Below are 67,895 nucleotides of genomic sequence, written 5' to 3'. Positions count from 1 at the left end.
CGTTTCTCTGCCCAGGAGGACGCGATCATCTCTGCCTTCATTCACTCCGGCACCGAGGCAACACCACGGACCCTGGGTGATCCCACAGCGGAAGACACGAGCCAGGACCAGACCAAGGACTTCCCCCCCCCTCCCGGTCTTCGAGATCTCCACCCGGAACCGCTTCTCCCCTCTTCGCGAGCCGGAACGTGACGCCGCCGTGATCATCGGCACTTCCATGGTCCGTCATGTCCGTGCTACCTCAGGTAAGCGTAAGGTGCGCACTCACTGCTTTCCTGGTGCTCGTGTTCTTGATGTCGCTGCACAGATTCCCGAGATCCTGAACGGTGACGAGCGCGTCGGAGCTGTGGTCCTACACGCCGGGACGAACGACATCAGGCTGCGGCAGACGGAGGTTCTGAAGAAGGACTACAGAAGCCTGATCGAGACGGTTCGCAGCACATCGCCTGAAGCAACGATCATCGTGTCTGGACCGCTTCCCACGTACCGACTAGGACAAGAAAGGTTCAGTAGATTATTTGCTCTAAATGAATGGTTAATGTCATGGTGTAATGAACAGAAACTGCTCTTTGTAAATAATTGGAATCTGTTCTGGGAGCGACCTAGGCTCTACCGTGCTGATGGCCTGCACCCCAGCAGAATCGGAGCGGCTGTTCTGTCGGACAACATCTCCAAGACGTTACACACCATATGACTAGTAAGTCAAAGTCCAAATCACAGTCTTTGCTGTCCCAACTTAATTGATATAAGTAGTGTAGAACATTATATAGAAACTGTGTCTATTCCTCGCTTAGTGAGGCCAAACAATAAATCTAGTGTAGGATCTAGCAAAAATCTTATTGTAATTAAACCAGAAAATCTAAATATCAGTGAACAAAAACAATTTCTAAAGCTAGGTCTTCTAAACATTAGATCGCTCACACCTAAGGCGGTTATTGTAAATGAAATGGTCACAGATAATAGTTTCGATGTACTTTGCCTTACTGAAACCTGGGTTAAACCAAATGATTATTTCGGTCTAAATGAGTCCACTCCACCAGGATACTGTTATAAGCATGAGCCCCGTCTGATCGGTCGTGGCGGCGGTGTTGCAACAATCTATAGAGATATTCTTAATGTTACTCAGAAAACAGGTCACAGGTTTAATTCGTTTGAAGTACTTGTGCTAAATGTTACGCTCTTAGATGCAAGAAACAAATCCATATTATCTCTAGCCTTGGCTACCCTATATAGACCTCCAGGGCCCTATGCTGATTTCCTAAAAGAGTTTGCATACTTTCTCTCAGATCTATTGGTCAATGTCGATAAAGCAATAATTGTTGGAGACTTTAACATACACGTAGATAATACAAATGATGCGTTAGGGACTGCGTTTACAGATTTATTAAACTCCTTTGGGGTCACGCAAAACGTCAGTGGTCCCACTCATCGTCTAAATCATACACTAGATTTAATTATATCATATGGAACCAATCCAACTGATATAAATATTATACCGCAAAGTGATGATCTCACTGATCATTACATGGTAACTTGTATAATACGTACTGCTGAAATTTGTCACGTTGCGCAACGTTATCGACCAGGCAGAACAATCCTTCCAAACACTATAGATAGATTCTCAAATAGCTTACCTGATCTATCTCAGCTGCGCAGTGCACCCAAACAAACAGATGAACTAGAGGAAATGACTAGCAGTTTGAGCACCTTGTTCTCTAGTACACTAGATATTGTTGCACCAATTAGATTAAAAAAGGTAAGAGAGAAAACTAAAGCACCATGGTACAACAGTGCTACGCATGCAATCAAGAGAGAAACTCGTAACTTAGAGCGTAAATGGAAACAAACTAATTTAGAGGTCTTTAGAATCGCGTGGAAAGACAGTATGTCACGTTATAAAAAGGCTCTAAAAGCAGCAAGGGCTGAGCATCTCCGCAAACTAATAGAAAATAACCAAAATAATCCAAGGTTTTTATTCAACACCGTGGCTAGACTAACAAATAAACAAACATCACCAGAGCAAAATATTCCATTACAATATAGTAGTAATGATTTTATGAATTACTTCAATGAGAAAATAGAAAGCATCCGAAACACAATTGTAAATATACAATCCTCTATGATGTCTTATGATTCAGCCTCAATTATGGCCCCTCTAGAACAACTACACCGCTTTACAACTATAGGACAGGAAGAGCTAAATAAACTTATCATTGCATCGAAACCAACAACATGTTTATTAGATCCAATACCCACTAAACTACTGAAAGAAGTGTTACCTGTAGTCGAAGAGCCTCTTCTTAATATTATTAACTCGTCTTTATTTTTAGGTCATGTTCCAAAAATATTCAAGCTGGCAGTAATAAAACCTCTCATTAAGAAACCGCAATTAGATCCAAATAACTTAGCAAATTACAGACCCATCTCAAATCTTCCATTTATGTCTAAAATACTAGAAAAATTTGTGTCCGCTCAATTGTGCTCTTTCTTACAAGAAAATGATATCTATGAAAAATTCCAGTCGGGATTCAGACCGCATCATAGCACAGAAACTGCGCTAGTTAAAATTACAAATGATTTACTTTTAGCTTCTGACCAAGGCTGTATCTCAATACTAGTTCTACTCGATCTAAGCGCTGCGTTCGACACTATCGATCATAAAATACTCCTGGATCAACTACAAAACTACACTGGTGTTCAGGGACAGGCATTAAGCTGGTTTAGATCTTACTTATCAGACCGTTACCATTTTGTCTGTCTAAATGGGGAAAAATCAAAGATAACGTCAGTAGACTATGGAGTACCGCAAGGATCGGTGTTAGGCCCTCTGCTATTCTCAATATATATGCTGCCACTTGGTAATATTATAAGAAAACATGGAATTAATTTCCACTGTTATGCTGATGACACTCAATTATATATCTCATCACGACCAGATGAAAACACTAACTTATCTAAATTGACAGAGTGTCTAAATGATATAAAATGCTGGATGACGTGTAATTTCCTGCTATTAAATTCAGATAAAACGGAGGTACTACTTATTGGTCCAAAAAACTACCCACAAAATCCCTTACAATACAACTTTAATTTAGAAGGATGTCCTGTAACTTTATCCACTACAGTAAAAGACCTGGGTGTTATACTAGACCGCAACTTGGCTTTCGAAAATCATATTTCATATATTACAAGAACTGCCTTTTTCCACCTTAGAAACATTGCTAAGCTACGCAACATGCTATCTGTTTCTGATGCAGAAAAGTTAGTTCATGCATTCATGACCTCGAGACTAGATTACTGTAATGCTTTATTAGCTGGCTGTCCTACATCCTCAATCAACAAGCTACAGTTAGTGCAAAATGCAGCTGCTAGAGTTCTTACTAGATCAAGAAAATATGATCATATAACACCTATTTTATCATCTCTACACTGGTTACCTATTAAGTTACGTATCAATTACAAAGTATTCCTACTGACCTATAAAGCCCTAAATGGTTTAGCTCCTGTGTATTTAACAGACCTTCTATCGCCATACAATCCATCGCGCTCTTTAAGATCACTAAATTCGAGGCTTCTGGTCATTCCTAGGATATCTAAGTCCACTAAAGGAGGGAGGGCGTTCTCGCATTTAGCTCCTAAACTCTGGAATAGCCTTCCTGATATTGTACGAGACTCAGACTCGCTGTCCCAGTTTAAAACTAGATTAAAGACGCATCTCTTTAACCAAGCATTCACTTAATGCTTAACCTTTGATACTGCTGAATCAGTTCGAATGCATTAACATTATGAACATCAGCTATGCTAATTATTTCCCATCTGCCTTTCTGCTGTTATCTCGGGACGCTAGTCCCGAGGTAAATAGCGTTCGTCAGCTCCAGTTTGTATCCAGCCTCTCACGGAGACTTCAGATGCCCCAACGCCTGTGAAGAGACGACTCGACGCCTGTGAAGAGACGACTCAAAGCCGGCGATATGTTATGCCATAAATTAATACTTGATTAACTAACTGTATTTTTCTATGTACATTTCCGAAATGCAATTTCTGTAAAGCTGCTTTGAGACAATGTGTATTGTGAAAAGCGCTATACAAATAAATTTGAATTGAATTGAATTGAATTAAGATGGTCAGTCCACCAGCACAACTGTAAAGCACTTTTGGACTCCGGGGCGGAGGGTAATTTCATGGACCACTCTTTTGCACACAAGTTTCAGATTTCCCTCAAACCCCTCACACACAAGATTGCAGTACACACACTGAACGGTCAAGAACTCCCCACCATTTCATTTACCACTGAAGACATCACCCTCATCACATCAGGCAATCACTCCGAGACTCTTTTTTTTTTACATACTGGATTCACCCCTTGCACCCATCGTTCTTGGACACCCCTGGCTCATCCGTCACAACCCTCGAGTGGACTGGCACCAAAGATCTGTTTTGGAGTGGAGCAAGGAATGTCATAAGTCTTGTCTTGTGTCTGCTTGTCCGTCTGTGCCTGTTTCTGTGTTTCAGGAGGAAGCAGGGGATTTGTCTAACGTGCCTGCAGAGTACCTTGACCTGAAGGAGGTGTTTAGTAAGTCTCGTGCTGCTTCTCTCCCTCCGCATCGTCCCTATGACTGTGCCATAGATTTACTCCCAGGTAAGTCTCCGCCTAAAGGCAAGTTATACTCGCTTTCTGTTCCAGAGAGGGAGGCTATGGAGAAATATATTTCTGATTCTCTAGCAACCAAGTTAATTCGCCCTTCCTCTTCTCCAACGGGGGCGGGGTTCTTTTTTGTGGGGAAGAAGGACGGTTCTCTGCGACCTTGTATCGATTACCGGGGGTTGAACAGCATCACGGTCATGCCGTTCGGGCTGTCCAACTCCCCAGCGGTCTTCCAGGCACTCGTCAATGATGTGTTGCGAGACATGATAGATCAGTTCATATATGTCTACCTGGATGCCATATTGATTTTTCCGTCTTCTCTCCAGGAACATGTGCAACTCGCCGACGAGTGCTTCAGAGGTTGCTAGAGAATGGGCTTTTTGTCAAGGCGGAGAAATGCGATTTTCATGCACAGTCTGTTCCTTTTCTAGGGTACATCATTTCATCTGAAGGAGTGCGTATGGACCCTGAGAAGGTTAAGGCTGTGGTGGAGTGGCCAAGCCCAGATTCCCGTAAGGCCCTACAGAGGTTTCTGGGGTTCGCTAACTTCTACCGGCGTTTCATTCGCAACTTCAGCCAACTAGCCGCGCCTCTGACTGCCTTGACCTCCCCCGGAACTACGTTCAGGTGGTCAGACACAGCGGAAGCTGTGTTTGCTAAACTGAAAGACCGCTTTGTTTCAGCCTCGATCCTTATTGCCCCTGATCCTTCACATCAGTTCGTGCTGGAGGTCGATGCATCAGAGGTGGGGGTAGGTGCTGTCCCAACGCTCTTCTGCAGACGACAAGATGCATCCCTGCACGTTTTTGTCTCATCGTTTATCCCCAGCCGAACGTAATTACAACATCGATAACAGGGAGTTGTTGGCAGTCAAGTTAGCGTTGGAGGAATGGCGTCACTGGTTAGAAGGGTCGGGGGTACCTTTTATCGTCTAGACTGATCACAAGAACCTAGAGTACATCAGAACTGCCAAAAGATTGAACTCCAGGCAGGCTCGGTGGGCACTTTTTTTCGGTCGTTTTGATTTTGTTCTCTCGTACCGCCCGGGTTCCAAGAACATCAAACCCGATTCCTTATCTCGTATTTTTGATCGTTGCGAACGCCCGAGTGTATCCCGAGTGTATTTTACCCAAAACCCTATTTGTTTCCACACTCACATGGGAGGTTGAATCGAAGGTCAAGACGACATTAAAAGGGGTAACGCCTACCCGCCCGGCTGCCCACCGAATCGTTTGTTTGTGCCGGAGGGATTACGGTCCGACGTCATTCAGTGGGGTCATTGCTCCAATGTGACTTGTCATCCAGGAGTTAACCGCACCAGCTTCTTAGTTAAGCAACGATTCTGGTGGCCACTTAAGACTCGTGACATTCACAGTTTTGTTTTGGCTTGCTAGGTTTGTGCCAGATGGGTTATTCCAACCGCTGCCTGTGTCCCATATCGCTCTAGATTTTATCACCGCCCTCCCACCCTCCCAGGGTAACACAGTCGTTTTGACCGTGGTGGACCGGTTCTCGAAGGCGGCTCACTTTATTCCCTTACCCAAATTACCCTCAGCTAAGGAGACAGCGTTGACAGTCGTAGATCACGTCTTTCGCTTACATGGCCTCCCGATGGACGTGGTCTCCGACAGAAGACCCCAGTTTGTGTCCAAAGTTTGGCGAGAGTTTTGTAAGTTACTGGGCGCGACGGTTAGTCTGTCCTCAGGGTTTCATCCCCAGGGCAATGGCCAAACCGAGAGAGCCAACCAAGATCTGGAGAGAGTGTTACGGTGTTTGGTTTCCAAGAATCCTTCCTCAAGGAGCCAACAACTGTCCATGGTGGAGTACGCCCACAACACGTTACGTGTTTCTCCGTTTGAGTGTAGTTTAGGTTACCAGTCACCAATTTTTCCCAGTCTGGAATCCGAGGTCGCGGTCCCCTCCGCTCACGCCTTCATCCAGAGGTGTCACCGCACTTGGACTAGAGCCCGTGAGACTCTACTCCAGGTGGGGGCCAAGGCCAAGGCTGATCGCCAACGGTCAAGGCCTCCGGTATACGTCGTTGGTCAAAAAAGTGTGGCTTTCGACTAGAAACACTCCTCTCCGTTCCGTCTCCAATAAACTTGCTCCCAAATTCATTGGCCCGTTCACTGTCACCAAGATCATCAGTCCTGTGGCAGTCCGCCTCAATTTACCTCCGGCGTACAGGAGGATTCATCCCGTTTTCCACGTATCCAAAATTAAGCCCCGTAAAGCAGTCGAATTTTGTAGTTTTTTTGTGCTCAGGTTCCTACCCGAAACCCGAAGTTACATAGTGCCAGTAAAAGCGATACAGGCACTCTCAGGCTATGGCAGACATGTCATTCAACCTGTTGTAAGTCGATGTACCATCTCAAGGGTCTTGGAAATATATTATGAAGGTTGAAAAACTACATAGTGCTGCTTTAATGTATTGTTTTACCATCCTAAAAATTTAAATATGTACAAATAGAAAAATACTTTAAATGTTTAGCTAACATTTATAAAAGATCTACATGTGTTCACAATCATTCCATTTGCCATGAATCACTTCAAGCACTGAGTTTTGACATGATATTTTTTTAAGTTTTATATGTTTGCATTACATCACTACATGGTCATGCAAAGAGAAGTGTCAAACTCTGCAAACTTCCAACTTGGGCTTTTTAAAAGCTTGCTGTGCTGAGTCAAACAGTGAGTGAAGTTTTATATTACAAAAGTAGAACAGAGAAAAGAAGTATTGAATCACCAGACAGTATTGAATATACAGCAGGGCGGCGACGACAGCCATGGAAAAGTAGAGCGAGGATAGTGGAGCGAATGTTAATGAATTACACCTGCGCAAAACATCCGTCTCTAGTCCCACGGAAAGCTCTGGAAGGGTAAAGGAGGAGTGATGAAGGAGAGAGGACCAGGCCTGGGACATTTATGCTGCTGTTTTATTTTATGCTGCAGTCATCCGTGAGGCACTGCCGCTTTACTTTTGTCTTGTTGTTTGTTTATTTTGTGATTAAAGTTACGTTGAACATTTGCTGGCTCCCTCCTCCTCTTTCCCTTATCAACAAACCTTGTTACATATACAGAAAATGTTTCTCTGCTTTATTCTGATTGGAAAGCTAAAATATTAACTGAGAGTTGCCAGATAACCTTAGTCTTGAAGACACTATCAATAAACATAAAAAGATTTAACACTGAATAAGGTACATTGACTCTTATTGTATAATATTCTTTGATATGAAGTGACATTTTTAAATACACAGGGACTAAATGAATGACATTAGGACAGTTAAGGGCAGGGATGGGCAACTCCGGTCCTCGAGGGCCACTGTCCTGCAGAGTTTAGCTCCAACCCTGAAAAAAAATATTTTTTAGTAATCCTGAAAACATTGATTAGCTTGTTCAGGTGTGTTTAATTAGGGTTGGAGCTAAACTGCAGGACAGTGGCCCTCGAGGACCGGAGTTGCCCATCCCTGGTTTAGGGTATATTCACACTTGGCACGTTAGGATCAAACTCTGGTGCAATTGCTCTGTTAGTGCGGTTCACATTACTCTGAGCTCAAGCCGAGCCTCGGGTTCGAGCCTCCTCCAAGGACAGCAAGCCAAGTTAGTTTACTATTTACCTTTAAGGCTAAATAGGCAGACAAACTAGTGAAACTCTGATTCAGGTTCAACTGATATATGAATGCAAAACAGACCAAAACATCTAAACGAACCAAAAACAGGACATGATGCGACCCTAAAAAGGATTGAATGCTCAAGCATGTTTTTTCTTGTCATAGTCCAATGTGGCCCATTACAGTTCGGTACAGGCATCAGAACCGCATCTCCTCACAGCAGCATCTTTACGGTGACCAGGAGGGGGTATGTTCGGTTCACTAGTTTTGTTGTAGTAGCGCGCAATACAATATAATAGGCAATATGTTAATATAATAATTTCTTAATTCAGGGCTTTTTCTTCAATAAAAATAATTATACCTATAGACCTATCCATTTCTGATAATTCCAGGTTGCTATGGTCATGCAGGTTGTTTACGCATTTAACTCGTTCCCTCAACATATGAAGTCGTGGCCACGGGAAAAATATATTGTTACATCAATATGGGATCTCGTGGCTTATTATAACGTTCCCACGAGTGAACCGAACATGTCCCCTCCTCTTCACCATAGATCTCTGTTTGTATGTGTGACGGAGCGATTCCTGCTGCTTTTATGATTCTTAAGGTCATTGCACACTGAGTCCAAAATTTCTGCATTTGTTTTTTCGTATTTGTCATCCTAAAAATTCAGCATGCGCAGAAAGCTTGCACACTGAGTCCGATGCGTATTAATTAATCAGTTGTGAAAAAATTTGCAAAACAATACAAAATTGAGTCATCAAGCAGTGGGGATGATTTTGAAGATTTTGTTGTCCTCTCTCTTCTTAAAAAGAGAAAAACAGAGGAAATATTTGGTCCATCCAATCCAAAGATTGCAAGTTCCACCTCCTTATCAAGAAACGGCGGGATTATCCCGAGCGATTCAAAGTTTACCACCAATTTCTGTGAACCAATTGATCCGGAACAGTTCCGGATTTTTGCTTGTACGGTGGCTCTAAATTATCAAAACACCTCTCAAAATGCTTGCTACGGATGCAAAAAATGTAGAAAATTTAACCTGATGACGGATGAAAGTTTCAGAGCCAGTGTGAAAACGTGATTGACAAATTGAGTATTTATTGTTTTTTATTTATTATTTATACGTGAGGTTGTATTTATTTTTTAACGTGCGAACATTTTGGCCAAGAATTTTGGACACTTTCTCAGCTGGTAAAAATACAAGCACATACAACGGCAAACAGATGTTGTTTAAAATGGCAGTCATTTTCAGTGGTGGGGACTAGACTGTGGAATACCTTACCACTTAAAGTAGCACCCTCTTTATCAGCTTTTAAATCTCTTCTAAAAACGTATTTGTTTTCCTTAGCTTTTAAAGGGTTAGTTCACCCAAAAATGAAAATTCTGTCAGTAATTACTCACCCTTTCTCACTCCTTCTGTCTCACTCCTTCATAGGCTGCTAGGTAATTGCATCTGTTGGCCCAGAAAAGTTAGTAAAGGCATCGTTAAAAAGTGACTACAGTGGCTCAACCTTAAGTTTATCAAGCAATGAGAACTTTTTGTGCGCAAAAAACAAACAAAAATAACGACTTTATTCAACTATTCATTTTCTTCTGTGGGGGCCTCTGACGTGAGTTCACAAGAGCGCCTCGATGCATGCGCGAGAACTGAGATGGCGCTCACTATCATTTGATGTGCAGCTTTCACATTTTTTAAATTGACATTTTATTAAATTAAAAAAACAAAACGAAATATATCTTTTTTATTTATTTATTTATTTATTTGATAGGGACAGTGCTCATCAATCAACAGCACTGTAAATAAGCCAGTTCGTCCAAGAGGCTAATTTTTATCTGTCGCCCCTTGCCAGATTTGAAAGTGACAACCTATAATTTTTTTTTTCAAAAATTCACAATTACCCACAAATAATAAAATATTTTTCAACAAAACCAAGTGAAACTCCATGATTAAGTAATGATTTAAAATAAAAAAAATAATAAAAAATTTGAACAAACATGAAAAAAAGTATAGTACCAAATCAAATACATAAGGGTATGTTTAGTCTGTTTAATTTCATTGTGTTTTGGTTCCGTTTTCCCAGTTCTGGAATGCTTTCCCAAAAGCATCGCGCTTTCATTGAACTCTAAGGGGCTGTTTACACGACACCGTTTTCAAATAAAAATGTTAAAAAAATAGCTGTTTTTGCCGTTCATTTATGCACAATGGTGTTTTAGGTGCCTGAAAACTCAAACTTTTGAAAATGGGTTTCAAAGTGCAAGTGTTTTGAAAATGGTCTCCGTATAAACAGCAAAAATGTGATTCTCTGTAGACGATGGCGTCATGCACATGTGTATTACGTGTTTAGTCTTTAGTGTTTCATCGCCATCTATAGGCCTGGCAGCAGAATACAGCGTTTTTAGTCGTTTTCGCAGATTCGCGTGAATGGGAATCGTCTTGACAATGGTGTCATTGTGTAAAACTCAAAGGAAAAACACAGTTTTAACCATATCGTTGTTGTGTAAATGTACCCAAAACCAGTTGGCGCTGGGAAATGTTGTAGATTTTTCTCTAAACCTAACTACATACCTGGAACCTAATTACCTTCACTGTTAAAAAAAATGTTATTTTACATGTAATATTATGTATTTTTTTCAGAATTTTCCCCTTTTTCATTTAACAGTAAAATGCTGTTGTTTTACAGATAGTTGCTGTAATTTAAAGTTTTACCTGTACATATTACAGTATTTCATTGTAATTAGCAATTACATTAAAATTATGTTTTTTAAAGGCAATTCATACTATTTTTACAGATTAAAACATGTATTTTTACATAAAATTACAATAAATGTTTTAGTGATTTTTTTTCTTGATCATGACAGAAATGAATGTAAAATTACATAAATCAGTCAATTTAAAGTGTTTTAAATGTATCCCCTTCAGAACGTTCCCTCCCAGGAATTACTCTACAGGGTGCAATGTCTGTTTATATTCGACCAGTGATTAAGCACATTATAACAAAATTCAAATGCTGTTGCGCTGCTTGCAACATATTTATTTTTATAAATTATCATTACAAATTAAAATGTGGTTTATTCAGAGTTTTACCATGCCTAAAAAATAAAATGTCTCCTGGACACCTCCAGCGTCGGTCATAATTGGACAGATCATCTCTTGTTCACTGTGCTAAAATGTTGAATTCTAAAAGTAATAAACTGAATAATAAAATGAACTTTAACATTACAACCTGATTTAGGAAGATAAGGTTAGAAAGAGATAAGGAAAAGATGTGTTAACCAACAAGAGGATGAAGACCCGTGCCAGTGGACTTTTTAGCTGTACGTGAGGCTTGAGATTCCAGAGGTTTTCTCTGGAACTGCCGCTCCCATGCACATAATCCTTGTTGGTCTCTAGAGAACATAACGACTTGTGAGAAAAAATGTCATCCAGTACAGGAGATGAGAAGTACAGATGGTTTATTAGAAAGATTAGCCATATGTACAAGCTAAAACATCTGCCTTATAAGACAAGGTTCAAACTTACTGAAATAAGTAATGTCTCTGAAGCCCAAAGTATAGTAAAGTTAGAAGTGAAATGCTCAGCGTATGCGTCCAGTCAAACCCTGTACCAAAATATATTCCATTTGACTGTGCAGACAGATTTGACACATACTGTAGCTTAGCTTAATTTACTACCCCTTACATGCAGAAAGCAGCACAGAACAGTGTGCATAGCAGATCTTCCTATGTAAAGTTCAAAGAAAAAGGAAGACAATGAAGGAGAGGAACATTATACTTGATTTACTGCTCAATCTCATTGCTCAACCACCATCATTGGAGAAATTAATTAACTAGTCACAACTTTTCCCATAACAATAGCAACTGTTGCACATCCATAGATCAAAGCATGTATGTTCAACAACATAAAAGACAGGTGGAGTAATAACTTCTACAGTGATCAAATATCATAGCTCATTTACACTGACAACAGTAAAATGTTTGAGAAAGTTGCTTAAAGGGCATAGTTCACCCCAAAACTAAACTTCTGTCATTGATTATTCAGCCTTATGTCGTTCCAAACCCTTAAGACCGTTTATCTTCAGAACACAAAAGAAGATATTTTTAATGAAATCTGAGAGATTTCTGTCCCAAATTTATAAATTACGTTTTTTTCACATGGCTTCATTAAATGAAGATTGAAGCACTGGAGTCACATGATCTACTTTAATGATGCATTTACTACATTTCTGAAGCTTGAAAGTTTCAGTTACTTAGGCTGTCATTGGAGGGACAGAAATCTCTCAGATTTCAATAAAAATATATTAATTTGTGTTCTGAAAATGAACGAAAGTAAAAAATGACATGAGGGAGAGTAATTAATGACAGAAGCTAAATTATTTGGGTAAACTATCCCTTTAAGACACAAGTGTTCATGTTTACATGCATAGCATGTAAGTGGCTTTCAGTTCAGGAAGTAAACAGCTTTCTCCACAACAATGTAATTTCTTAGTGACGATGCAGTAAATAGCCATTGATTACTTCGTACTCCATTGTTTTGTTTTTGGCATTCTAGACGCATGTTGATGAATTTTGCGTCACTCGTGCTGTACATTGTACACTAAGGGTTTGCTTTTCAACAAAAAAATCTGTACTTTGGGCTTAAGAGCATTAATTCATGAAAAGTTACAATAAGCAATTTACCCATTAAGTACTCCACTCAAACTCTGAAATCCGAGTGATAAGGGTCAGGACTTTCGGGTTCATTGCGTTGCTCCTCTTCTTGTCCAGACGCTCAACTTTGGAGCCCTTGTCGGGATTGATCTTAAAAATGCACCTGTTGCCGACATTGTAAGTTGTGATGCAAGGATCTGCGGTGACACAACAAAAGTTCAAAAAGCAGAGGACTTCAAACACATATATCAGACACGCTGGAGGGAGATGATCTCATGTCATGCTCACAATACCCTGGAAGAAAAAAGGTACAACGCTCCACTGATCTTGCCATTTGCAGATGATGTCAAGAAACTCCATATATATATTTAAAGGAGAAACAGCAAGAATACTACAGCACACTTTTTAATGCACCGAACACCAAGACCTGGGCAAAACTGGCTAAAGTCACTCTTGCACAAATGATCATCTTCAACAGAAAAAGGCAAGGGGAAGCCTGTCTGATGCCAGTACAATCATTCGAGTCTCGAGACAAATCTACTTTAAATATTGATATTGCTGACTCTCTCTCAGAAGTTGAACAAGCACTATGCAAGTACTTTAGTCGTGTAGAAATCCGTGGAAAGCGCGGAAGGAAAATTGCAGTACTTTTGGCACCGGAAATGATCAAATCCATGGAGTTGCTGGTTAAAACAAGTGAAGTTTGCGGTGTTCCGAAGGAGAACATCTACATGTTTGCAATCCCAGGCTGCGAGACATCATTTCGTGGATCAGACTGCCTGCGCTGCTTTGCCGTGGAGTGTGGTGCTAAATGTCCAAAAGCCCTATCGTCCACCAAGTTGCGCAAACACATCTCTACAATGTCCAGAGTTCTTAACATGAACGACACCGAAATGGACCAACTTGCTGATTTCCTGGGACATGATATTCGAATCCACAGGAAATATTATAGATTACCAGAATGCTCATCGTCGAAGTCCCCGTTTTTTTGCTGTCATAGGCGAGCAGCGCGCCGCACTTGCACTCAACAAAGCCAACACATATGTTGTCACTGCCCACGACCAATTTAAAATATTTCCATACCTCCGACTTTCCTTCATACTTGCTCAAAGTTAATTTTCCTGTTTTATCTTTTTTCTTAACTTCAAGCTCCATGTTGCACTTAAGCTACACAATACAGCACAGTGTGCGTGCGAGTGGAGGAGACGCTGCGCGTGACACGTGACGTGCTTGATCAAGGGCCCGACCCAGGCATAGTGGCGGGAAATATCGGCCCGGCCCGCGGGTCGGGTAGAGAATCTAAGCTCTAGTACACAGGGATAATAAAACTGACAATTCAACAGCTTTTAGACATTTGATCTGTGCCCAGCCTGATTGCAGTAATCTAAGGGTTTGACAGGGATTACACATTTTTATTAACCTTTTATTTAACCAGGTAGGCCGATTGAGAACAATTTCTCATTTGCAACGGTGACCTGGGGAGCAGCTGGGATTTGAACCCAGGATGTCGTACACACAAAGCATGCACTCTACCACTGAGCTACCAACTGCTAATTTAATCATCTTTTTCTTTTGTCTTAGTCCGAGGTGTTTTTGCCACTGAACTCATATTCAAAGGCGACTTTGTTGTGGAGTACCGAGGGAAACTACTGTCACAGCAGCAGGCAGAGCTCCAAACTATTGAGTACAATGAGTCTGCAAAGGTTTTTCTTTTTGATTTTCAGTGGAAGAGTAAAACATGGTGGTAAGTAGATAAAGTGGCTATGTAGCAACGTTACAATGCAAGGGCCATGTCTAAAATCTAGAGTTCTCTTTATGTTAGTGCCTTTGTCAGTACTACTTCAGTGACAGTTTTCTACCCTTTGAAACCCTATTTTCAGAAAAGGCAAAAAACATGGTGTGAGTCATATGTCCAATTTGCTATTACAATTACATTATTCCATACAATAGTTGCTTATAGATAGGGCTGGGTACCGAGTTCGATAATTTTTAGGTACCGACCGAATTGCCTCGATACTATCGAGTATCGAAAAATGACTTGTTGTTCGGTACCAGATTTCGATACCTAAGGGGTTAACTCGTCAACGTCAGTGCTCAAACAAATACATATGAAATGCACAACGACACACCTAAAGTCGCTCACGCACAAACACGCAAACTCTACAAACACGAGACGCGCGGAATTCTCCGCTCACATACTCATATGAGATGTGCGCGTGCGCACAAACTGTCCACGCAGATTCATATAAGACGCGCACGCACAAACTCTCCACGCACAGTCATATGACGCGAGCGCACATACTCAATGAGACGCGAGCACACACACAGACAAACTCTCCGCGCACATACTCGTATATGAGAGACACACACACACACACAATACCCATGTGGATATATCGATCAAAAGTGTGGCTAAATTTCTCCAGGCTCAATGTCAAAAGCGCGCAATGCAGTATTTGCGGTAAAATAATTGCTGCAAAGACCGGTACCACGACAGATATGATAAAGCCCTTGACTCGACTGGTAAATGAAGAGATACCTTGTTGATCACTCTAACAGTGTTTTGCAATAATAACTCAGTGTTCACTGTCTGTATGCGCTAACTGTACTGTCTGTGTAAAGTATCTTCTTATTAAACTGTCTATACACTTACAAAGTTCTCAGTGCTTCGGTTTGTATGTAGAGACCCTCATTATGCTGCCGTGTTAGTGTGGGGCTAATTTGAGCCTTGTTAGTGGTATTAACTAGCGATCTCTTTTTGCTTACTCTATGCCAATATACTAGCGTTATAAGCTAAACTGTTTTTAGAGATAAAACTCTTTACATTCGATTATCATGAAAACAAATCTCAGGGAACGATTTAGTCTGTACCAATGTGTTATTACACCCGAGGTTCACTGCTCAACTATAAGTTTATCAAGCGACGAGACTACTTTTTTTCCGGAAAAAAAAACATAATAACGACTTTATTCGACTATTCCTTTTCTTCCTTGTGGGCCTGAGACGAGAGTTCAAGAGATTTCCACGACGCATGCGCGAGAACTGAACAAGAAGTATTAGAAGAAGAACGTCCTCTTCTCAGTTCTCGCGCATGCGTCGTGGAAATCTCTTGAACTCTCGTCTCAGGCCCACAAGGAAGAAAAGGAATAGTCAAATAAAGTCGTTATTATGTTTTTTTTTTTCGGGAAAAAAGTAGTCTCGTCGCTTGATAAACTTATAGTTGAGCCACTGTAGGCACATGGAATATTTAAACATGTTCTTTAATGACTTTCTGGGCCGTCAAGTTTCATTCCCTCTGGCAGCCTATGTAGCAGTGATCCACCTCTCAGATTTAATCAAAAATATCTTCATTTGTGTTCCGAAGATGAACGAAGGTCTTACGGGGTTGGTACAGCATGGGGGTGAGTAATTAATGACTTAATTTTCATTTTTGGGTGAACTAACCCTTTAAAATGTACTTTATTTCATGTTTCTAAGTGATACAGAGGCTTAGATATTAAGGTTTTGGTAGACGTTGACAATTGTTAGTATTTTTTCAGAAAACCCTCAGGAGATAATGATATATATCCTAGAATAACATAGGTTTTTATAGGCGTTTTTAGCGGGCGTTTTAGGAGTAAATGGGTTAACACTGAACAAGGCCATGTTTTGTAAAGCTTCTGTAATCTTTTGGCATTCTCACATGTTAATGATCTCCAGCTCTATCATATCTAGAGTATCTACATGGGAACATAGGAATGACTCTGATAGTCTTATCACTAATAAATCTATTGTAAAACATTATCTTACCATAGAAGTCAAAATCTGCCACTCTTCGCCGAATAACATATTTTTCCTTCTTTGTAGCACCAACAGGATATCTGCCACTTGTTTTGTAGGTGACATTCTCCTTGTAAATAGCTTGATACATTTGGCTGAACAGCCATTCAAACTCTGCATTTGAGAAATTATTTTTATTAGAAATTATCATTTGGAAAGAAGAGGGAAACCTTTGAATGGTTTTGACTCGAAAGAGAAATGAATGTTTATTATTCTTTAGCGTTTCCTTAACACTGAATAAGGGCATGTTTCGCAAGGCTTCTATGTTATCTGGGAGCATTGCTTGCAGCTCCTTACTTGGAGCAACAATATAGTTGATTCATCATCTCCAAATGACCTTTTCCGCCTCTGGCACATATTGTGCTCTTGAAAAGGTACCCAAGTGTAGTGTGTGTGTGACTTACGTCACCCATTGGTTATGTGTGGAGGATCAAATCAGGACGAGGGTATTTAAATGCGCCTATGGTGTGGTGCGATTGGTTGTAATTCCCGCCCCCTTTTGTTGGTGTCATTTTGGCTTGACGGGCTGCAAAAGAAAAGACTGGAAGGTAGCATGTTGATAATTTGGACCCATTTAAGATCGGCTAGGTTTGGGTTGGCTGGTTATTTATGCAGAGTTCAGTGGCGTGGGACGTTTAGTGGCGTCTGTGCACCAGTTACGGTTCATTTGTGCAAGGAAAATCGGCTTACCCTTGGCTGGGCATGGCGGACTGCTATATTTAGCAGTGGCGTGAGTGGCTTTCACTTACACACTACACAAGTTGACTACAACTCTGTCACCCAACGACTCTTATCTGGTCCCCAAACCACGTTTTGTCACGAAAACACTTGCGAGAAGTGGAATGGGAAATGCGAAACAAGAGTTGTCTATTTGAAAATGGACATGGTTCAGAACCCTGAAAAAAAAAGAATATGGGTGAAAGGATGGATAATCACACGCGGGCAGCAGGGATTGTCTGTGCTCAAGGGCGGCGCCAGAGAATTTTTAACGCAGGTGCTGAGGGGTGCTAGTCTAGATCATTGACAGGTGGAGCTGCAAAATTATTTATTTATTTATTATTTATAATAAATTAATTAACAAATGAGCAAAACTTGGCCACTCAATATTTAATATTCAATTATTTTAATTATCACAATTAAAGTTTTAATTTTATTAAATCAAATATTCTTAAAGATTTAATGTTATTTCAACATATCTTGACATATCTATATTATTTCGACCACGAACGCCGTGCTACGAGCTGAACTGTGACTTGGAATCCCACAGTTCAGCTCAATTAGCACGGCGTTAGTGGTTTGACTGGTCGAGGCTGTTTCCCAAAGATGGCTCCGCGATGGTACTGTCTTTATAAAGTATATTATTATTACACTGTCTGTACACTTACAAAGTTCTCAGTGCTTCGGTTTGTATGTAGAGACCCTCATTAAGCTACCGTGTTAGTGTGGGTCTATTTTGAGCCTTGTTAGTCGTATTAACTAGCGATCTCTTTTTACTTATTATATGCCCCATATACTAGCGTTATAAGCTAAACAGTTTTTAGAGATAAAACTCTTTACACTCAATTATCATGAAAACAAATCCCAGAGAACAGTCGACTCGGTACCAATATGTTATTACACCCCAGGTTCATTTTGCGCCGGAGTTCTCCTTTAACGGACCACGGCACACGTTGTGTGATTATCCCGGCAGTTAGGACATCGCACAAGATTTGTCTCAATACAGAAAACATTTCATCACTGGATAGATTTCTGTTTTGTTTTGTTTATTGAAAATGTGGTTTCTCTGAATGTGTGGAACGCTTTTCAGAGAAGATTTTTTTTTAGCACAATTCACAACCAGCGGTAGTTCAGGAAAAAAACATATCCGAATCCGAATGTTCAATGTTCAATGCAGGAAGGGCATTCTGACTTTATTTTGAATTCTCGTGTTCATTCAAGCTCAGAAATAAGAGAAAGACCACTGATCTTTGTGTTTGCCCGGCTCAAAGAAAACAACGCGCAAGTTCCAGTCTTCTTACGCTTGATGTTTAAACTGACAAGACTTAAAAACACATGCAAATGATAAACTTTCACTATATGATGGTTAAACTTTGCAATTAATCCGCGAATCGCAAGCGTTACGGGCCGGGGAGCTGCTGGCCCGTAGACTGATCATGAATCGCGGATCAACTACGATCCCTTACATCGCACATCCTGCGATGTGACCATCGTGGATGCGCACATCGCGATATCGATGCTAAAACGATACATCGTGCAGCCCTACACCATAGTTTCATAAAATCCTGTGTAAATACTGCATAAGGATATGAAGAACACAAATAAAGCTGAAGAGCTAAACACCTTGCCCTGTCAGAGGAAGGCTGAGATCGCATTCTGGCCCGTCCGTAGCCCCAGCCCCCTGAACCATACCCGTGGTGGCTGTCAAATCTGAGGATGAGTGGAGAGATGGTGTTGTGTCTCATAAAAGTTTAGATAGGTGTAGTGAAAAGACAACTGCAGCTAAATCACATTCTCACAAAGATCTCAAGGAGAACACAATAAAACGAAGACACCAAATCTGGGCCAAACACACCTTGTACTCCTGTTGAGGGGTTGGCTATTGACTCTAAATTCAGAGTGACAGTAGTCTCCTCAGATTCATGGCTACTTTGTTGCCTGGTTTGTATTTCCTAGAAGAGTACAAACACAAAAAATGTACAATGCGCAATTAGGTCAAAATGTGAAAGCTAAGGTAAAATAAAACAAAACCCATAAGCCTCTGATACCCAGAAAAGCACAGTTGCCCTTGCTATTTCCAGTCATTGCTCACAGCCATCTACCCCTAAATAAAAATATAAACAAATTACACAGATAAAGTTTATAGTATATAAATATAGTCTAACTTTCAACCATTATTTTAACAAATCTCATAAATGTTTATCACACACGTCTGTGCATTCTTGCCCAACACCGGATCTTTAGGCAAGATGAGTTTGGCCTTTTTGTGTGGATATTCTAGAAGGAGCAAAGGCCTCCAGCCAACTGCGTGCAGCTTCTCTAAAGATAAAGATAAAGAAAAGATAATTATATATATTTTTTTAAAACAATTACAAGTGCTTTGGTGTGGGTGTGTATGGATCTTTGTCTGCTTATCACAAAGCTGAAATGCAGGTCAACATGAAATACTTAGGGTCAAAGCAGACTTTTGGAAAATCACAAGGAATAGCTGTATTCAAGATCCCAGAAGATCAGGCAGCCTTTTGCATGGCTGACTAAACAGGCTTGTTCGACTTGGCTGGCTGGCTAAGTGGGTGGGACTTTTTTCGTTGGGCAAAAGTGATGTTACTGAATTTGCATGGGCTTTTGGCCAACAAGTCCCACCCACTTAGCCAGCAAGCCAAGTCCTGCCTGATCTTCTGTGATCTTAAAGGCAGCTAGTTTATTGACAAATCACAATAACAGAGCAGTGGACAAAGGAAACCTAAGGACTCTACAAGAACAACATGACAAAACCAGGAAGTGTTTTTGGGGCATGGGGCATGACCAAGAGACAATGAGCTTGATCGACTTTGCTGAATAGTGGGCCAACTAGGTATGACTTTTTTGTTGTTGAAATGGTGTTATTGACCCACAGAATGCAATGCTTTAAGCCAGACAGACATTGAGTCAGCCACCCATCTGAAACAAGACTAAAATAAGCACAAGCGAGAAAATTACAAAATAAAAATCAAGACAAGAACAAAAGACCAAAAGAGTAAGAGTATGCACATGCGTGTGTTGTGTGCATCTTGCATAAACATGTAAGTAGCAATGTCGCAAGGTTAGTAGTGCTTCATGTCAAGAACAGTGGTAGTAGTATTACTTTTGGTGAACACTAAATGCCATTTCATATGAGATGGCTGGCCAGCCGTCTGTCTGGTTTAAAGCAATATATTCTGCAGGATAATAAGGCTTTTTCAATACACACCATTTACTCATGTGCTGTACAATTATGTTTAGAACACTACTGATTTGTTGTCATCCCTTCAAATTGTAGCTGTTCATCAGCACTTTTCCGACGGTGCATGTTATCAGTTCGGAGTGAGAGTCTGTTCACCCTTCAGTTAATCGGCGGTCTTGATGATTGCTGTAAACAGTAGCCAGAGGGAATTATATGTGAGGAATATTCTCTTGTGGTAAGTGTTATGTAAGATGGATAGAAATTGTAGTAAAAGAGCATTAGTAACATCTCGCTTTCTTTAAGGTGTGGGTCTTCTCTCTCATCCTCCAGACCGTTCTTCGCTCTCGTCTTCAGCACGAGCTTCCTCCTGTTTTTGCAGTGAATTGCGCTTAGTATAACCTGAGTTCATTTGAGAACCACGTGTTTACGCTGCGATCGCGCCGTGGGCCAGCAGCAGGATTTGTATCGTCTACTTCCTTTCCTTCTAGAGTAATCGCAAAGTTATAACCTGACTGTTATTTGGATGAGAGCCAGTATGTGGGTGTGTGTGCTGCATTAGCTCGATTTTTCTGTACGTCTTTTCTTTAGTTCTATCGTTTAGCTATTGTTTAGATTTTGTGTTATCTAAGGTGTCGTCATCGACCTTGATGATTGTATATTTTTATTTTCTCTTGTTTGTGATATTTTCTGTGGTTATTTTGGGTTTTTTACTAAACTCAGTGTATTTGTTTTCTCAGGAACTGAGGTGGCCAGGCGGAAGGACCTTCTCGTGCATGGTGATAGTGGTGTTGCAGTGGGTGACACTTTTTGAAGTGCCTGTGTGAGTGATCTAGTGCACAGTGACGTGTGTGTGCCTGAGTAGGATTGCGCTTTTGGAAAAGCCATTAAGTGGTCCTTCCGCCGGCAGACTCAGCCTGGTGGATTGGTATAATTGTTTGTTTGTATAACCTGTGAATTAAGATTTGTATATCTTTTTGCTGCTCCTCCTACCCTCGTGGGTAGAGGACTGCTGATGTGGTCATTATATATTGCCCGCTGTGATTACCTCTCTTGTTAATTGCCATTATTTGTGCATGTAGCGCTGTGCGCTCCTTTTTTTAAACAAGAACATACTATTTTTAACTATCTTTTATACGTTAATAAAAACTATTTTTGTAAATTGTTTTGTACATGTCTCTGATCTTCCTGACACACACGAACCTGTGTGACCTAGTTCAAACTGCTGGGTTATTTTGATATTCCCTGATTTATTCAGGGTGGCGTAGTCGACAATTATCACGATAAGATAAAGTAACATCCTATATCGCCTATTGCCACACCTATATCCAATTTTTTTTTACCGTCTGTTTACACGTGCTTTCAATTGTGACCCATTTCCGATTCATGTGTTTACACTTGGCATACTATCTGAAACGTCGCGCATGCTTAAAGGGGGTTCTTGCACAGATGGATGAACTCGTAATATGCTTTGGGATATATACGAAAGGGCAAAATACCACCATGATTTTGAGGTGGAGGAGGACAAAAATATGATTCATATACATTATTGTGTGCGAGAGAGATCTCAGGGCTGGTGGGAACGTACAAGACGATCTCATGAAAGTGGGTATCTATACCACTAATTTTATTTCTCGTGCCATTTATATGCTAAAATAGTTTTTGTGTGCATAATATAAACACTGTAAACCCTTTGGGTAGGATTATAGGTGTGGAGTGCGTGTGTATTACATGCCATTAAGTGCATATCATATGCATGCGAAAACTGCGTATCATATGCACGCAAAAACTATTTTTGGCGTAAATGGCACGATAAATACAATTCGTGATACGAACTTTCATGAGATCGTGGCGGGCTTTAACGAGGAGTAGTGGGTCCGAAATTTTAGGATGAGCAAGCCAACCTTTGATATGTTGTGTCACGTGTGTCTACACTCCTCTCCTACAACGACACCATCTGTCCCTTTGCAGATGCGCGTCGGGGTTTCTCTTTTAACGGCGGAGACGTAGCCTAATGCCTCAGAAAATCCGATCTGCCTGTTTACATGACAGTCGCATTTGCACATATCTGATTTATATCCACATATGAACGAGGCCTGAAACCGATCTCGAAATATCCGAATGCATGCGTTTTTTTCCTGTTTACACCGTCGTAGAACACATCCGATCTGTGTCACATGAGCAAAAAATCGGAATTGGGTCACATTTCACTAACAGTGTAAACGAGGCCTAAAAGACAAAATGAGAAAAACGAGTCATTCTGTGTGTGTGTGTGTGTGTGTGTGTGTGTGTGTGTGTGTGTGTGTGTGTGTGTGTGTGTGTCCATACGGCCTTAATGTGTTATTGATGTACTGAATGACAGTGCTTTCTTTTTACTCAACCTAAAAAAGAAATGTTATAATAATTTTTAAATTAATCTTTGTTAATGTATCATTACACCATGGGTTGTAACACAAAGGTTTGCATCTGTATATGTCATTAATTGTAGTGGATGAGACATAGGTGACCTTGGTTAGAAAATGTAATAATTTATGTGTATTTGGAAAATTCTGATTCTGGAATACACTACACAAAATGGATCCTAAACAAATGTACATGTGGGACAATGACTATCTATTATGTTCTTACTCATACAAACAACACAGCAGAACCCTTGCTTGATGGTCTGTAGCTGGGAAGGAGTCAGGATCACTCTTTGAGTGGCAGCTAGATTGGTGAGATCTCTGATTGCTGCAGTGACATCTGGTAGGCTCTGTGATGCCAGTACAAGCTCTTCTATATTCTCAGTGACCTCCCCAATGCCTGCAGCATCTTCATCTTTTCAGCTGTTACAAGGAAAAAACATAATAGATATATACTGTTTGTGTTTTAGCGGTTTTGGTTGTGGTAGCCAAATAAATCTTTGTCCCAAACATTAGAGAAGCCACTAAAATAAAGAAGCAAAGGGTTGGCAAACAGGTGCTGATTTGAAATAAAGTTTCAATAGTCTGGACAACAAAGGTAAGGATAAATATAAGTAAAAAAATACCATGCATTTCAATCTTTGGACAAATAAGAGAAATATGAATACGTAAGATTCTCCTCCTTTTGGTGCCTTGCAACTCCTGGAAGCCCTGTTCTTGTACAGTAAGAATCTTTCGTGCATTTTGTTTCCAGTACTGTGACCCTTTACAGTAGGGGTGAAAACCAGGAAAAAACATTAAAACTTAAGTGTTGGTTAAGTCATCATGAGTTATCACGTCCCCTCTAATTTTAAATCACAAAAGTAAAGACTTAAAAGTAAAACAAAATTAATGTTTCCCACCTGTTGTTTCTTCAGACTCCAAAATTCCATTCCCCTGCTATCAATCAGTCAATACCATGGGGTCATGACTTCCAATGGCATCTTGCACTTTTCCGATGATCCCCTGAAGGGTAGCCTCACATTCCAAAAACCGGACAACCACCATTCTGCTGGGACTCAACCTCCCACCAACCACCTCAGCAAGAAAAATCGATCTGGAAGAATATCATATTAAAATAATCGTTATGACACACACGTCTTTCAGGATCATGGTTAACTTTAATAGTCTTATGTATTTTGTATATCAATAACTATAAAATGCGCTCAGTTTGTTCTTATAGTATCATTGGGTTGCGCAGTGGATAAGACACATGCCTTTGGTGTGAGAGACCCAGGCTCGAATCCACTGTGAGACACCAATGTGTCCCTGAGCAAGACATTTAACCCCTAGTTGCTCCAGAGGCGTGCGACCTCTGACATATATAGCAATTGTAAGTCGCTTTGGATAAAAGCGTCAGCTAAATGTAATAATAATAGGCTACCTTGGCTAGCTGAGGGAAATTATTGAATTGACGCCTGCTCAAATTTTGTTTGTACAGCTCCAGCTTGGCGAGGAAACTGCAGATGGTGGCCTTTGAATGGACCAGTGTCACGGCATCTCCCTGGAGCTTGAGTGACACTTCATTCATCTTCCCGAAGAAATCTGCCAGGTAAAAGATGCCACTGTGACAGGACCACAGCGGGTCCCTTAGAGCTGCGTCGGCACCAGCAAGAAACTCCAGGACACTTGTGAACAACTCACACAGCCTAGCCAGACAGTTGCCCTTGGATAGCCAGCATACCTCGGTGTGGAGCAGCAAGCGCTGAAACGCTTCATCGTTCTCCCCGCACAGCTGCCTGAAGATCCGGTCGTTCAGAGCATGGGCCTTAATTTTGTTTATGGGCCTGACAGCGATGTTCAGAGACTGGTGGAGAGAAGGACTTATATTTTTGGCCACTAAATTGTGACGGTGCAACATGCAATGCACTGTTAACACCTGCGGCACACGCTCCTTTAACAAAGTTGTGAAGCCACGGTACCTGCCAACCATAGCGGGAGCTCCATCTGTGGCACAGGCGAGGATGTTGGTGATCGGAATACAGTTCTCCACCAGGTAGTCCAACGCTATCTCACGACCAATTCGTACGACTTTGTACGAGTGATTAAAAAGTGGCTAATTCGTATGAATTCGTACGACCTCACTCGTACGAATTTGTACGATTTGTCTAAACCCACGTGATGGGTAGTTTTAGGGGCGGGGTCAGGGGTAGGTCATTCGTACAAATTCATACAAATTGGCCAACTTGTAAAATATGTACGATTTAGCAAATGACTGAGGTCGTATGAATTCGTACGAATTAGCCACCTCGTAAAATTCGTACGAATAGCCGTGAGATCGGGCTGGGTAGTCACTCAGTGCCCTGAAGATCGTGTCGCCTCGTGTGTCCGTGGACAGATATTTGGCAAACAAAACGTCCTTGGCCACATCTCTCTGACATATAACGCACATACGTCATCAGCAGAACATTATTGTCTATTGTCATGGTTTCAGTTCTGTAACAGAAGGATTGTACCTGTCATTTTAAGAAAGTGTCAACTTTTTGTACTCTGGCTTCTAGCTAATTTATTTAAACTGCCTGTGTTTAAAAAAAAAACCCGTTAAGGTCCCCTATTCCGGAAAAGTGGTGGTGGCGTAGTCAGTTTGGTCAACATTTCTAACAGCCATATTCATTAGGTCACAATTATATAATTTTTTTTTAAAGACTTACATCCAAAGGAAGCACTTGAGCTGTAATTTAAAATCTGCTCAAGAAGATTTTGAAAACATCCTGCAGAGGTCTGCCTTTTGTAGGTCAGCATTGTGCTGAAGAGTAGAGCCTGTGCTTCAGACCAGGAGAAGAACAAGAAACATTGAAATATGCTACTGCATGTTGCTTTATTTAAAGGCAGTAACTGTATTGCATTAATGTCTATTAGTTTCTTTGTTTAGTTGATGATTTTTGGGTAAATATTTGCAGTTTAATAAAGTCAAATAAATGCAGAGTCTAATGCTGTCCCAACACTCTTTTTTATGTCTTCGTACTAACAGCTTAAAACTAAAGGCAATCTGTTTCCACAAGGTTTCTAAGTAAACTCAACTAATTATAAAAGTGAATAAAAGTAAATATATTGTCACATATTTTAAATATATGAAAAGAGGACATTCTTTATGTATTATTCAATTCAATATATTAATTATACAATAAAATATAATAACAATCAATAACTAATCCCAACATTCCCTTCTTAACTTCCTCAATAAGATGGACATTTCAAGTCTCATCTATCCCTCAAACACTGATTATTGACTTCTGTTGCAAAAAGAAAAGTAGAAGAAGAGAGAGAAAAAAACCAAGCTAGTTATTAATGTTGCTTTTTAAACACAGAAATCCTGTGGAAGATTGCTTGATTTAGTATTTCATATTTCTAGGGTATTCCTCTCAAATCGAGGCACTGGAGCTTTGTTCTTTTGTGGAACCTGAAAAAAAATGTTTAAAACAAAGTTTTTTTTTTTTTTTTTTTTATTAAGATATTTTGTAACAAAAATTAAAAATGTTGTATGAGGCATATGAATATTTAAAGCAATATACTGTAGAATGGGTCCTTACAGAAGAAACAGCTTTCTGAGCTCGACAAACAAAATATAATTGAGCAAGATTAACAAGTTCATAACTTGACAACTATGATTCCATACAATTTAAATTCATTTATAACCCTTCACCATGCACACATGAAATAGTTTTTAGGCTTTTATTTTTATTTACAAATATTTAAGTTTGACTATTAAGAGGAATTTGTCAAAATATGCCTTTCACCCTCCATCAAGAAAATCAAAAGAAAAGTGTTTAAAAAAAAGATTGAATAAAATAGTGTATGAGCTTTACATCAATAGTATTAACAGCAATAAAATAAGACACTCGTATAACATGTTTTCAGAGAGGAATTATCATCTAATGAAGGCTTTCTGAGCTTGACAAAAAATATAACAGTTAAATATAATTGAAGTTTAACAGTTTCATTAATTATTTGAGCTGATGCATGCAATTTAAGACTATACAATGTAAAGTCATTTAATATTTCAATTTACCATGTGGGCATGAAGTACTTTTTTGTTTTTGTATTTTGCAAGCAAAAATCTTAAGTGCTTAGAGTTATTTAATTTACATCACTAGTATTAACAGCTGTTATATTAAGAAACTTGAATGTTTTATTTGCAGGAAGAAGCTGAGACTGTAGGCCAATTCACACTGAACCAACAGATGACAACAGACACACAATTGAACATGCTGAATCACTGAATGCTGGGTCATAGTAGTTGGTGTAGGGTGAATTAACCATATGACATTGTACTATCCAAAAACATTGATTCTGTTGTATAAAATCATCTGTATAATAATGGTACTTTTTATTTCCTGAACCCTAGAATGCATATAGGGGGTCAAACTGACCCAATTATAACAATAATAATATTTATTGTCTTTAAATTTTATGGATTACTTAAAAACCTGTGGTGACTTTTTTGCCCAGAATTAGCCTCAGACACCAACCCTGTGTCTGAATACACATACAGTATCTCACTACAATAGTACGTGAAAAGAAGTATGTGAAATTATTAATATGTCTGAAATCACAGTATTCATATAACATTAGACAAAAAACAAAAGTACCTGGATGACCTACAGCTTTGGTCAAGATTTTGAAGTTCACATCCACTAAACACTTTACTATCCATATGGGAGAAGATTTGTGAATGGTTAACCACACAACGCACTCTATAGCTCACAAGATAATGCTAAAATGTCAGCGGATGTAGAACATTCAGTTTGCATTTATACTACACATATTCATGCTTGATTATTTATTTGTCACCCTTCTTTTTTTTTTTTTTTTAAAGAAAACCATTAATTTCAAATTTTGACCATCCTTTATGCATTTGTGTAGATATTTTGGTTCACTCGTTCAAGGTTTAACGTGATGTTGCCGTGTTTTTCTTGGGGCACTTTTGATGTTGTTGGGTTTGAGACATCTGAAGCATTTCCTGTACTGCTGCCGGACCTGGACAAGAATGAGACGAGAGGAGATGAGTGACTTCATGAAATCAATTTAACCTCTGAAACTCATGAAGCACAATAGAATTTATTTACAATAAACAGGTAAGAAAAGTGTTTTAAAAGACTATATTTGCATTTTCAGTAAATGCTGATAAATACTGATGCTTTTTTTTTCTTCCATACACTGCCTCTGGAGACAGTGAAATTATTTTCCTATGGATCAGGATTTTAAAAATTGCTAAAATCATTAATGAGGATAACATAGAAAAAAAATGTAAACTTTGATTTTACCTTGATAAAGACAGGCCTAAAAGTTTAAAGTAGTTTTAGAAGCTTAGAGTTGAAGATGACTACTGTTATGCAGTCAGACAGAAAGACAAACAGAAGATCAAAAACATTCTGTGTTTGTTTGAATTTTTGACAGATGTTGTTTGAATAGTTTGGGCTCTTTTCCATTTCTTTCCTGTGATAGAATGTTAAAAAAACAAAAAAACTACAGTAGTCTTCCATATCCAGACTTCTCATCGAATATGGTGGTAAAATCAGTGATGTCTGAACCACTGATCTATACAGAGAACTGGATTTCTCATGAAATCAGTGAAGCCACCACGTCGTAACATTGGTATTCCCCAGTATGCTCACGTGTTCTATTGAATTAATAGGAAATATACGATTTTACTTAGAAAATCTAACTGTATATTCTTACAATGCAAACATCCTAAGCATGTAAATGTTATTTGTTTAAAGTTGGGAATTTCCCCTGCTTATAAAAAATTGCATTCACATTCATTACAGTAGTGAACATCAGCTTGATGGGCGTCCAAGACACATCAGCATATGTATTACAAATGGAAAAGTGCACATTCTTGAAACACAAAGATTTATGCTTTGTAACGTATGTGCACATACGTGAATCACATTGTACTGTTTATGCATTTATGTTGTGTTGTAGTGTTGTTTTTATTTGTAAAGTATGCTAACTGCAAAGGATTTCATTAACAGCATGAATTTTGAAGCACTTAATTAATTATTTCAACATGTAGTAACGTCCCGGGTTACGCCCCCCAGCGTAACGCGTCTGAAGCATGAATGAAATCAGTCAATGGAGAAATGGAGCGTCACAGCAAGTGACGTCATTGACCAGGAAGCTATAAATATCCCCTGAATACACAAGCCGCCAGCTTCTAATGTTACTGAAGCAAGCGACCCAAGGGGATGCCGGGAGTATGGCAGGACACGCAGCGTCCGTCCCTTCGGGGAACTAGGGTTACATACGTAACCCGGGACGTTCCCCTTCAGGGACTACCGCTGCGTGTAATCGCAGTGAGAACGCAATACCCACATCCCCATACGAACAGGTCCCCGTCGTGTGTGACTAGGAGACACAAGCCGAAGAGAGAACCTGAGCCCCAGGAGTGGAGCTAAAATCGAGAGAATAAAACCTGACGAAAGTGTGCGGTGAGGACCAGCCTGCCGCATCACAAACGTCCTGAAGAGAAGCCCCTGAAAGAAGAGCTGTAGAGGCAGCCATACTCCTGGTAGAATGGGCCCTTACAGCCAAAGGTGAAGGCTGACCGGCCGAAACGTAAGCGAGTGAGATGGCCTCGACCACCCACTTGCTCATCCTTTGCTTAGATGCAGGACACCCCTTCTTAGGTGACCCAAAACAGACAAACAACTGTTCCGATTTCCTCCACAGGGCAGCTCTGTGGACATAAGCATCTAAAACCCTAACGGGACACAGCAAATTCAATTTCTCCTGGACTGACGTCAAAAAAGGCGGAGGACAGAAGGCCTGCAGTACTATAGGTCTAACGGAAGTGGTTGGCACCTTAGGAACATACCCTGGTCTAGGACAGAGAAAAGCCTTAACCAAACCAGGAGCAAATTCCAGGCACGAGGGAGCCACCGAGAGTGCTTGAATATCTCCAATTCTTTTTAGAGACGAGATAGCGAGAAGAAGGATAGTCTTAAGTGTAAGGAACTTTTCCGAAACTTCCTCGATGTGCTCGAAAGGAGCTAGGGAGAGACCCTCTAAGACAATGGCCAGATCCCAAGATGGTACCCTCGTGCGAACTGCAGGCCTCAGCCTCAGGGCGCCACGAAGATAGCGAGATATAAGTGGGTGTCTCCCGAGAGAACCTCCGCTTGAAGGGGCGTGGTAAGCAGCTAAGGCCGCCACGTACACCTTCAGTGTGGAGTGGGATAACCCTGTGGAGAGACGGTCCTGCAGGAAATCCACCACTGTACCAACTGGGCAGTTAACTGGGTCCTGCTGGCGCTCTCTGCACCAAGAGGTGAAAAGTTTCCACCTCACGGCATATAACTTCCTCGTGGCGGGAGCTCTGGATTGGAGGATGGTCTCAACGACCTCAGTCGAGAGACCAGAGTCTATGAGCTGGGCCCCCTCAGAGGCCAAGCCCACAGCCTCCATAGTTCTTGGCGGGGGTGAAGGATCGACCCACTCGCCTGAGAGAGTAGATCTCTCCTGATCGGTATCTCCAGGGGAGAGCCGTCGAGGAGAGACACTAGGTCCGCAAACCATACTCGGGCCGGCCAGAACGGGGCTATTAGCAGAAGACTGAAACCGTCCCGGCGAACCCTCTCCAGAACTCCCGGGAGCAGAGCGATCGGGGGAAAAGCGTACAAGCGTGACCTCGGCCATGGATGTACCTCGGGGTGAAGACTCCATTCCCCGGGCCTCGGCCCCTGCCTCGACAGGATGTCTGCCCCCTGATTTAAATACCCCGGGAGATAAATAGCTCTCAGAGAAAGAATTTTCCCCTGGGACCACAGAAGGATCTGACGTGCCAGTTTGTAAAGCGGGCGAGAACGCAGACCCCCCTGATGGTTGATATAAGAGACCACCGACGTGTTGTCTGTTCGGACAAGGACATGGTGGCCCCTTAGGTCTGAGAGGAAGTGTTTCAGAGCCTGAAATACTGCCAACATCGCTAGACAATTTATGTGCCATAGACGGTGATGGTCCTTCCACAGACCCCGAGCTGGGCGACCACTCATGATCGCTCCCCAACCCGTGAGAGAGGCATCTGTCGTTAGCAAAACGCGACGACAAGGAGCTCCCATCACAGGTCCTTGGGACAGAAAGCAAGGATCTTTCCACATAACCAGGGTGCGATGACACCGTCGCGAACTCATGATCATGCGAAAAGGATCTCCCCTCGGGGAGAAACCCTTGGTTCTGAGCCACCACTGTAATGGTCTCATGTGCAGGAGGCCAAAGGGTATCACGTTGGACGCAGCCGCCATGAGACCTAACAGTCTCTGGAACTGTTTTACGGTGGATGAGTGGCCTAGCTTGACCTGATATACTGCGGCGAGAATTGAAGCAACACGAGCATGTGACAATCGTGCCTGCATCGTCGTCGAATCCCATACTACACCGAGAAAGGTGGTTCTCTGTAGTGGAAAAAGAACACTCTTCTTGGCGTTGAGCCTCAACCCCGATCTCTTGATGTGAGCAAGAACAGCATCTCGATGCCGAACTGCCTGCTGTTCCGACTGAGCTAGAAAAAAGTCCTTTTAGGCAAGTCATGCCACTCGGCCGCCATCTTGGCAACGCCTCCGGGCAGCTATTTCGGACTAACAAGACCAGGCTCCTATCTAAATGAATGGGCAGAGAGTCAGAACTGCACATTCACTGGTCACCGGGACATAAAAACTGCATGTATAGAAACAGCAGTAAAATATGATAAAAATCGCTGAAAAAGTTTGATGACTTTGCCCCAAAATAAGGTTTAAAACGCCTTTTTCCCCACAGGTTATACTTTACTACGCATGCGCAAGGGTTCTCTCCCTCTCTGACGTGCGCGCGCTGCACGGTTTGAAGCACAGTATGTGTGAGCTCTCGCTCGCTCGCTCTAGATTCTGGGAGATTTGAACTAATTTGCGAGCATCAGGGAGCCGCTATAAATATGCGGTAGACACTTGGGATGTCTGATATTTACACAACGCACACATACACTGCATATCAAATCTGCCGCCTTTTCAAACAGTAACGTATTTTCCACTGTCGCAAACCTCAACTGTGCGCATGCGTCAGTGGAACCAGACGATAGGCTTAAATGTTTCACGGCTTGACTGTTAAAGGCAGACGATTGGCTTTCCAGTGGGAGGGGCGGGACATGTTCATACAACCGCCATCTTTGGCGTTACGGGTTTTCCCTATATAGTTGTATTGAGGATTGAGTAAGTGGCATGTCTCTATATAAATAGTCTCTGGCTAGAATTAACCAATCGTCTATATAGTTCAGAATACGGATGCCCTGCAGCCTGAGCGGAGCTATAGCTGCATCCATACACTTCGTGCGGGGTGCGGGGTGACAGTGCTAGGCCAAACGCAAGAACCCGATATTGGTACGCTTCGCCCCCGAAAGCGAACCTCAGGAACTTCCTGTGTTGAGGGAGGATAGAAACATGGAAGTAGGCGTCCTTTAGATCTATCGTGACAAACCAGTCCTCGGATCTGATTTGTGACACAATCTGCTTGCGAGTGAGCATTTTGAATTTGAGCTTCCCGACAGTGCGATTTAAGAGACGCAGATCTAGAATGGGACGCAGCCTTCCATCTTTTTTCGGAACGATGAAGTACTGGCTGTAATATCCTAACACCCTGCTGGGTGGAGGAATCCGTTCTATAGCCTCTTTCTGCAGCAGAGTTTTTACCTCCTGTTCTAGTACCAGAGCCTGCTCGGGGCCCACCACAGTAGGCAGAACCCCTCTGAACCGAGGTGGACGTGTTCTGAACTGAATAGCGTACCCGTTCTTTATGATATTCAGGACCCACTGAGAAACATAAGGGAACCAGCCTCTCGAGGCTGGCCTCTGGATGAACATCCCGAGTGACAGACGCAGCGCCCTGTAACATACTGGCAGGAAACAGCTGGTCTAAGCACTCCACAACCCTCCTCAGAGGGGGCGAGCGTCCCTCGGGAAACCGCTCGCCGAGTCTCTCTACGCCCTGTATCGGCAGGGTTAGTAGAACAGACCCCTGAGGGCATCGAGAAAGACAGGGCATCGTGTTTTTGTGCGGTGAACTCAAGTCTTTCCCGATGGGGACCACCCTCAGCCCCCTTCAGCCCGTCAGGATTTTTTCGACGCGGCCTTCCTAGCGACAATGACTGTCCTCAGATCAGTCCTGCCCCGGGAAGGCCGCGCCGGAGAGCGCCCCGCCTCGTCCCTCCAGTCTCTCTGCGGGGGGGGGGCACGAGACGCGACACTCCGCTTCTGCTGTGCTCTTTTGGAGGACGAACTCAACGGCTGGGACTGCACTCGCTCAGCAGCCCCAGTGACACGCACTTTAAGAGGGATGAACTTATGAAAAGCAGCTGCCTGTTTTTTCTCTTCCTGGAACCTCTCCGTGACAGAATGAAGAGCGTCACCGAAGAGGCCCGCAGGCGAAACGGGAGCATTTAAAAGGAGAGTCTTGTCTTTCTCTTTCATGGAGGTCTGACTCAACCATAAATGCCTTTCTGTGGCCACCATGGCTGCCATAGACCGACCGATAGATTTTGCGGTCTCTCTGGTGGCACGAAGAGTGAGATCAGCAGTCTGCCTGAGTTCGCTAATCATATCAGCCGAAATTCCCCCCCCCCTCACACGCATCTTTTAGCAGGTCGGCCTGATAAGCCTGCATAATAGCCATCGTATGTAGACAAGCAGCCGCCTGCCCAGCCGCCAAGTAAGCCTTTCCCACCAGAACAGAGGTATTTCTTAGTGGTCTCGATGGAAGAGCCGGTGCTTTAAGTGAAGACGACGAAGCAGGCGAGAGATCACATAACCAGCAGATTTAGCATCAGAAATGTAACCATAAGCATTAGACTGATTTGTGTAAATCCTGCTAGAAACCGGTCTAACCCAGGTCTTTGAAACCTCAGCATGAAGGTCTGGGAAGAACGGTAGGCACCGGCGAGAAGGTTGAGGTGATGCAGACAGAAATCTATCATCTAGTTTACTTTTATTTCTAGACTGCTGTCTATCAGCTGGCCAATCGATACTGAGCTTTTCAACAGCCCGAGATAACACATCCATCAAACCTTCATCATTTGCAGTATAATGTGGCAAACTAGTTTCCTCATATGCAAAGCTTTCGACATCCAGCTCCTCAGAACTGGACAATCTTAAATCAACATCATCATGTGCCTCCACCCGGGCAGAAGTAACCGCCGCAGCGCGTGCTTCCAGAGCCGGGTAAGAGGCACTGGATCCCGCCGGAGAAAGCTGAGATAGGGCGGGGCCCGTCTCAACGTCGCCGGTGAGATCCATCTGCGAGCCCCAAGATAAGCGCCGCCGCTCTGCCTCAACAGAAGCGGGACCCGAGCCTCGGGGAGCTCGCTGCATACCGCTCTCCTCGAAGAGCGATCGCCGCGAGCGCAGAGTTCTCAGAGGAAAACGCTCGCAATGCTCACAATCGACTCCCTCGAGAGCCGACTGGGCATGCTGAACTCCCAAACAAGCCACACATAGCTGGTGTGAATCCCCACCCGTGATGTATCGTGTACAGGGGGAAACACACTTCTTAAACTGCTCGCTCATATTCTTTGTTTTTTTTATATATATATATATATATATATATATATATAGTGATAAACTCCGGACAAAACAGAAAAACACAATCGAGATTTCAGTTCACACACACAGAGCGCTGCTGAATTGACAGAAGCTGGCGGCTTGTGTATTCAGGGGATATTTATAGCTTCCTGGTCAATGACGTCACTTGCTGTGACGCTCCATTTCTCCATTGACTGATTTCATTCATGCTTCAGACGCGTTACGCTGGGGGGCGTTCCCACTGCGATTACACGCAGCGGTAGTCCCTGAAGGGGAACTGAGAGCGAATAATACAGACTCCTTCAAACTGATCATTTCAAACTGAAATTTCAAATAAACAATCCAGGAGCATAAATAAATTGGATGCTATCCAGTCTGAGCTGACCAACGAACTCCACAGCTTTAAAACAATGAACGCTTGCAAGTTGTGAAGTTTAACAAGACCGATTGGTTTGGAGATGGCACAGCTTGAGTTCCACGAGGAAAACCCCAAGGATTGTTTGACCCTCAAGGCAGAAATACAAAACAGACCATCTTTTTAAATACCACATTTACAAAAATTCTACGCAGTGTGTACGGAACCAAACTGAACTAGTTGTTGATGTACGGCCAGAGATATGAGCGATTACAGACGAGAGATACATCTTTGATACATGTAAAAATACGTATGTGACCCGTGCTGGCAAAATGAGTCAGAATGCGCACAGGCTATTTACGAGCTACAGGCAAAACAAGTGAAAAATATGCATTTTGGTCGAATTTGAGGTTTTCTGCATAATGACTTCAATTAGTCCTTGTCTAGTGATCCCTAAACTCCAAATAGCTATTAAACTTCTAAAAGTATCTTTATTTGTATGTTTTCTGAGAGGAGTACCTTTCCTTTGACCATGAAAGGTGCTGTTTTTCTAAGCGACTGGTAGAGATGCGCGGATGGGCTATTATTATTCCGCTATTACAACCGCGCATCTCTAGCGACTGGTGCTTCCCCTCAGCACAAGTTTGGTATCGTTTTAAAGTGCAACATTCCATTTGTGAATATTCAAAATGAATTCTCGATGATATGAGTCTGAACCAGTGAAATGTGATTTTCAAACTCATGCTGATGTAAACAAAACGATCTTACTCACGCTGACACAGATCTGAATCGTGCTTATAAAGACGCCTCAGACAGGCGGTATCCCGATATACACACAGAATCACAGTAAAACATCTGGTTAACTGGTAAACTCTGATTTGTAACATTTATATTAGATCCGTGCGATACATTAGGTCTTAATATATAGGCTGTCTGTTTCATTAAATATTAATCAAACAATTGTGGTGTCATGGAAAAAAAGATTGAAAATATATTTTTCCTATAGATATTTGGTTTTGATTTGGTGTGTGCCAAATTTGGTGTTATTACCAGGGATGTTAAGGTGTGCTTTTTTATGCTTAAAAATACAGAAATATTGCGACCCGCACCTGCTTACTTTAATAAACTCAATTGCTGTATGAGCCAAGCTTAAAGAGAGGGTGCTCTCTGCATAGCAAATGGGTTGAGATTACGCCTAGCTACCCTTGCTAGACGTCCAGAGAGGAGGAGCAAATGTAATTTGGGCATAATGGGTGGAGCTAGAATATCCAACCACACCCACAACTCTATCCCTCCACCCCATTAGACCAGAGAGGAGGAGCTGGACGTCATTTGACTCTGCAGTGAACACCACTTGAGCTCAAACAAGCCCAAAAACACTTCTGTTAAGTGGACATGGCAAGACTGCAAGAGCGTGCTCTGTGAAGCAGCCTTGAGCATAAACAAAACATGACACCTCCGTCGACTGTGCTTCAGTTAAAATGACTGAACATAATCTTTTGTCATTGTAATATTACTTCATTCTGAATAGTGGATAATAAACACATGAAGACGCCAGAACGTTGCTAGGGTTACCACAGTGTCAATTCACACTGTTTCGAGAGTGAGTCATATGTTCTGTACACACATTGAATGATAATTAACAGGACTCAATCCCGCATTTAAATGCGGTTGTCACTCCTGAAACTTTACAGTGTGTATGTGACTGAAGAAGAACTCCAGCTCCTTACTGCCAGTCGTGAAGAAACCCAGAATCCAGGAGCAACCAAGAACCACAAACTGAGCCAGTGTTATAATAGTATTTCAGGTCTTGACTGTTTGACCTTTTAATCTTGAGCGTGACATTGTATTTTTATCAGATAGCATAATTGTCACAAAAGCCTGAGCTGTTTTATCTCCTTCTAAACAAATTATATAAAAAACTCACAGTTCCCTGACATAGCCTCCAGGAACCAGCCTGACACAACCAGAGTGACCAACTATCCAATCAAACATACGAGTCCACCGACAAAGGGCAAAGGTCAACAGGGCCGAACTGAGGAACACCAGCCCCACGATCACACACACCAAAGTCAACAGGTCCAGCGTTGGATCGCTCTGAGAAAACATGTCAGAGTACATGAGTGCCATATCTGTGCTGTTCTTGATTGGTCACTATAAATGTTGACCATCCACTGGTTTAACTTGTCTTTCATACCTCTGATGGGCGGCTGGTTTGCATGAGAGCGAATGTTGACAGATGAATACAGGAACACACAGTGTAGCTGCTGTTGGTCTCTAAAACAGAACAACCATCTACAATCCACTCGCTGATATTCCAGTACACACAGGACAGAGAACCGCTGGGGTCAAGCTCCTGCAAAAAGAAGAAAGAACATGCAGAAAATATTACAATACTGAATATTAGATGTCTTCAGATGTTCATCATATCTCAGGTAGGACAAAAACACATTTCATTCTCTCACTCTGATGTGTTTGAGGCTGAAGTTGACTGGTTTGGTGAGTTTAGTGTTCGTGGTTTTGGGAAGAGTAGCTGAGATCACAGTGGACATCATGGTTTTAACCGTGCCATTTGGTGTGTTGAAGAAATCGGGCTTAAGTAGATTCTCCATTGTGTTATAACTCATGAAAGCCACAGCAGCAAATCCTGTGTGATAGAAACAGAAGCATGAATTTAATACAGTGTTAAAACAATAACCATTTAAAAAGTAAGTAAATGAGTTTTAGTGGTGATGGTATTACATCTCTTTCTACAAGTTTTATATGTATATCACATACCTTTACTGTTGTTCTTGGCGATCCCAATGAGATCGATGTCCACAGAAGAACTTGTTGTGTCAAGTCGAGGGATTTTATCTAAGGTTACATTTGGTCCAACCATGAAGACTTGTCCCTCTGATTATAAACAAACAGGCAGTTATAGGCTATACTAATTTAATTGCCAATAATAATAAAAGTCCAATTTACAGACAATGACAAACAAACTTAATGACTATTTACAATCTGTGATTGTTTAAGCTAAAATGTCCTTAAAATCTAACCCTATAATTGATTAATACTATAGGCTGCACAGACTTTCTGTTTTATTGTTGGATAAAAGTCTTGTGAATGTTGATGGCAATGTATTCACAAAACACATTGTGGTCATCACAAACCATGAACTTCACTGTAAGTGAACCTGTTTATTGTTATCTTTTCTTTTTTCCAAGACATTTCTACCAAAAAACGGATGAATTTTCACCAGAATTCTGATCTTTGACATCAGCAACAAAGGATACAGGCAGTATTTCTGCTCTCTGTTATATAGTTACTAAAAAAGGTAATAGTTAAAAAAAGTTAATGTGTATTTGGTCGTGCTGTCCGAGGGTTGGGATAGGAATAGTTAGAAGTGAGAAGATTGGGAGGTGGAGGGATACTTTGTTAATAAAACCTAATTTCTCACTTACCTACAGTGGCAAGAGTAAAACTGACATTGGCACTTGTGTCTGTTGGCTTCACCAATGTAGATATGAGTTTCTCGCTAGTTTTTAACACACGGTTTCCATAGGAGGCTAGTTCAGTTGGGCTGACTGATGATGATGACTCTAATATCTTCTCTGAGGCGATGGAGGCCATAGTCAAAATGTTGGTCACAGTCTTATTTATTGATCAGAGAAATACAGTTATTTTACATGTAAACATTAAGAGAGGCAATAAGAATAATGTCAATCATTATGTAACTGACACAGATTTGATTATTATATCATTTTTTTTAAAGACTTACATCCAAAGAAAGCTCTTGAGATGTAATGTTCTCTATCTGGTCAAGAAGATGTTGAAAACATCCTGTAGAGTTCTGACTCTGAAATCACAGTTGAGCTTTATGAGTTAAACTCAAAGACTCTGTGCACTAAATTTAAATATTCATCTTACCCTGCATTGATCTGGAATGTTATCGATGTTATCCAGACCTGTAGTGAGGAAATTTATCATTATAACATGAATACAGTAAATCAAACTTCACTCTGGAAACATGCGTACCTGTAGTAGTTGGACTGAGTGTGGTTGGAGTGGAGATATTATAGTCGCAGAAGCATGAGGAGTTGGTACGACTGTAGCATGTACATGTGTCATTATCACCAATGCAGGCACAGTTATTCCCGCATTGGTATTCATACTGGTTTTTGTTCTGATATCTCCGGTAGTTAAAATAATGCATTCTTGTGTTGCAGTGCATGCGGTACTGAGCACCAGTGCAGATGTACGTGTCATTTAAAAACAAACATTGAGAGAGTCTCAATGGACTAACTGCTGTAGGGATAGTGCTGTTATTGTTGTACATCTCACAAAAGCAGGAAGACAAAGTGCTACTGTAGCATGTACAGGTGTCATTTTTACCAACACAAATACAGTCATTACTTATGCACAGGTATTGGTCTTGGTCTTGGTTTTGGTACTGATATCTCCAGTAATAGAAATTATGCAATCTTGTGTTGCAGTACATGTGATACTGAGCACCAGTGCAGATGTACGTTTCATTATAAAGCACACAGCCAAAAGCTGGTCTAACTGCTGTAGTGAGAGCAATGTAATTGCTGTTAGTCTCACAGAAGCAGGAGGACAGAGTCCTACTGTAGCAGGTACAGGTGTCCTTATTACCAACACAGTAACAGTAATTACTCCAGCATTCGTACTGGTATTGGTTTTGCTTCTGATATAGGTAGTCAAAATAATGCATTCTTGTGTTGCAGTGCATGTGGTACTGAGCACCAGTGCAGATGTACGTGTCATTAAAAAACACACATTGAGAGAGTCTCAATGGACTAACTGCTGTAGGGATAGTGATGTCATTGTTGTACGTCTCACAAAAGCAGGAAGACAAAGTGCTACTGTAGCAGGTACAGGTGTCCTTATTACCAACACAGAAACAGTTATTATTCATGCACAGGTATTGGTTTTGGTACTGATATTTCCAGTAATAGAAATCATGCACACTTGTGTTGCAGTACATGTGGTACTGAGCACCAGTGCAGATGTATGTGTCATTATAAAGCACACAGCCATAAGCTGGACTAACTTCTCTACTGAGAGCAGTGATATTACCATAAGTCTCACAGAAGCAGGAGGACAGAGTGCTACTGTAGCAGGTACAGGTGTCCTTATTACCAACACAGTTACAGTTATTACTCCAGCATTCGTACTGGTATTGGTTTGGGTATCTATATCTCTGGTAGTAGAAACTATGCATTCTTGTGTTGCAGTACATGCGGTACTGAGCACCAGTGCAGATATACGTGTCATTATAAAGACCACAGTCATAGACTGGACTCACTGCTGCAGGGATAGTGATGCTATTGTTGTTATTTGTACAGAAGCAGGAGGATGACATATTATAGTAGCACATACAGGTGTCCTTATCACCAATGCAGTCACAGTTATCACTAAAACAGTGGTAATGGTATTTATTGTAATGGAAATCATGCACACTTGTGTCGCAGTACATGTGGTACTGAGCACCAGTGCAGATGTATGTGTTGTTATAAAGCACACAGTCATACACTGGACTAACTGCTGTCGTGAGAGCAATGGTAATGCTGTTAGTCTCACAGAAGCAAGAGGACAGAGTGCTTCTTGAGCAAGTACAGGTGTCCTTATTAGCAACACAGTCACAGTTATTGTAAACACACTGGTAATGGAACTGGAACTGATATTTTTGGTAGGAGAAATCATGCATTTGTGTGTTGCAGTACATGCGGTACTGAGAACCAGTGCAGATGTACGTGTTGTTTTGTAGCACACAGTCAGGGTCTGTGACTGGACTAACTGATGTAGAGATAGGAATAGTGATGCTATTGCTGTAAGTCTCACAGAAGCAGGAGGACAGAGTGCTACTGTAGCAGGTACAGGTGTCCTTATCACCAACACAGTTACAGTTATTACTCCAGCATTCGTACTGGTATTGGTTTGGGTATCTATATCTCTGATAGTTGAAACTATGCATTCTTGTGTTGCAGTACATGCGGTACTGAGCACCAGTGCAGATGTATGTGTCGTTATAAAGACCACAGTCATAGACTGGACTCACTGCTGCGGGGATAGTGATGCTATTATTGTTATTTGTACACAAGCAGGAGGATGACATATTATAGTAGCATATACAGGTGTCCTTATTACCAACACAGTCACAGTTATCACTTAAACAGTGGTAATGGTATTTATTGTAATGGAAATCATGCACAATTGTGTCGCAGTACATGTGGTACTGAGCACCAGTGCAGATGTATGTGTTGTTATAAAGCACACAGTCATACACTGGTCTAACTGCTGTTGTGAGAGCAATGTAATTGCTGTTAGTCTCGCAGAAGCAGGAGGACAGAGTGCTTCTAGAGCAAGTACAGGTGTCCTTATAACCAACACAGTTACAGTTATTACTCCAGCATTTGTACTGGTATTGGTTTGGGTATCTATATCTCTGGTAGTAGAAACTATGCATTCTTGTGTTGCAGTACATGCGGTACTGAGCACCAGTGCAGATGTACGTTTCATTATAAAGACCACAGTCGTAGACTGGACTCACTGCTGCAGGGATAGTGATGCTATTGTTGTTATTTGCACAGAAGCAGGAGGACAACATGCTCCTAGAGCAAGTGCAAGTGTCCTTATTACCAATGCAGCTACAGTTATTATTTAAACAATGGTAATGTTTGATACTGTAATGGAAGTCGTGTACACTTGTGTCACAGTACATGTGGTACTGAGCACCTGTGCAGATGTACGTGCCGTTATAAAGCCCACAGTCGTAGACTGGACTCACTGCTGTAGGGATAGTGAGGTTATTGCTAATATTCTCACAGAAGCAGGAGGAAGTATTATAGTAGCATGCACAGGTGTCATTATTACCAACACAGATACAGTCATTACTCATGCACTGGTATTGGTTTTGGTATTGGTATCTCTGGTAGGAGAAACGATTAATTCTTGAGTTGCAGTGCATGCGGTACTGAGCACCGGTGCAGATGTACGTGTCATTATCAAGCTCACAGTCCAAAACTGAACGAACTGCTGCCCTTGATTCAGCGGCAGTGGTGGATATTATACCTGAGGATGAGAAAGATGTGATCAAAGTAAACACAAATACCAAACCAGGTGAATTTCCAGCATGCTTAGCACATTTAATTTGATTTGAAACACATTTTGAGTCAACACTATTTTTGTTGTTGTTTGTTTTTATAATCTAGTGACGTGTTTCAGGTGTCTATTTATGGTCTTGTTGATGCACTTACATTACATCACCTGACCATTCTGTCGGCCACAGACATTGTTTATTTGTTTTGATCCATAGTATCCATTCTTTAAAATGTAATAAATATTTTCAAAGTATTTTATTTGGAGTATGAATTTGGAATGCATTTTGGAAGTGAGATTAACAGGTCTGTTAAGTGGAATCCTTATATTAGACTATGGAGTAGAGTTTTGACAATGACCAAGTACTAAGAAATAAATGTACAGTAACTAATTATTTAAAAAACAGAAAGGTAATACGGTTCACAGGGTCAACAGACATGTGTTTAAAGAAAACACTATAGGCTTACACTTACAGAAGATTAAAGAGATGACAGTCAACAGTGACCATTCAACACCTGGCATGAAAAAAAAGACAAATATTAAAATGTATTATGTTTTTCTACTGTAAAACTTCTTCTTTCACAATACACATAAATATGAATTCAAACAGATTTGTAAATTTCTGGAGCCATACTAATTAGTTTGGGCAAATGAGGACATAACTTACAACTGATCGACGATGTTGCAATTACTTGCTCACAACATCACAAAGTTGTGTTGTAGCAACGAATCCAGGAAAATTACTTTTCCGGTTGTGACAATGTAACCGTTTACATTTCCACAACGAAAGCTTGGTCATCAAATTATGTTCCAGTTACGTAACAGCCAAGTATTATGGTTAGCTGGGCAAATGCTTCAGAGCCAATGGAATTACTTTTGTTGCAATAATAATGAACGTAACTTTTCAAGAAACGAATGAAAAGATAAATTGAAACTGAATAAAATATCTTTGAAACTGATAATAAACATTCCCTTTCAAGGGAACTCGAGCTGCGTCAAACGCTGTGGGAACGCCCCTGCGTTGTGCGTCATGAAGCACGTATGGAATCAGCCCAATGGAGAGATGGAACGTCATAGGCGGGTGACGTCATCGACCAGGAAACTATAAAGCACCACATAAACACAAGCGCAACAGCTTTCTGTGCCTTCAGTCGCGCTATATGTGAATCTGTCCCTGTGTGAATATTGTCTGTCTTTACATACTCTGCACCACACAAACAATTTATATATATTGTGGCGGACTACTGTCATCCCGACATCAGTCGCCGCTGGCAACACACACAGCGCAGCTGGCCAGCAATCAACACACACACACCTGACAGCTATCTCTCTTCATCCCGACATCAGTCGCCGCTGGCAACACATACACAGCAGCTGGCCATCAATCAACACACACACCTGACGGCCATCGACCAATTCATCATTGGGGCTATATAAACACCAGTGAAGAAAGGCCAAGTGGGTTGTGTGATCTCCCAGACACTCACTAACGTCTGTTTATCCCTTTGTTTCTTACAGAAAGTGACTAATGAGAAGGAACCTGGAAGCCTTGACAAACTCTCTGCCATACAAGCCAACTCTCTGCTGTCTGGCTGAAGTTTGCCGTCTTCAATCCACTTTCTCCAGCACTCTCACCACAGGAGCACAAGAGCACCGATACTCCTACAGCCCTCACTATTGCACAACAAATAAAACACACCCTCTGGGTTTAACCACTTACGTGTTTTATTCTCCTTTTTCCCCAAGCGCCCGCTACAATATATATATATCAAGAGAGATATGGCGAACGAACAGCAGTTTAGGAAGTGTGTCCCTCCCTGCTCGCGTTATTTTACGAGTGGGGATACACACGTTCTTTGTGTTGTTTGTTTGGGAGTGCAGCATGCCCAGTCAGCTCTCGAGGGAGCTGATTGTGAGCATTGCGAGCGTCTGCCATTAAGGACGCTCCGCTCCCGCCGGGCGCTCTTCGAGGAGAGCAGTTCGGTGCGCGCTCCCCGCGGTTCGGGTCCCGCTCTTGCCGAGGCAGAGCGACGACGCGTATCGTGGGGATCGCAGATGGATCTCTCAGCGGGGTTATAGACGGGCTCTGCCTTATCTCTCCCTTCACCTGTGAGATCCAGTGCCTCAGTCCCATGTTCGGAAGCACGCGCTGCGGTTTCTTCCGCTCGGGCTGAGGCACCAGTTATAAATGAGGGAGATTTGGAGGATTAGCCATCTTACACTCCCGAAAGTGATGAGCTAGTGGAGGTATTAACAAGAGCCAGTGACTAGACAGGAGTCTGTTTCTAAATTCAAATTAGATGAGAGATTTTTCCGTCACGAGTGCAACCTCCACGCCGGTGCTTGCCGTTTTTTCCCGATCTCCACACTGAGGTGTCGAAATCGTGGAAAAAAAAACGGTGTCATATAGAGTGTTTAGTCCCCAGACTTCAACATATTCTAATATTGTGGGGGCAAAATCATATGGTTATTCGGCTATGCCTCGCGTGGAAGAGACGCTTGCGAGTTTTCTCTCCCTCGAGGCTGCGTCATCTGTTAAGGCACCGGCATTACCTCTTAGAAGCCTCTTAGAAATATTTCGGTTTTTGTGGGTAAAGCGTATTCGGCGGCGGGTCAGGCTGCGTCATGTCTGCATACTATGTCTATTATGCAGGCATACCAGGCTGACCTGCTGAGGGACGTGAGTGAGAGTGAGGAGGTCAGTGCTGACGTGGTTCGCGAACTGCGTCAGGCTGCTGATTTATCCCTGCGCGCAACCAGAGAGTCGGCCAAGCTAGTGGGTCGATCGATGGCAGCTCTGGTGGCCGCAGAAAGACATCTGTGGTTAAATCAGACAAATATAAAAGAAAAAGAAAAAGCTTTCCTTTTAGACACTCCTCTCTCCCCCCTGGGTTTATTTGGCGATGCTGTAAATTCTGTCATCGATAAATTCCAGGAGAAGGAAAAGCAAACAACAGCTTTTAAGAAATTTCTCCCTTTAAAAATTCATGTCCCTGGGGCTGCTGAGCGGGAGCAGCCCCGGCCGTCTGCGAGCTCATCATATAGGGCGCTGAAGCAGAGTGTCGCGTCTCGTGCTCCCCCTGCTGGACAGTGGGCTCAGCCGCGGCACTCTCAGCCGAAATCTCCCAGTAATAGAACTGATCTGAGGACAGTTATATTAGCTAAGAAGGCTTCGGCTAAGAAGAAGTCCTGGCGCCACGGCGCGCAGGACACTGAGGGTGGTCCCCACCGAGGCGGAAAGGTGTTCAGCTCTTTCTACGGTGCCCATTCTTCCTCGGTGCCCTCAGGGGCCCGTTCTGCCAACCCCGCCTTCATGCCAGGGCGCAGACGGTCCCAGCGAGCGATTTCCCGAGGGACGCTCGCTCCCTCTGAGGAGGGTTTCAGAGCGGTTAGACCAGTTGTTACAGGGCGCCAAAATTCAAGATGCTCTCTATCAAGCAGATCGTGTCACAAATCAGATCCGAGGACTGGTCTGTCACGATAGATCTAAGGGACGCGTACTTCCACATTTCCATCCTTCCACAACACAGGAAGTTCCTGAGATTCGCCTTCGGGGGCGAGGTGTACCAGCACAGGGTTCTTCCGTTTGGCCTAGCTTTATCTCCCCGCACTTTCACGAAATGCATGGACGCAGCACTAGTGCCCCTGAGGCTTCAGGGTGTTCGTGTCCTCAATTACATCAACGATTGGTTGATTTTAGCTGAGATAGAGCAGATGGCGGTTCGACATTGAGATGTCGTTCTCGTTCATATCAGGAAGTTGGGGTTGAGGCTGAACGCAAAGAAAAGTGTATTATCTCCTCAGAAGACCACATTTCTGGGTGTCGTTTGGGTTTCGATGCAGGCGCGGCTCGCTCCGACGTTTGGGTTTCGGTTTCGATGCAGGCGCGACTCGCTCCGACCCGCATCGTTTCGATTCTCTCAGCTGTGAAACAAGTAAAGCTAGGCCAGCTACTTACTGTAAAACAGTTGTAGAGACTGTCGGGTCTGATGGCAGCAGCGTCCGACGTTATACCTTGCGGCCTTTTGTACATGAGATCGCTACAGTGGTGGCTCAGGACCAAGGGATTCTCCCCGAGGGGAAATCCGCTCCGCACGGTCAAAGTCATGCGGCGCTGCCTTCGTGCTCTGGTCATGTGGAAAGAAACTTGGTTCCTATTCAAAGGGCCTGTGTTGGGGGCTCTTTGTCGTCGCGTAACGCTAACGACGGATGCTTCCCTCACAGGGTGGGGGCCGGTCACGAGTGGTCGTCCAGCCCAAGGGTATTGATATTTGATATTTGATATTGATATTTCACCCCCGCCCAGTATTGTGGGCTTGGCCTCTGAGGGGGCCCAGCTCATGAACTCTGGTCTCTCAACCGAGGTTGTTGAGACCATTCTTCACTCCAGAGCTCCATCCACGAGGAAGCTTTATGCCTTGAAGTGGAAACTCTTCACTTCTTGGTGTGGAGAGCACCTGCAGGACCCAGTTAACTGCCCAGTGGGTGCAGTGCTGGAATTCCTGCAGGAGCGCTTCTCCACAGGGCTATCCCCCTCCACACTAAAGGTGTATGTGGCGGCACTGGCTGCTTACCACGTCCCTTTCAGTGGAGTTTCTCTTGGGAGACACCCGCTTATAACTCGTTTCCTTCGTGGCACACTGAGGCTGAGGCCAGCAGTTCGTACGAGGGTGCCGGCCTGGGATCTGGCCATCGTATTAGAAGGTCTTACCCTAGCTCCTCTTGAACCTATCGAAGAAGTTCCTCCACTAAAGAGAATCAGAGATTTGCAGGCTCTGTCGGTTTCACCCTCGTGCCTGGAATTTTCGCCTGGCATGGTTAAGGCTTTTCTGCATCCTAGACCAGGTTACGTTCCCAAGGTCCCTACTAATGTTGTTAGACCTACAGTTCTGCAGGCCTTTTATCCTCCTCCATTTCTGTCGTCTGACCAGGAGAAACTTAATTTACTCTGCCCTGTTAGGGCGTTAGACGCCTATGTCCACAGAACTGCCCTGTGGAGGAAGTCAGAACAATTATTTGTGTGCTTTGGGCCACCCAAGAAGGGGTGTCCCGCGTCTAAACAGAGAATGAGCAAGTGGGTGGTCGAGGCTATCTCACTTGCCTATGAGTTGGCTGGTCAGCCTTCACCTTTGGCTGTACGAGCCCACTCTACCAGGAGTATGGCGGCTTCTAAAGCCTTACTGTCAGGAGTTTCCCTCAGTGACGTTTGTGATGCGGCTGGGTGGTCTTCACCGTATACTTTCATTAAGTTCTACGACCTAGACTGAAGTTCTACCCCTGGGGCACAGGTGCTCTCGTCCTCTGTGCGCTAGTTCTCACATGGCGGTCACTTGGTCCTATGGCGACGTGGGTATTAGCATTCCCACAGCGTTTGACGCAGCTCGAGTTCCCTTGAAAGGGAACGTCTCGGTTACGTATGTAACCCTAGTTCCCTTATAGGGAACGAGACGCTGCGTCATTCCACCATACTCCCGGCATTCCCGCTAGCGCTTCCTTCAGGCCTATCAGAAGCTGTTGCGCTTGTGTTTATGGGGTGCTTTATAGTTTCCTGGTCGATGACGTCACCCGCCTATGACGTTCCATCTCTCCATTGGGCTGATTCCATACGTGCTTCATGACGCACAACGCAGGGGCGTTCCCACAGCGTTTGACGCAGCGTCTCGTTCCCTATCAGGGAACTAGGGTTACATACGTAACCGAGACGTTTTTGACTATGTTTTTAATACACTCCATGTTTTGCTAACTGTTTTTTCCTTTTTCTTTCAATGATCGGAGCTTACTAATGTGCTTCCAGAGTTTTCATTTACACTTCTGAAGTTTTCGTTTACTGAGCTTTCGTTCGTCATTCTGGCACATATCTCTCGTTGGGGGCGGGGCTAGCAGCAGTGTGTTCTCATTCGCTACTGAGTTTTTGATTGACAGCTTCTTTACCTGGAAGTGAACACCTCAGTGTTGTTTACATGTGTGGAGGTGAGAGTCTGTAATTGGGGCTTTCTATTTATTTTAGTGATATACATTTAGGAGTTTTGTTTTTGAATTTTATCTGCTGCTACTACTTTGTCGACATAAGCTTTTAGGAGCGCAAGAAGTCTATTCAGGTGTAATTTTACATTAAAGTACTGTATATAATAGGCTACTAAAAATATTGTATAATGTCCAAAGTTTTTGGAGAAAACTTGTTTATTCCTGATGATTCTTCCGCAGTGTAGGGTTTGCTGGTTGTGCTGTTACAATTTAAAGAGAATACTAGTATACATGTGTGTGATATATTAACTAACCCATTTTTCATGTAGGTATAAACCACATGTTCAGCAACAGCCAGTTGTGATGAGAACAGTAAGGAAATGAACGATGGAGGGGAGTAATGCTTTAAAAAAAAATGTTGAAACTACAGACTGGAATGTTCTATATGATATGAGCGGTGATGATATTAATGAACTCACTTAGGGTGAATCCCAATTCTCTGTCTTATCCCTTCCCCTAAGTTTTGCATGTTCACGAGAGAGTAAGGGCTATCCAAATTCTCGTTTTGATCGAGGGGTAGGGCTAAGGGGAAGTGGTAGATACCCCTTAAAACCAAGCATTTTCGCGAGCTTACTTGAAACCAAGGGGTACCCCTCGATCAAAACGAGAATTGGGATAGCCCTTACTCTAACATGAACGTTCAAAACTAAGTAGGAAGGGGTAAGACAGAGAATTGGGATTCACCTTATTGTGTCACAGGATGTATAAACTTATGTGTGGACAGTGTTATACCAACAAAGACTGCATTGTTTTCCAAATAACAAACCGTGGGTCACCAGTCAACTTAAGGCACTGCTTAATGAGAAGAAGCGTGCCTTGAAATTGGATGATAAAGAGGTTCAGAGAAAAGTGCAGAGGGAGCTGAAGGTGAAAGTGAAGGAGGGTGAGGAAGCATACAGGAGGAAATTAAGGACAAGCTGCAGAACAACAATACGAAGTGAGGAGTGGAATTAGAAGGATTTCTGGATATAAGCTATCAAGTACTCAATGGCCGCGTTTCCACTGTCACTTCCGGCGCTTGATCGGGCCTCGTCTGGGCCAACGGCGGCTTGAGGAGTGGTTACGAACAAAGGCGGAGTTTATCCGAGTCTGGAAAAATCAGCCCGCGGATTATTTCATATACCAGCTAACATCAGGATTAAAGAGTTTTAAAAACTATTCAATCTCAAAACTCACTTTCAGACAGCAGTGAGTGTTTGAAATAACTTCTGTTTGTGATCCGATGTGGATTCTGATCACTGTATAAGGCAGAAATATTTATATGCGATGCAAAAGATATGAGCGCCAACCATTACCATAGTAAACATGGTAAATACGATGCTTGAAGAAATCAGACAAATCATATAGTCTATCACAAGCATGTATTTATTTTATCTGTCAGTACATCTCATCTCTTTATACTGGACTGATATCCAGATTTAGCTCCGCATATGTCATAAAATAAAGTCTGTTTATCGAGAGCTTCCTCTGTTTCTCCGACTGAAAATATGACTGAGTGGAGAGAGTGCTGAAGCTCCTCAGGTCGTATTTTTGGTGGCAAATTTGAAGAAATGGTTGTTCTTTCTAAATGTGATGTAAACCATAATGTCCTGTGACTATAAATAAACAGAAACAGACGCGACTGAATAAGTATGTGTGTCCTCTTTCTTTTGTGAAATAACAGTAAATACCACTTTATTTCTGTGACTGATGTGCAATCTTTACACAAGTTAATTAATTATGATCAATGTATTACTTATTATTGTAAAACTGTGGTAAAACATTGATGCTTGGGTTTTAAATCTTTAGATAAAAATGCCAACAAACAGCTGCTTTTATCATGTTCGATTCACAATCTCAATAGTTTCCAATGATTTCTTTATGTTTATGTGAAATGATGGGTTTGTGTGATGTTGTTCCAGAGAGACGTGTTACGGCGTGTTTTAGTGAAGCGCTGCAGAGCTACTGTCCCGACGGTGGAAACGCAGCATGGTTTTGAACTCAGTGCTACAGGTCTGAGGCTTTCAGCCCAGACCGGCCCGTTTAAAGCCCTGGCTCACACTGGCCCGTCAGTGGGAATGCGGCTGATGATTAGAACAGAGTTTGGACAGAGCCAATGAGTTCAATATGTTCTTCAATCGTTTCAGCCAGGGTTTGGTGCCTGACATGCAATTCTCCTCTTCTTCATCAGCAAGCATGTCTTCTATACCTCCGTCTTGCTCCATCTATTCCCATAGTCCCCACTCGGGTGGGCTCCATATTACAGTTGACAAGGTAGAGAAAGAACTTAAGAGATTCATCCAGGCAAAGCAGTCGGCCCTGATAGAATTAACCCAAGGGTCCTGAAAGTCTGTGCGGAACAGCTAAGTGAAGTTGTGGCGTGGATGTTTAATGTTAGCTTGAATCTGGGAGGTGGTACCAGTTCTCTGGAAGACATTTTGTCTTTGTGCCAGTGCCCAAAACTGGGATCTGTAAGGATCCCAATCATTTTAGACAGTGTCACTGACGTCACATCTGATGAAGACTTTAGAGAGGATAGTTCTGCCATACCTGAGATCTATGGTTGGAAGTATGATGGATCCTTTGCAGTTTGCATATCGGTCCCATGTGTTACGGGCGTTATGTGTTACATGTGGGAGTGGAGGACGCCATCATCTATCTCCTACATAGGGCTTATTCACATCTGCAGAAGGCTTTGAGCACAGTGAGATGTATGTTCTTTGATTTCTCGGGTGCTTTTAATTCCATCGAGCCAGGCTTACTCTGAAATAAGGTAATGTCAGCTCACATGGAGGTCCCTACTGTGACAGGGATCATCTGACAGAAAGACCACACTATGTGTGCCTACAAAACTGTAGGTCAGAACCAAGCAGCAACATTCTAATCTGAAAAATGAAGCCTACCCGGAAGTGCGAAAAACTGCAATACATCGAAAATCCGCTAGGGGCAGGTCCCAAAAGGGAGCAAATGTCCATAGACCCCATGTTAAAATGTCCATTTTCACAGCATAAATTCATGTTTTTACAGGTTGGTCCCATTGACTTTTATTGTATTTTTTGATAGGTTCCGAGTGCCTGACCACTGTGAGGGGGGTGAATTTTTTTCTAACTCGTTAGTTTAGATCGTATTTAGATATAAAATGTATGCCAAATAAGGGCGTGGTTAACTTTGATTGACAGCTTGATTGACAGCTGATAACAGGCTGCGCCGAGTGGAATTCCTGAAATTTGACGTCTGACACAACACACCATACCACCTCTGTATCCTTTCTGAACATTTGTATTGAAATATCGTACATAAAATGGGTTGCTCTTCTATAATCTGCACTAACCGACACTGTAGGAGTACTTCGCTCCATGTTTTCCGGGTAAGTGACATTCCACTACTATTTCAAGTAGTTAGCACTATTTAGCATCAATATTTGTGAGCAGTGTCTCGTACTGCAACAGTTAGCATTAAATCGCCCCAGATAAGTTAACGTCCGAGGTACTTTATGGTTATAACTGATGTTTGAAACACTGTAAATGCGTCTGCCAGCTTAATAATATAATATAATATAGCCGAATTTCCAATAAAGCTGTTCTCATTACCTATATTATTTTTGTCAGAAAATGGAACAAATAGCTATGATGTAAAATTATCTGAATTGATAGAGTTCGGGAACTGGGTGAAAGCTCTGTGATAGTGAGTTTAACAAGTAATAAGCACAAGAAAAGAAAGGAAATTAAAATGGTCAAACAAAACTCTTTAAATAGAAAAAAAGAGAAGCAGATAAATGACAATTCCGTGGAAAAACAAAAAAACTGGCGCGCATTCACACAAAGCCCGCCCTTTTACCCATATATGGATTGGCCAGAAGGTGGGCGGGGTTAGGATTTCCCAAGATTTTCAAAGATGGCGCCGCCCATACCCCCCATAAACGGCCTCAAAACCGTTATTCAGAAAGTCTATGGGTGACGTCACAGACGCTTTGTCCTTTTTTTTTTACAGTCTATGGTCAGAACTGACAGTCAGTAATGTTGGTGTGTCACAGGGGATGGGTTTGGAACCTGTCCTTTTTACACCTCTGACTTTAAGTATGAGACTGGGCCAGGCCGTCTCCAGAAATTTTCAGACGACTCTTGTGGTCATGTGATGTATAAGTGCAGGAAAGGAATAGAGGTATAGGAGCCTGGTGGAAAATGTTGTGGCCTGGTGCAAGCAGAACCATCTCCAACTTAACACAAACAAAACTAAGGAGATGGTGATGGACTTTAGGAGATTTAAACATGAAGTGTCTCCCATAAGAATTAATGGTGAGGAAATAAATATAGTCACCTCCTATAAATATCTGGGAGTGCACTTGGACAATAAATTGAGCTGGGCCACTAACATTGAGATGATGTACAAAAAAATAGCGTCTGAGATCTTTTGAAGTTCAGGGAGAAATGCTCTGTTTACTTTTGTCTGTTCTGACAGCAGTACTTTTCTACGCTGTTTTAAGCTGGGGAAGTGGAATCAGGATCAGTGACGTAAATAAACTGATAAAGAAAACTAGTCTTGACCCACTGGATGTGGTGATGGAGAGGAGAATTCTAGCCAAACTCTGTCATTATGTGTGAAACTGCTCACCCATTAAATAGTATTGTTGGTGCACACAATAGTACATTAAGTAGAAGGGTTGATTCCTCCTCGGTGTGAGAAGGAGAGCCATTTTAGGTCTTTTATTCTGCAGCAGTTAAGCTGTATAACCACACCCTGATTTGTAGTATGTGCAGAATAGTGTGGATATGTATACGTATAAACATTAATATGGATAGGTGTGTATGTAAAGGTATATATGTTTAGGGGTACATATGTGTAAATATATATATATATATATATATGTGTGTGTGTGTGTGTTTATGCATAGGGATGTATATGGGTATGTGTGATATGTATATTTTTGAAAATGTACTTATGTAGATACATGAACGTAGACTGTTTATTTGATATATTTACTTATTTTACTGTTTTTTAGTTACATAACTTTAATGACTTATTTTACATAATATATCAAATGTTTTGCTTTGCTCAAACTTTTTAGAGTGGAGTACCCCTAACAAAGCATGGCTGTGTTTCTGAATGGGTCATTGAATCATTGACTCTCACGATTCATTCAAAGCCGCAGATTCATTCACTAACACTGCTGTGTGCTGCAGTTCAGCTGTGGCTTTGTTGGACTTTGGAACTATCATATCAGTAAGTGCTAAATCGCCTCTTTGCACTTCTATAAAAGGTATATTGTCGAGAATGGCAGTAATGTTGCAGGATTTGCTGGCTTGTGTGGATGTAGTGAGTTTTGACTGCGAAAGATGAGGTAAAAAAAATGTTTTGCTCAATTTTTTTAACTATGCTCAGTATTAATGTTATTTTGAGGTGGAGTAGAATTAAATGAAACGCAAAACTCAGCATTTTGTTCGCGTCTCCCCTGTCACCCCGTGTACCCCCAGGGCTACGCATACACCAGTTTGAGAACCATCCGGACTAAGGGGTTGAGTCACATTGTTTGATGGTATGATATGTAAGTTGACAGTATTGATTGTGTATGGGGGCAAATGAATGGAGGTGTTTTTGAGTTTATGTTAATTAGGTCTTTGTATGGTGTTTTTGTAATTGGTAGATATTCAGATTATTGAGATAATTGATTGACTATATTGTCTATTTTTGTCTTTTGTTTTTGTCTTGTTTTTCTGTTGTTGCTGTAACACCTTAATTTCTCCTCGGGGATCAATATAGGAAGTCTAAGTCTAAGATGCATTTAGAATATAAATCTTGGAGTTACGACTGCAATTTTAATTTATGTTATAATATAAAGTTAATTATATAATAAATTATATTATAACATTATTTTATAATGTTATTAACTTTATATTAATAACATAAATTAAAATTGCAGTCGTGTTGCAGTCGTAACTCCAAGAGTTATATTCTTTATAACTCTTTTTTGCTACCGTCTATACCATTCAGAGACACATATAACTTCTTACTTGCTTTTGCTTGTTAAAAGAGAAAAAAAGTTTTGGTTACAGTTTCAGAAAAAATTATTTCTGGAGTTGGAAAACGTGTTACTGATCAATGAATGTAGAAAGTTGAAGTTTGGCTTGCTGAGGATTATGAAGTAATGATAATGCATGACATTTAGATGCAACTGTAATAAACTGTAAATTATAATTAAAAAATATTTATATAGTTTTAACTAAAAATATGTGAGCTGAGCTATAAATGAACAAAAAATACTCATCAATTTCTGTTAAGAAAATTATTCATGAATTCTTTTAGACAAATCTTATTCATTGTCAAAACAAATGTTCATACATTTAATTCTCAGTCAGTCGCCTACTCAAAAGAATTTCTCTAATTCAAAACAGGAAAAGAAAAATACTTACTTTTAAAACCAGTGACTACCATTGTGGAATCTCATAGTCCACTGTGTTTAATATTTATTTAGCAAACCAGACCAGGCATTGATTTTCTGAAATAAATTAAGAGACAAAACAAAGATTTGCTGTGATGAAAGTTTTACCAAAATGACTACCATACTCTATAACCAGCAACATCAGGTAACACTTTATATTACGACCCGCAAACAGCTGCGTAAGTAAACTGAAATTACGATGTACGTTTCTGTAATTATAGTGTACCTAAGTGTAGGTATAAGGGAACAATATGTTAAGTTTTGGGTAATAAAGGGGTACAACCAGATATACAAGCAAATTATTTATAATGTTTTTATCACATTTCTGGCAAAATATTCTTGTGCAATGTAGTTAGAGGGTAATTTTGACATCTGTGGGTTGCAAATTAAACGTGTATATATACATATATATATATATATATATATATATATATATATATATATATATATATATGCTGGTTGTATGCACAGTATGATAAAAATTGAATTTATTGGCTTTCCTTACTAAACTACTTAACGCTAAGCAAAAAAAAAAAAATAGTTTCTGCTATGATTTTAGTTTAGAACGTACCATGTAGTACTTAGTACTTACCTTATCACATTGTATTGCAATGACACTTAAATGTCAGGGCAAATATACTGTGTAATTAAAACTTTTTTTTTTTTCTTAATAGGAATACCTTTCTCTGTAATTACTGTGCAAATAGTGTTGTTTCCTATTGTTACATAGTAAGTAGTGTTTGTTACCCATTTCAACTGTGTATTTACAGGGTAAGTGTAACTCCTGCGGGCTGTAAATTAAAGTGGCGCTTGTTACCCCTTTGTTCTGTGTAGTTACAGGGTAAGTGCAGTAAATATACAATAAAGGATCCCATTTAATTTCTGACTGTTATTTTTTTTTTTTTATTCAAAACAAAATTTCAAAGTATTTATCCTGTAACTACACAGAACATGGGGGTAACAAGCGGCACTTTAATTTACAGCCCGCAGGAGTTACACTTACCCTGTAAATACACAGTTGAAATGGGTAACAAACACTATTTACTATGTAACAATACGAAACAACACTATTTGCAGAGTAATTACAGAGAAAGGTAGTCTTATTAAGAAAACAAAACAAAAAAACTTTTTAATTACACAGTATATTTGCCCTGACAATGTGAAAGTTTGTATATATGTATATATGCATATATGTGTGTGTATATATATATATATATATATATATGTATGTTTAATTTACAACCCACAGATGTCAAAATTACCCTGTAACTACATTGCACAAGAACATAAATAAAATAATTACATTATAAATAATTTGCTTGTATATCTGGTTGTACCCCTTTATTACCCAAAACTTAACATATTGTTTCCTTATACCTACACATAAGTACACTATAATTACAGAAACGTACACCGTAATTTCGGTGTACTTACGCAGCTGTTTGCGGGTCGTAATATAAAGTGTTACCCAACATGATAATCACAATCACCTTTAATTGCTGAGCCAACCATACCCATGATTGGGTTTCCCACCAGAGATATTCAACACAGACTGAAAACGGTGCCAACCAACTCTGTGTTGGATGATTTACACATTTAACTCTCACACACTAGCTTTTGCAAGCCTGCATTTAAGGATTAAAAAAAAATCACTCAAATATAGCAAGTAACAAATTTAATTCAGTTCTATTTTTCCTCGCTCTTCTGTCGGTCAACCCTTCAACTATCTCTTACAACATTGAACAGCTCTTTAATTTTTTTAATGCCCTTACAAATAAATCACACCTCAGTACACACGATAAAGTATATTTGTTTTGAAAAGGCTAATAGTTCATTCTCATGATGAATAGGATTTCAATGTTTAGTCTAAATAGCATGAAACATATACAGTATCACAAACAGCTATTGTAGACAATACTGCAAAAATGGATTGATTGATTGATTGATTGATTGATTGATAGTAACACTAAAGCATTTCATTCTTTCAAGCATTTAAAGAGGGAGGGACTCACCTGAAATGAGTTTACATGTAGTGATCTTCACCCAACTAGACTGATTATATTTGTGTCAGAAGTTTATATGATCGTTATCTGTTGATCTGATGATGAAACATATTTAACATATTTTTGTCTCTTCCAGCTAAAATTCAAATTTATATTCAAATCTACACACAAAGACACAACACACACCAAGATGCATTTACAACATAATTTTAAAAGAAAACAAAGATTACATTTCAAATATATTTATACAGAAGGTATTTATATAAAAAGAAAATGTAATTAAAGCACAATTGCGATTTCTCCCTGTTCTCATCTTCATATTTGTCATGGCACATGTTTTCGATGTTGTACTCAAAGTGTGGTGTGCAAAGACTACAACAGCATCACATCCATCTTCAATGCCAGAAACTCAGGAAAAGTGACCAAAAGCTTATAGAACTGCTCTTCATTACAAACTTCAACTGGTCAAATATTCATGTCCAGTGTGAATAGAATATTCATAACATTTTACAATATAGAAACCATGGATTTATATCTGTCTTAGTTTGTTTCTGTGCAGATTATGCTATTTGGGATATTTAAATCTTAAAACCCAGTTGATTTTCATTTTATGAAATTTTATCACACAACAGTGCCTGGTGGCTCGAGAACGCAAACCCTGAAATAGATTTCAAGGTGCAAGCCGTGAAAAATTTTGGGGGAAAAAGGGTTATCTCTGCGCAAACCTGCGAAAACGCTGACGGCATGCACATGGTCATCACGTGTTCAGTGTATAGGTATGTGCGTTTGAATATATACAGTATTTGCGCAGGCATGTAGTCCTACTCCACAAACCAGCCCTCAACAAACTACTTGTCTGGCCTTAAAAATGTATAATAAAGAATTATTTATCGCTTCCGCGTAGCCACGTGAACCGGAATCATCCCGACAACGTTTTATCTGTACAGAGGTAAAGAGAAGGGAAGGAGGCCTTCACAGGGGAGAGACTAGTTGACACTTCAGCACTGCATTGTCATTGTGTCCAGGCACAGGTCCTTCATCAGATCTGGATACGGCCTGGATCCGGCAGACTGCGGTAAACCTTGGGATAAACAGAGAGAGTAATATTAGCGTAGACACCATCCTTCTTATGATGTAACAAGTACATCAGGATTTATGGGAAATATTCCTGGTTCCGGCTGACCTTATCTATGCAGCCTAACATTATGAAATTATAGAAGTCTATAATGTGTTATGTGTATGCTAGGTCAAAGAGATGTGTTTTTAGTCTAGATTTGAACTGACAGACTGTCTCTGCTTCCCGGACAATGTTAGGAAGATTGTTCCAAAGTTTTGGTGCTAAATAGGAAAAGGATCTACCGCCAGCAGTCGATTTATATATTCTAGGTATTATCAACTGGCCGGAATTTTCAGATCACAATAGACGTGAAGGACTATAATGCGTTAAGAGCTCGCTCAAGTACTGCGGAGCTAAACCATTTAGTGCTTTGTAATTAATCAGCAATATTAAAAAATGTATACAATGTTTAATATGGAGCCGATGCAGTGTTGACAGAACCGGACTAATATGGTCATACTTCCTGGTTCTGGTAAGAACTCTAGCGGCTGCATTTTGGACCAACTGTAGTTTGTTTATTTAGCGTGCAGGGCAACCACCCAGTAGAGCATTACAATAATCTAGCCTTGATGTCATGAACGCATTAACTAGACCTGTGTCTGATCCTCCATCTGATCTGGATACGGCCCGGATCCGGCTGACTACATCATGCATTGTGGTCGTGTCTAGGCGCAGGTCCACCATCTGATCTGTATACAGCAGTAAACCTTGGAATAAACAGACAGACTAACATTAGCGTAGATGCTATTCTTCTTATGATGTAACGAGTACATTGTGTGTTATAATTAGTGTTGCACAGAGCCAGAGTGAAACCTGATCGCTGAACACAGAGGGGCGGGTAGCATATTTTCGTCCTTTTTATCTTTCGTCCAAAAACCGAAAATGCCATTTTCGGCCGATAATATTCGGGAGCCGAAATTTCAGTGCATCCCTACACTGTTAAAATTTTTTACGAACAGTTGTTAAAACGAACAGTACTGTAAACTACAAAACAGTATTGTACTGTATTTTTACTGTATTTTGTCATTTTTGTCTGCTTTGCTGTAATTAATTATACGGTATTGTACTGTAATATCTATACTGATACATTATTGCAAAATATTGTAATTTTCAAATTACTAATGATATTATAACTATATAATATGTAGTTATTACAGTATATAAATCTATAGGTTATAATATTATAATGCAACTTCAGAATAACTGCAAATCAAAAGACAATCCAAACAAAGTTCTTGTCAAAAAATGTTTTTTTATTGATCAATTAAACTATTAAATCCATTTAACAACATTGCATGTCTAGTGCACCAGCAGTTTACAGGTAAACAGCTTTTAAAAGTATAGTTAAAGAAGATATTTTAAAGAATATAGGTAATCAAACAGTTGAAAGTAGCCATCGACTTCCATAGTAGAAAAAAAAATACTATGGAAGTCAACAACTACCAACAACTGTTTGATTACCAACATTCTTCAAAATATCTTCTTTTGGGTTCAACAGAAGAAAGAAACTCATACAGGTTTGAACAACATGAGGGTGAGTAAGTGATGACAAATTTCATTTTTTGTTTAACTTCAGGATTGGTTTAGACAAATAAATTACAAGTAAAAACTAAAACAAGAACAAGTGTCTCACTAAAACAGTGTTTCTCAACCCTGCTCCTGAAGGACCCCCAACACTGCACGTTTTCTTTGTCTCCCTAATCAAACACACCTGATTCAACTCATCAGCTCATTATCACATGGGGATATATTAAACGTGCAGTGTTGGGGGTCCTTCAGGAGCAGGGTTGAGAAACACTGCACTAACAGTTTAGTTTGAAGTTTTCCACTCAAACTCCATCAAGGACCAAATAAAGCTGTTTACATGAGGGTTGATGGTCGTCACCTTCCTCTGCACCACCCTCTTGGTCCTCTTGCTGACACCCTGTCTGGCAGTACACTTTACTCTCTGAATGGCATTGCCGTCTACAGGGTTGATTCTGACCAGAAACCTGTTAGCAATATCATACCAGTCAATAAATATGCTTAAAAAAAAGAATAATACACTCAAACTTTTCTTCAAATTCCTCCCATCCTGCTACTTTTAGTTCTTCTGTTGCACACCCGATTTAAAGCTACACTGTGTAACTTTTTTAGTTTATTCTTAGCTAAAAACACTAAGTTCTTTCAAAAATATATGTGCTCATTAATGTATATTTACTTCGTTCAAGTAATAAAGTATTCTCGTGAGTGTATAATATGCCATTGAAAATACATACGGGTGGGGGGTTCTAATGTCGGTCGCCATGTTGCCCCTCCATCTTGAAAGTACATTAGCCAAAGAGGGACATACAGTTAATTCAAGCTTCACCTTTCACTCATGGACGAGGTCGAACTGGAAGCCATGCTAATCTTGGACTACATTGGCCACCGTAGGAGTTAAAACGAAATCGGAATTGAGAGGAACAGAAACTAATATTCACTGGATGGTCATATACCTTTTCACCGCTAGATGGGGGTAAAAATCACACAGTGTAGCTTTAATAACAATACAAAAGCGAAATGCAGAAAGAAATTCACTTGCCTCTGAGCAAGCTCCAGTGTACATGCAGCAGACTCCTGGTACTCAATGTTAAAAATGTAGTAGCTTGCAAAGAGCACTGCAAAGGTGAGTATAAAATTGTCACTGTTGTCCAGTGTCAATAGAACTTTTCCCTCGATGGACAGCATCCACCTGGATGCTGTCATGATTTAATGTCCTAAAAATGAAAGAACACAATATTAATTACTTACAATGTTTTATTCTGTAAACAACCTTATGTCAATAAACTGTTACCGTTTGTACATATTACAGTAATCAAGTATATGTATGTGCAGTGAATAAAAATACTTACAGTATGTTGACACAGCTGTGTGTGTGTGTGTGTGTGTGTGTGTGTGTGTGTGTGTGTGTGTGTGTGTGTGTGTGTGTGTGTGTGTGTGTGTGTGTGCAAGTGATTCTAGCTGTACAAACGTCTGTGTATGTAGAGTATATGTGCATGTTTGAGTGTGTATGATTATGTTCGTGTGTCTGTGAATGTGTGAGTGAGGGGGTGTATGATCGAGAATATCAGTGTGTAGATGTACAAACATCTGTGAGTATATATATATATATATGTGTGTGTGTGAGTGAGTGCCTGTGAAAGTGTGAATGAGTATGTGTGTGAGTGTGTTTGTACAGTATGTATGTGTGTTTGTGTGAGTATGTGTCTGTGAGAGTGTCTGAGTTTGAGTAAGTGAGTGTAGAAAGTGTGTATGTATGCGAGTGTGTGCCTGTGTGTATGAGTGTGGATATTAATATGTATGGGTATGTGTGAGAGAGTGTGTGTGTCAACATAAATAACAAATTGAAGGGAAAAACCACATAATTACCAAGCATAATGAGCCTGGGTGTGTCTGGTATCACCTGCTGTGCCTCAATGTCTTCCTGGGTTGCAGTGACCTAAACATATTAAAACAACAAGAAGCAAAGTACAGAATATAAAGAAACTACATAAAACATGAGTATAACGAGTATAACTTTTTAAATATTGTCAGTGTATTTTTTCTCTCTAAAAATACTTTTCCACTGCATATTTTTTAATTATTTAAATGTTGCATCTTAATAAAAATATCTAGAATATTGTCATTGCACAAAAGTACAAACTTTTTCATGGCACTATACAAAAAATAAACAATAGATGCGTTTTAGATAGAGCAATACTTACATCTGCCAGTATGAACAGGGAATCCATCGCCTCCCTGAAGAAGGCCATCAAGAGCAGGACAACTGAAGTCGCCATCAAGTCTTGATCTTGTAGTGTCCTTGAGTCATTCTCCATCTCAGTTAGCAGAGACTGAATCTCCCCTCCCCACTTCAACTTCTGATGCTGCAAGTAGTTGATGATTCGCCTGCCTTTATTCTGTATTGCCCCGGTCAATCTTGAGAGAATGTCAACCCCAGTCAGCTTTTCAAAGTGACAAAGGAGCCATCTTTTCTGGAAAAGAAAGGGCCACTCTTGCTTAACATCGCTGAGCCTGGGAGGAGGACTGAATGAATTGGTGCTGCTGTAGGTACGTTATGTGCATGAGCTCATCAACCTTCACACCCTCTGCCCCTCTGGGTCCTTCCTTTCTGTACAGCGTTACCAACATCTGCCTCTTGACCTCAAGAGAATCTAATGTCTCTCCCTCAGGTAAGTTAAGAGGTTGCCAATTGATGCAACCATAACTGTCTACTTGATTGCAGGTATTTTTAGGCTGGGGGGTATCACCATCATTCTCGTTTGTCCTCTTCAGTCTTCTAATTTTAGAGAGCGTATTGCCCCTGTTGACATGTTCCACTCTCGTTTTGATCTGATTCAGGATGGAAGTGTAACCACAACCTAAGGGCTCTCCCTCATCTGTTACATCACCAAGAGTTTTAGGATATTGAGCAACAATATTCTTGGCAATCTGAGAACATTCGGCTCTAGTAGGATTTTGGCAGTGTATCCGGATTGCGTCCACAGTAACTCTGATCATCTGTAACCTGTCGGAGTGGGCTGCCCTTTTCTCCGTAGAAATGGCCTGTCGGAGAGTTGGAGGCATCTTCTCTTCCAAGGCACATGGAAATTGGTGATCCAGTTAGGTGGACATTGGGGAGGGTTTGCCACAAGGAAAATAGTGGAGGGTGGAGATGGGGATTGCAATGGAGAAAGACTAATTGACTGTTGCTCCAGGGCAGACTCTTGAGAGAAGAAAAAAAAAAAGAAATTAAAATGAAGTCAATACATTAATACATTTTGTGCAGCTGCAACACCCTGATCCATGTCTTTAAAATGTGCACTGTAATTGTACCCAATAAATCATCTCCCTATTATATATAATAAATAAATACTATAGGCAGTGTGATTTAACCATTATGTTAAAGGGCAGAATTGAATCATATGTTAAAGAGCTTAATCTACCCAATACATTCACATATACCTCTGACAATTTCTTTGGCTGTTGAGAAATGTAACAAACATACTGTCATCAGTGCGAACACACTGGTAGATCAGAATATGCCTTTCAGCTATCTCATAATGATATCATTACTATTATTGTACAGGAATCATCATAATTCAGCATTACACTTTAAGTAATCTGTAGCTAATATAACTACTTCCAACTAACAGTGATTATAGCTAAGCTGATCTTGTGGTGAACTGGATCAACCAGTAAAACAGACTTCTCCACAATCAGGTGAATTCTGCTTTGATCAAGTAAAATTAATGCAATTTTCCCAAACACAATTCCACTGTCACCATCTGCCACTGCCACTGCCACAACTAGACCCTTACAATATTTGGTATTGTTATGCACTACAGCAGACAACTCTGTAGTGTTTGTCCTGCTGCCCGTCAATGTCCTACTGACCGCCTGCTGAATCCCATGACTGTAGAGCCTCTCTTCAAATTTGCTTGTGTGGCAGAATGGATAGATATAACAGGCAGTTAGCAGACTACGCCATAATGGGACTTACACCCAAAGAATTAGCCATTTTGTTCTAACCAGGCACTCAAGTTCGTTGATGGATCAGCCAGAGACAGTGGTCCAGTACAAAAATAGAGTCTTTATTTTCACACTTACACTCAATCAAAACACACACAATATTCACTATACTCTATCCGTAACGCACATACACCCCCAAGAGAGGAGGGAAATCGGGCAGAATCTTACCAGTGGGAGGCTAGTAGCTCGAGCAATGAGCATCCATGAAAAACACCCCAATCATACGTGTCGAGGTTTACACACACACACACCGCAAGGGAAATGACCACACTTGGTGAACACGCAGCCACAGCACACACCAAGGGACCCACCACCGCAAGGGGCACTGCTCCCACTGGCAGTTCTCAGCACCTGGACAAAAGGACAGACTTTAAACAAAACTACACACAAAAATTGCAATAAACAGATGTCTAATAGACCACCCGTTCTAAAGCCCAAAAATGGTACCTGGGTTAGCAATATTACAAAAACTCAGTTACACAATAAATCAAAATGAACAATCAAACATGAACAAAACAAAATAAACCATACACAATAAACATAATGACAAAAATGCCACACTGAGGAAGCAACTTCCAAGGTCTCTCGTCAATGTGAACAAATCAAAAAAACAAAAATAATCAAAACAATCACAACAAATAGGTCCATCACTTTGGATATCGACAGCAGGAGTAATACAAAAGTTCAAAGAAATACACACTACAAACAACTTAACCAATGCAAGTTGCTCGTTTAACTTGAACTAACCGTGGGAAAAGGCAGCCGGATACAACAAAGAAACCGTGAGCTGGCATCACGTGAAAAACATACAAAGCAAAGCAGCAGATGTTCGACGTAGATGTAGCCAACCAGCGGCCGCCCCCCGACTAAATAGCACTCCCTGAAATACACAGGATGTCTACTTACAAACATATCCCACCGTAATCATTCACTTATCATTCAGTGTAGCCACATACCTATGTGACAGCGTTAAGTCACAAGCCCCAAGCTCTGATTACCAATAGCAGGGCGCACACTCCGCTGGTGGAAGGGCTGCTACAGCACCGGGGATTCTACAACAAAACATTCCCCATAAGCCCAAGTTATGGGGTCAAACGAATGGAAAGAAAACGAAGCTAGTCATACCTGCGGTGCTACGATAGAATGGACGACCAAGGCAGACCTCAGATCGCTAGGCCGATAACAAGGCAAGTCGCGAGCCGGTGACGTCACTCATCAAAAAAAAGTCCCAATTTATAAAGGGGCTTGGCCATTGCGATTGGCTCACAGCACAGCAAATTAAATACCACTTGGGGAGGCATGAGCCAAACAGCTGCATCCTGCTACACTTGCCTGTCCGACAACTTGAATATTTGGAAAAAACAGCTTCCCTGTGCGTAAGTATGCCTGCAGTAATTGGTGCCTTTCTGCTAGTGAGCTGCACAAATTTTTGAAGTTGTGCAGTCTCCTTGCGCACTGTTTAAAATAGCAATGCTTGCTTTCAAAACGTAGTGTCCAGAGTCGAATCAGAGGGCCAAACTGTAGAATGAGGTCTGGATAGTGCATTAAGTAGTGATGTTTGGCTTTTAGTGGACAGTCAGGGAACATGGCACTTCTGGAGTGTATATATTCTTCAATGATAATCTTTAAGTACGCAATCTGGTCATGGCTGATTTTTGGTGCACAGATCAGCTCAACTATTTCCCTCAGTTTTAAGCCAAACTTGGTTGTCAACTGGATTCTTAATACGATCCCCAATGTAAAGAGGAAGCAATCATAAAAAGCACCAGTTCTGCGCTGCGTGACCCCCAAGGTTCTCCCTATCTTTCTTAACTTCACAAGGCCTGTTGTTCCGATCACTCCCTGAATATGTGAACCGTGACATGCACCTGTTTAACTGGACGTATGTAAAGTGTTTCTCAACATTTACAAGATGACTAATGTACAGTGTCATGTCATAAGAGACTACCCCTTCAAACAGGTCATGGCCCAAACAGGGTGGGAGACCTGGACTGCACACATGAAAGTGTTTCAGGTTGTTGAAAACAGAATCAAATTTGATTCCGTTGACCATAGCTTGGCCACCACTGAGCTGCTCAACACTCTCTCTGTAATTTTCAATTGTCCTTTTGGGGCCAACTTTTTCAGGTTGTTTCTGAAATGTGGCTCTGTCTATCAAACAGTAACGACAAAAGTAATTGCTTCTGCTAAAATTCTCTGTGAATCCTCCAATACAATGTGATCCAAGATTGTCCCCAGATATGGCTATCAGTGCTCCTTTCAGACTGCTACCATTATTGGTTTCAAAGCCCATCTCTTCTATATCTTTCAAATCAGCTACAGGAGGGGAAAAAATTTTCTGTTGTCCAAAGAAACGAAAGTCTTCCTCCCTGCAAAGCAGTACCAACTGCATTTGATCAGTACATGAGCGATTGTGGGGTAATATCTCACCAAGAGTCAAGTACACAGCCAATATCTTATGCTTCTTTTTACCAGAGCCAAGAGGATTGGCAACCTCAAATGAATCCTGATACAGAATTATTGACAAGGATAAGGGGGATTCATTTAACAACGTATTGTTTTTGACGGTTTTTCCATCCAACACATCTGTCAAAACATCTGTCTGAGAATTTGACATCTGCTTCATCTTTGTCTGTCTGTACTGGTCTTTCACTACTGATTGACTAAGAAGAGAATTCAGTGTCTCCTTGATTGGTACATACTGAAAGAAACATTCCCTACCAGCTTCATCCGCACCTAGATAGACCTTAGTGGGCTCAACGTAGTTGAAAGACTTCTTGAGAAATGATTTTCTTGTTTGGTTAGATTTCATGGGCCCTTCATGGCACTCTTTAAAGAAATCTTCCTTTGACACATCCTCTAGTATCTGACTAATTTCACTGTCCTGCAGGTTCAACATAGTTAACTTCTCATTAACCTTTGAGAGTAAATACTTCATGCCAGAGTTGTGCGTCTCTTGAAATTCCTCTATGATTGTTTGAATAGTGGTAGCAGGAAGGAGCATTTTAGCTTGCATTTTAAGATAAAAGAGAGCTAAGTTGTTCAAAAACTGACATTGGTCAGGCACAGTATCCTGCTCTGCATCTTGCACACTAAGCACAGCTTCAGGGAACATTTCATCCGGCAATGTGGACTGCTGATTTTGCTGGCTGTCAGGTGCAGTATGACTACTAGTTTCTTGGTATGAAAATTTATGGGTTCTACTCAAGTGAGAGGAAAAGGTTGACCTAACCAGAAAATATTTGGAACAACCTGTAAATGGACAGGCCACCTTTTTACCATTTCTTATATGACATTTTAAGTGTGCACACAGATTGGAAAAAACAGTGCTCTGGAATTTGCAATCCTCAATCTGGCATGTCAATATGTTGAAATCTGCTTTTAGTCGGCACCAGTCTTGCCTTGCCATGGTGTCGATACATGTGTGATTTAAAAGTTTGAAAATTCTTAAAAGTGCAGGGCCACTCAGGTACACCACATGCAAAGGGGTACTTAGACACATTTCTGTGAACTTTGGCATGTATGGTAAATGAGAGAGGTAGAGAAACTGCATGACTTGCAGCTGTAGCTGGACATACTTCAAAAACTGGGATTTTGGGGTGGTACTGGAACCAGGCGAAAATTGGACCAAAACTGAAAAAGACATGACACACAAAAACACAAATGACAAAACCTGTCAGCCACAGCACCAAAGATGAGCAGACAGACAGTGGAAGAGAGAAAATTATGTAGAAATAACAAAAACTAAAAATTAATCTTTAGGTTTTAAAACTTTTAAACTAAAAAAGTTTAAAAATTTGTATTAACATGGCTAATACTTACATAAAACTCCTTCCCAGGCTGCATATAAAACTGTAGAGCTGTAAGAAATCAAAAATATTGTTCAGTTAACTGTTATGTGTTGCTTGTTGATGACCTCTCTAAATATTCTAACTTGCTTTTTTGCCATGCATTTTACTTGTCTTTGTTGCCTAATAGATCATTAACTCTGATAAAGTTTTTCAACAATTTACACTTTTATTCATATTTTTAATTATAATAATAATAATTATAACTGGGTCTCCCGCCTAAATAGAAATGAAGTAAAAGGCTAAACTGGTAACGTTACCAATAGCCAATCTCTCTAACGTTAAGCCTAAATCACCCATTTTGCGTTGCAAAGGAAAGTGCAAGCCTTATTTTCACGCGTTTTTATGTCTAAACGACTTATTCAATTTGGTCCAGTATTGATCATAAAAGTTCGTAAAATCATAAAATCATCAAGTTCGTCATCCGGGAAACGGACTGCAAATATAACGTTAGCAGTTTGAGCAAAATGTATGTAACGTTATGTCTATTATAAGTGCTTGTTTTTTTTTACCACTGACAGGCTCGGGTGTTCCCTACAGAGATAGGCCTAACGTAACAGTTCGACATTTTTGTTATTATAAGATCCTTTAACCCTAACATGTCAAATGCAGTAATTTTATCTCGCAGACCATCGTAAAACACATTTAATGCAAAACTCGACAGAAACAAAAAACTCACAAAAGACCATCTTGATTTGTCTTTCCACAGTTCCAACAATCACCAAGTCTGTTTTGGTCGAAATAAACCGTAAGGTTATTATTGTTAATTCACGGAGTTAGATTTGAAAATGTCAGGACAAGCAGCGGGGTGAAAGAGCAGATCTAACGTTAACTAACTTAACGGTGTTTTTGCAACCGTCGCTGGCTAAACTTCC

General features: G+C 41.1%; 1 protein-coding gene across 3 annotated transcripts; it reads right to left on the bottom strand.

Moving 5' to 3' along the window:
• Positions 1–26,504: 26,504 nt before the first annotated feature.
• On the bottom strand, positions 26,505–56,580 carry LOC143718279 (uncharacterized). Of its 3 annotated transcripts, XM_077209305.1 has the most exons (13): positions 56,533–56,580; positions 56,011–56,094; positions 54,492–54,577; positions 42,555–42,596; positions 38,998–42,054; positions 38,890–38,927; positions 38,741–38,818; positions 38,424–38,613; positions 37,756–37,872; positions 37,443–37,624; positions 37,175–37,333; positions 36,905–37,074; positions 26,505–28,056 (listed from the first exon to the last, which is right to left on the bottom strand). In XM_077209305.1, exons 3-13 carry the CDS (start codon positions 54,511–54,513, stop codon positions 27,927–27,929), a joined length of 4,185 nt encoding a protein of 1,394 aa, XP_077065420.1. In that variant the 5' UTR covers positions 54,514–54,577; positions 56,011–56,094; positions 56,533–56,580; the 3' UTR covers positions 26,505–27,926. The 3 variants fall into 3 exon arrangements, with proteins under 3 accessions (XP_077065420.1, XP_077065419.1, XP_077065421.1); XM_077209304.1 differs by lacking the exon at positions 56,011–56,094 and having other exon boundaries at positions 56,533–56,569; XM_077209306.1 differs by lacking the exons at positions 54,492–54,577; positions 56,011–56,094; positions 56,533–56,580 and adding an exon at positions 50,635–50,694.
• Positions 56,581–67,895: the final 11,315 nt, after the last annotated feature.

Source organism: Siphateles boraxobius, unplaced genomic scaffold (assembly GCF_051911475.1).
Source record: "Siphateles boraxobius isolate OS27281-9 unplaced genomic scaffold, OSU_SipBor_1 61, whole genome shotgun sequence".
Lineage (NCBI taxonomy): Eukaryota > Metazoa > Chordata > Actinopteri > Cypriniformes > Leuciscidae > Siphateles > Siphateles boraxobius.
Note: the sequence above shows the minus strand (reverse complement) of the source record. Positions and strands in the feature narration are given on the sequence as shown.

Bases quoted from the DNA above. Each gene is read 5' to 3' on its own strand.
- LOC143718279 (XM_077209305.1), bottom strand. From the start codon at position 54,513: ATGGTAGTCACTGGTTTTAAAA. The intron at 42,597-54,491 runs GTAAGTATTTTT...TTTTCATGCCAG, and splicing joins GGTAGTCACTGGTTTTAAAA to GTGTTGAATGGTCACTGTTG. The intron at 37,873-38,423 runs GTAAGTGAGAAA...GTTTATAATCAG, and splicing joins TTTTACTCTTGCCACTGTAG to AGGGACAAGTCTTCATGGTT.